Source organism: Echeneis naucrates, chromosome 6 (assembly GCF_900963305.1).
Source record: "Echeneis naucrates chromosome 6, fEcheNa1.1, whole genome shotgun sequence".
Classification (NCBI taxonomy): domain Eukaryota; kingdom Metazoa; phylum Chordata; class Actinopteri; order Carangiformes; family Echeneidae; genus Echeneis; species Echeneis naucrates.
The window spans coordinates 11,186,564-11,244,939 of NC_042516.1; the positions used below are offsets into that span (position 1 = coordinate 11,186,564).

General features: G+C 41.7%; 6 protein-coding genes across 17 annotated transcripts; 5 read left to right on the forward strand and 1 right to left on the reverse strand.

Annotated features, from left to right (window-relative positions):
- The first annotated feature begins 1,726 nt into the window (after nt 1-1,726).
- Nucleotides 1,727-24,805, forward strand: znf1035 (zinc finger protein 1035). 2 transcript variants are annotated; one of them, XM_029503695.1, is made up of 4 exons: nt 1,727-2,136; nt 12,078-12,134; nt 15,812-15,867; nt 15,950-24,805. In XM_029503695.1, exon 4 carries the CDS (start codon nt 15,990-15,992, stop codon nt 24,246-24,248), a length of 8,259 nt encoding a protein of 2,752 aa, XP_029359555.1. In that variant the 5' UTR covers nt 1,727-2,136; nt 12,078-12,134; nt 15,812-15,867; nt 15,950-15,989; the 3' UTR covers nt 24,249-24,805. The 2 variants fall into 2 exon arrangements, with proteins under 2 accessions (XP_029359555.1, XP_029359556.1); XM_029503696.1 differs by lacking the exon at nt 12,078-12,134.
- Nucleotides 24,806-29,718: 4,913 nt separating this feature from the next.
- LOC115044583 (uncharacterized) lies at nt 29,719-36,428 on the forward strand. 2 transcript variants are annotated; one of them, XM_029503699.1, is made up of 3 exons: nt 29,719-29,881; nt 30,007-30,082; nt 32,794-33,174. In XM_029503699.1, exons 1-3 carry the CDS (start codon nt 29,815-29,817, stop codon nt 32,999-33,001), a joined length of 351 nt encoding a protein of 116 aa, XP_029359559.1. In that variant the 5' UTR covers nt 29,719-29,814; the 3' UTR covers nt 33,002-33,174. The 2 variants fall into 2 exon arrangements, with proteins under 2 accessions (XP_029359559.1, XP_029359558.1); XM_029503698.1 differs by having other exon boundaries at nt 29,719-30,082; nt 32,794-36,428.
- A 567-nt stretch (nt 36,429-36,995) lies between these two features.
- On the forward strand, nt 36,996-39,757 carry LOC115045312 (zinc finger protein 84-like). 7 transcript variants are annotated; one of them, XM_029504938.1, is made up of 3 exons: nt 37,036-37,184; nt 37,669-38,713; nt 38,792-39,757. In XM_029504938.1, exons 2-3 carry the CDS (start codon nt 37,699-37,701, stop codon nt 39,340-39,342), a joined length of 1,566 nt encoding a protein of 521 aa, XP_029360798.1. In that variant the 5' UTR covers nt 37,036-37,184; nt 37,669-37,698; the 3' UTR covers nt 39,343-39,757. The 7 variants fall into 7 exon arrangements, with proteins under 7 accessions (XP_029360796.1, XP_029360792.1, XP_029360791.1 ...); XM_029504936.1 differs by having other exon boundaries at nt 36,996-37,125; nt 37,672-39,757; XM_029504932.1 differs by having other exon boundaries at nt 37,024-37,125; nt 37,669-39,757.
- Nucleotides 39,758-40,989: 1,232 nt separating this feature from the next.
- LOC115045037 (zinc finger protein 616) lies at nt 40,990-48,675 on the forward strand. 3 transcript variants are annotated; one of them, XM_029504500.1, is made up of 3 exons: nt 40,990-41,200; nt 43,559-43,684; nt 44,036-48,675. In XM_029504500.1, exons 2-3 carry the CDS (start codon nt 43,568-43,570, stop codon nt 47,510-47,512), a joined length of 3,594 nt encoding a protein of 1,197 aa, XP_029360360.1. In that variant the 5' UTR covers nt 40,990-41,200; nt 43,559-43,567; the 3' UTR covers nt 47,513-48,675. The 3 variants fall into 3 exon arrangements, with proteins under 3 accessions (XP_029360360.1, XP_029360362.1, XP_029360359.1); XM_029504499.1 differs by lacking the exon at nt 40,990-41,200 and adding an exon at nt 41,208-41,340; XM_029504502.1 differs by lacking the exon at nt 43,559-43,684.
- A 377-nt stretch (nt 48,676-49,052) lies between these two features.
- Nucleotides 49,053-53,274, reverse strand: LOC115044628 (snake venom serine protease NaSP-like). Its single transcript, XM_029503761.1, is given in 10 exon segments — nt 49,053-49,202; nt 49,299-49,435; nt 49,517-49,770; nt 49,864-50,026; nt 50,212-50,263; nt 52,169-52,315; nt 52,412-52,548; nt 52,630-52,883; nt 52,977-53,139; nt 53,217-53,274. Coding segments are annotated over 10 exon segments (1,515 nt in total).
- A 1,143-nt stretch (nt 53,275-54,417) lies between these two features.
- LOC115044799 (uncharacterized) lies at nt 54,418-57,724 on the forward strand. Of its 2 annotated transcripts, none has more exons than XM_029504067.1 (4): nt 54,418-54,511; nt 54,810-55,496; nt 55,892-56,317; nt 56,418-57,724. In XM_029504067.1, the coding sequence occupies exons 2-4, from the start codon at nt 55,241-55,243 to the stop codon at nt 57,293-57,295; spliced, it is 1,560 nt and encodes a 519-aa protein (XP_029359927.1). In that variant the 5' UTR covers nt 54,418-54,511; nt 54,810-55,240; the 3' UTR covers nt 57,296-57,724. The 2 variants fall into 2 exon arrangements, with proteins under 2 accessions (XP_029359927.1, XP_029359928.1); XM_029504068.1 differs by having other exon boundaries at nt 54,427-54,511; nt 55,232-55,496.
- The last annotated feature ends 652 nt before the right edge of the window (nt 57,725-58,376 follow it).

Consider the following 58,376-nt stretch of genomic DNA (forward strand, 5'->3'; position numbering starts at 1 on the left):
AAAAATCTGTTCAAGTAAATAGGAACCTATCCTCCGACTTTTTGACCTCACTAAGAGTACTAAGCATGACAGGAACTCAAGTGTCCACCCTTGTCCATGTATGATGGAGATCTATAGCATTGCTCCATTCAATCGTAGGTAAGTTTCTGACTGGGTACATATTCTAGAAAAGTCTTAGGAGAATGCACTAATGTTCCTCTGCTCCAAAACCAACTGACAGCATTAGTGTTCGAGATTACCTTTGGTCAAGGAAGCTGACTGAGGTGGATGATCCGTACACACATGAACTGTATGAATTACAATCTTCTCAGCATTCCAAATTTTGTTTGGTCAAATAGATTGACAATCAATTAATCCTTTTTTTTTTAGTTATGATTTTGTACAGGTAAAAGGTTTTTGGGTGCTAGTATGTGCCATTTGTTGTGACAATACCACTTGAGGGCACTGCACCAAATTTCTCACATTTTAGTACAATACAATGTTCGTCCTTGGGAGAGTCAAAAAGGTCAGTTGCTACATATGCATTCCCCTATTTGACCAGGTTTTCTGGTTGGCCTGCAGTTGTGGCTGTGATAGCACCTGTGAGCAGACATATTTCAACAACATATTTGGACGACACATCTGACCTCACAGTTTGTTTCTGACAACAAGTAGTCCTTAACATTTGTCCATGCAGAACCCTCTTATTTTGAGTATAGTTAGTGGTGACATCTAGGGAGTGCCCAGATCTGGTTATTTTGTCTCGTATAAACTTGGAGCAGTACACAGGCAGCTATGAATTGTGTGGGGACAGGCCAGCAGACATTTTGAAATAGGGAATAATGTGTTTCCTTTTTTCCTTTTCTTCTCTCTCTCTCTTTAAAAAAAAATAATAATAAAAAATCTCAACTGAGAGTGCCACAGCTAGTCTGTGGATCTAAGCTGCAAGAAGTGCCCAGCCTGTAGAAAGGATCTTTGGCTCTTAATGTCATTGCTTCTTTGGCAGTAGTTAACTTAAAAAAAAAAAAGTCTTCCACAAACAGACAAAATTGTGTAGATGAACTTATACATTTATGGAGCAAACCCCAGGGATATGGGGATATGGACAGACTGGATGTTTCAGGAGATCCAGAGTTTTTGCAATTGAAATTGCAATTAGTTGACTGAATCCCATGAGGAAAGTGTGTATATATATGCAAATATGTATGTATATATCTATGTATATAAGTGGGGTTTCATAATTTTTTTTGCCTCTACAACACCCTACCCCCTCCTTCCTCCTCCCCCACTGGGGAACTGAGTCTTATGTGCCCCTCAGTCATGGGGAGTTTGTAGCAACTAAACAGGAGGAGGTGGCGCCATTTTGTAAGAGCTTCTGCACACAAAATGGTTGTCTGCAATTTAACCCTTCAAAGACTCACTCTGCCTGGACCAGCAGACTAGTGAGCACAGGCTGGGTGCCCCTGTAACTTTCATGGCACCCACGTAACCTCTCCGGTGTAGTACTGAAGCTGCTCAGGGGAGCACTGGAGCCCCACTGAGGACTACACCGGCGGGTTGGGACCCCGCCGGCACACGTGGCACCGCCCGGCCGCCTCTGCACTTCCCAAGTACAGGGGCAGCTGCCACTGCAAGGAGAGAACCGCGCCGCGACGGCCCGGAAGGAGCCGCGCTACCGCCCCCACCAGGCGCTGCCGGGTCCGGCCATTCAACGCGAGGGGGCGGGCTCTCCCGGAGTCTGCGCACCTCTTTATTGGTTGTAACCGGACGGTTGTGTAACGTACGCACAATTTCGGGCACATTGTCTGAAAATTGCGCAAAAGAAGAAAATGGAGGCGGACCTGAGTCGGCCACCGCGGTCCAACGCATAACGGACGGTGTCTGTGTCCCCTGTTCCCGCAGCAGGGGAGACACAAACCGCGGTCGACACGGACCAGAGAGGGAAAAAAAGGACTCCTGACGGGTATTGCTCCGTGAAGACGGAAGCCGTCGGCAGAGAGGGCCACCGCTTTATCCACGTACAGGCAAAGAAAGCCTGCTGTGATACCTGCTACGCGAACCTTATCATACATAAATTCACATAAATGTGAATGTAGCTCACAGGACACCGCGGAGGTCTGGCAGCGGAGCGCACCGGTCTCACGGACCGCTGATCTGGTAAGGAGTCCTTCAGCAGACCGGCAGCTGGGGAGCTGTTAGCTTCTTGGTGGTAGCCATGCTAGCTAGCCTTTAGCTAGTGACTGAAGCAGCTAGCTTGTTTTTTTTTCTGACCCGACCAGCGGCTCGGAGTCGCGGAGCGCAACGCCCGCGGGAGTGTTGATGCCTTTTATTTTTGGTCCTCTGCCCTTCCTCCGCACTGCCTGCAAGAACAGTATCTCAGAAAAGCACACAGCTTCAGAAAGTGGGTTCTTGACATTTTGGAGTAATTTGAAATTCTTAACATGATCAATGGGAAGTAACTCAAAATCTTAAGAAAGGAAAGTGAAACTTTTGGTAATGTTGCACATGCCTACCAGTAAGTCCCTGTCATGTGGCAGGTCTGATGTCAATGTTATTTCATTCAAATGGCAGTTAACATCCTTTAGTCAATTCAAATACAATGATCAGAGCTGTAATCCTGCTGCAAATAAGATGGTAGTAAACTATACAGTTTTCATACATCTGGCATCTTTGTCATCAAGTCTCTAGTCTGCTGGCCAAGTCATAAATTTGAGGGGAAGTTGAGATCTGGGACTTGACTTGGTGGATACATTCACACCAAGAAGATATGCAGTTAAACACATGTTGGATTAGACTGCAAAGGTCCTAGACATCCCCCTGAAGTGTCAGTGTCAGCCAAATGCTGAGGTTTTTAATAGTGTGTAATCTCAGGCTACTTAATTAGTTACACCTACATAGCCAAATGTGACATAATGTAACAGGGAAAATATTCAAGGTGCAAATCACAGAATGATTGACAACATTTGGCTTTGCAAAAGTATTTTTAAAAACAACTGCATATACAAAAACATTCAAGCTATGCTGTAATGCGACAAGGTCTATGGCCCTCTGTCAGAAAATGTTGTTATTATACTTGTTATTGTCTGTTGATTTTTCATTTCAACATTTTTGATATTTGCTGTAATACTCAGTATTTCAGGTAATTATATATGGTCTGATTTACCTGGTTTGAATTAATGTTAGGCTATGTTACTTTGGCTGTATTGTTTTTAGTTTAATTGCTTACTGTTTATACATGGGAAGGTAATTTAGCATTTTTACATCCTACAGAAACGACACAGACTCTTGCACTACTATGACAAATGCATTTTCCAGTTTTGTGAGGGTTAAAGGCTTTGTAATTCACAAATACAGCATAAAATTGTCTTTGTTTACTGTAGCTGCCCACTGCAATCATACCTACTATAAATGATGGTTCAAGTTGGGATTATTTTTTTTAAACATTTTCTATTATTTTGGCCCCACTTTGAATGAGCACAGGCCATGTTTTTACATGACCATAGTCAAATGTAAATCAGACAGTAAGACAGGCTTTTGGTCACAGAGTCCTTTCTGTTACCTGACATTTTTGGTTGTGTAGTGTTTTTATTGCTTTATATCGCATTGTGTCCCACACCCTACCTCCAGCCACTTTTCTTGGGCTCATCAGCAAGCAAGACTATGATGTGGTGTCTATTGACACCAATTGACATCCACTTTAAACCAGCCCAGATGGTTTAGAACAAAGCTGATGCTGAAGCATAGTGGCATGCCACAGTTGAACAGACCCAATGTTCTTCTTTGTCTATCCCGAAGGATTATGTTTTCTGTGAGTGTGTTGGCTTTGAATGGTAACATTTGTGGCAATAGTACAATATATCAATGTGATTACTCACATGACTTATTCATATCCTTACTGTTGTAATATGAATTTTTTCCGCATTCTTCTGTTTGCTGTTGAGAATTCTAACAGCACTGTTGGCTCTTTCAGCAGCAAAATCTGGCTGTGCCACTATTATCAGGTCTGAATGGTCCAGTGCAGCAACTATAAATCCACCAGTCACAAGGTGTAGATGGCCTTCGCTAGGTGGGAGGGAATAAATGCACAAAAAAGTGGAACTACCATGGCAATTGGCAAGAATTAAAAAAAAAAAAAAAATCTGGTTGTGATTGTAATGGAGTGGGAGTGGTCCATTATGCATCTTAATTTTACAGCAAATACAATGATAAAACTTTTTTTGGATCTTGTGCCAGCCAAACAAGTTTCTCTAAGTCTGCAGAATATGGTTTCTAGGTACACTGCTGTAATACCACAATGGTTCTGGTTACATTAGGTCAAGTCACAGTCACCCAGCCTTCGATTTATTTGTCACCTCTATAAATGACACTTTGGATGCATGGAACTGAAATGTCATTCTCATAAAGGGTAATGACAGAAACATACAAAAAAAAGACAACAAAACTAAACACACTGATGTCCAAGAATACATTTAAAGAAGTCACATATTTACGAATGGACGTATTCATCATGCAATGTATCTCCATAATGTTTCATGTGCCATCTATATTTTTAAGTGGTGCAGTCATTTTTGCCATCATTTGGTCAGAGGGAAGAGAAGGGGCAGCATCTGACAGTGATGGCTTTGGGGAAGAAGCTATTGCTAAGTCAGCCAGACTTTGCAGTGCTCCCCTGGAGTCCCTTCCAGAGGGCAAAAATGCAAAGAAGTGGTGGAAGGATTCAGACAATTGTAGCCTTGGCAATACACCAACCTGTCTATTTTTCTAATGGGGGAAAGAATCACATAGGTTGTTCTCAATAGTCTCTACAAGACACTTAGCAAATGTGCAATACCAGAACTAGACATTGATGCAGTTTGTTTGGATGATCTCAATGGTTCCTCTGATCCCACCAGGTGTGACATACACAATCACAATAAAAACATTTGGGATTTCCTCTAGCAGGTAGAAAGAGCACACAATAGCATTCTGGTAATATGCTTTGCTGTAGACGAGGATGCCGCCACTGTGGGTGCCATATTTCACTGAAGACAAATATGCAGCAGTATCATCTTGCACTATATGGTTTTCTGTACTCTTATGTGATCCAAGACTTTGTGAGCAGGAATGACCAACTTGACTATGCAAGCTCTAGCATAGCCTGGGTACCACAGTGCTTAGTGCTCCTCTTTACTTATTTTTGCAACTTGTACTGCTTGCTTGCTATAGATGTCGATGTGTGTAAGGTCAGGATCTCTAGGCCTTCATAGCACCACAGTGTGGCTAGTTGAAGTTCTTCTGGGATACCCACGTATGCATGGATGGGCATTGTTCAGGTATTTAATCTCAAGGACATGCTGACTTGCTGACTTTGCCACTGCTAATTTCATTTGTGTTAGAGATCTACATCTATGATTTATTCCCCACTGCTTGCACTGTTTTTTGCAGGAGCTTCTGCCATTTTACTATACAATTCCAATACCAGAGCAATGTTTTGTTTGTGAGGATGCTCTACATGGTTCCTCTGTACAATTTTGTTGATTTTGAATCGAGCTGTATCTGGCAATAGGGTGGATTGGAGTAGGAAGAGTACACAGGATAGAGGAAAGAGAGTGCTGAGTGTGGTGGTGATAAAGATTTGACTTCCGATTGATGAGGGAAACTCACAATCCAGTTACAAAAAAAGGTGTTAGTACAGTATGCCCAGTTTCTGTATCAGCTGTTGTGGTATGATGTAGAACTGAAGTCTATGAACAACATTTCAAGGCCTAGTTTTCACATGCATTAGTGACAGGTGCAGGGCAGTGAATAATGTGGTAGCTGTGCGCCCTTTGGATGAATATGCATATTGTTGGGGGCTGATGGGTTCAGTTCCTGATATGCTACTGTCGTTATCATGGATGCCATTTTGGCATATTGCAAAAGACTTCTTTGGCATAGGTATGGTGTGGATATCTTAAAACCCCCGGGAACAACATCCTAGTTTAGGAGGGTGTTAAACGTGTTTTGGTATGTCTTTATGTTGCCTTGCTCCATAACTGAGTACCCATTTAGGGATTGTATGGTTATGTAGTTTTAAGGTGATAATCCTGGGCAGGGTTCTCCCCACGCTCATTATAGTTAAACACAGAGCATGGTCATCAGGCTGTTGCAGCTCTTTCATTTAGCTGGTCAGGGACAAGTGGATGTCAGAGTGGGTTTGTAGTGCATGGTTGCTTGGATTTCCTGTCATAGGCACTGTGTGTGCCTGTTGTATGTAAAGTGGCTGTTATTCCTAAGATTGTATTGTCGCTTTGCTCTTTTTATGCCATTAGACAAGTTATTTCTTGGAGACCAAAGAGACATATTGAAACTGTGACCACTGTATATTGAATAATTTTTGGCTATTTGTTCCAGCCCTAATTTTTAGCTGATGTAGGAATCAGCAATTTTAGGTTGGCCATCCCAACAGGGTGTCCTCTCTTTTGTCATCACTTCACAAAGTTCATTGCCTTGACGCAATCTATTGGCAGCTATTGTTCTTTGGCAATGCAGTTCTTATCTTTTAAGTTAATTTTAATTCTTTTTAGTGCAGCAGGGAGAGCCAGTGCTATACATATCTATATAAATATATGTGGGGGGGTGTGCACACGCGTGCATGTATCTGTTATTGTGGAAAGAACTATCATGTTTATAAAAGGGGGAAAGCGGGAGCTTGTTGCTCTTTTCTGGCTACCTGGTGTCTGTCTGTCTCTCTCCTAAGACCTAGTGAACTGCTTTATTTCAGTCCACACATCCATCACATTGTTCTGCTGCAATTTTTCCTTCAGCTCTCTCCTGTAGATGTCTTACTTCCTGAGCACCTCCCTGAGCTCACGTGGCACTCTCCTCATTTTGTCTGTCTCCTGACCTGAAATCTCTCTTACTCTTGTTAAGAAGTGCTGGCCCATCAGTGTTGATCAGTGACTTGTTTTGGGAAGCAGTGTAGTGTCCATTTTGGCATAGTGGTACATTCACAGAATCCGAGCTAACCCTCCCCATGTGGCTTTCACTGCGTCATTCCAGTCTGTTGACTCAAAGCAGTCCTGCAGTTTCTCACCAGCCTTCTAAGTCCACTTCCTCACAGTCCTTGTGTGAAGACATTGTCCATAGTCCATTTTGTCCAGTGTAAGATGGTTCAAATGCCTGGTAATAACTGTGTAGCAATCAGGAGATTTAGTCTATACATTAGCAACAGTGGAGTGGCCAATATCACAGGCTACCTCTGCATCAGTGATGGAGAAATGTAACCAGTGATGACAATGGTGTATGTGAATTCTCAGGTCAGTTAGGGCTGTCTCTCAGTCATACACAGTGCAATCCCTCCTCCTTTCTTCTTACTCCTGCTTATAATGTCTGACTGCCCAAACAGTACTGAAGCCAGGTACTGCAATGCTGTTGTCTGGGATATGCAAGTGAAGCCACATCTAAGTGAAATGCAGAACCTTAAACCTGTGGTATTCCCACTGGGTCTTCATCAGAGTGGAAGAGTGGAAAGCTTGTCTGTTTTGTTCTCCGGAGAAATAGAGAACAGTTTAGAAAAGAGAAATGACCTACAGACTTCTCTGAAACTTGTACACAATATGGACAGAAATTATGAGAAAAACAAAAGCATTGCCCCATAGCAACAATGCAATTACATTTTTACCTACGGTGGAATGTTAGCTAAACGGTGTATTCCCATTTAAAAAAAAAAAAAACAAGGTCAAATATATATCATCAAAAATATCAATATATGATGCAAAATACTTCAACATACCAATACAAAGGTTTTGGCTGGCTTTGTGTCTGTACTGGTGCAGAGATGAACATCTAGGAAAGTAGCCACAGAGGGAAGGGTTAAGGGTAGAGGAGCACCTTTTCCAGAAAGCACTCTGTGTGGCACAAGATAAAATACAGAAAACAATTAACATAATTCACAAGCCAAAGGTTACATCACTATTATGCAAGTAAAGCAAAAGGCTGCATAAATAGGTGTGTTTTTAGCTGCACTCTGAAAATGACAGTTCGCAGTGTCGCTCTCATGCCCTGAGGGAGAGCTTTCTACCATCTGGATGCAACAAACACAAAAGCTCCTTCCTCTTATTTCAGCCCAGGTGAGGAACGGTCAAAAGGCCAATGTCGGCAGACCTCGGTGGCCTGCTAGGGGCACGGATGTGGAGCAGGTCAATTAAATATATAGTAGCTGGCCATGTAAGGCTCTGTAAGTGATGAGGGGGATTCTTGAACTTTATCCAAAGTGAAAATGGAAGCCAGGATACTGGACCTTGTCGGCAACCTTGCAGCAGCACACCAGAACCATCTGGAGTCACTCTAGAGATGATTTATGGATGCAGATAAACAGGGCATCACAGTAGGTGAGGCATTATTTAACATTTTCATCTCTGAATGTGAAACAGTGGACCTGAGTTTTGCAATATTTCTAAGGTGGGGAAAAAAACAATCATGGTCACAGACTTGTGATTGTTGAACTGCAAGGAATGGTGAAAAATGAAACCAAGATTTTACAAATAAAAGTACATATTAAAACTTAAAGACCCAATGTTACTAGCCACCTTGGAAGCAATGCTGTCAGTAGCAACAATGAGGACCTCTGTTTTGTCTTTGAGTTGCATTGTGGAAAGTTGGTGCCCATGTAGTGTTATTGCAGCCCAATATCATCTTAATTTATGTATATTTATTGACAATATTGTAATTATCTTGTACAAAAGATTAAGATGCTATTGAGCACCTTATTTGGTATATTTTCTTGTGCTTTATGTACAGCCTGGACACAATTTGAAGTTGGTTATTGTCAAATATGGCTGTACAATATTGTTGGGTAATGTTTTGCAGGAGGCCATAATGTTTCTATGGATGTTTTGCAATAGATGCACGAAACACTAAGAATAAAGAGTCATTGTTCTTAGGCGCTGTGCTTATCCATAGATTCCCTGGTGATCAAGAGGAGATTGAGAGCATTTATGTTTAAAAAAAAAAAAAAAAAGAAAGAAACAGGACATCATCAGATTATCGTTATTGGGACATTGAAAAAAATTGAGTTTTTTTTTTTTTTTCCCCCTCTATATCGCCCACCCCTACTCCCCAGCCTCAGGCTCAGGTTGAACATTTATTCAACAATCGTACTCAGATATGGTGAAGGGTCTGTAGGTGCTGTGTCTGCAGCCTGCTTGTGATGGAGTGAAGGACAACACGGGTTGCATCAGAGTTGGCAGAGGGGCTGATTTAGGTGGCACTTGCAATAACAGTAGAATACCTGCGTGCCTCATGCTAACTGCTTAAAGTTCATTGTTCTTGTCAGAGTATTTCTTCAACCGTGATGTGCCCAAAGTTGCAACAACAGTTACAAACAATGCCAGCCCATCTCCTTTCCTCTTACAACTATCCCTTGTCCTGTCTGCCCAAATCAAGTCGAAGCCGTCCAGTACGTCGAGTGCTCAGCAATGTTGTAAATACTATGATGCTACACGACCAGTATTTCATCTGGTGCCAGGCAGATGCCAAAGACTTTCTTGGGACGAGATCTTACATTTCCCAAGGTGATTCTCTTCCTGGCGCAATGCACTCCAGAACAGCTCCCCTCCCTCCCCATCCTCTGTTCACAGGGGACATTAGGCCAGCAGCATCTCTTTGTCAGAGGGGGGTAACAACTCGTCCTTACTGTAAACAATGGGGCCGTGGATGGGTACTGGGTCCCCTGACATTGTCACAAAAAGTGAAGAAACAAGCAGCAGATAGACCCAAAGTAGCAACTTTTGTCTGCATTGTGCATGAAAAAGCGAGGAAAATCATTTATCAGGGGAAAAGTAGTCAAGGGTAGGATACATACTTAAAAGGGAAGAGTTCACTCATGAGCAAGAGGTCATGTTAAATATTATTTAACTGTCATTGGTGCTGCAGCACTTAAAAAAAAAAAAAAAAACATTGCTAAATTATATTGTTGAAGGATGTAACCCATGGAGAACAAAATTTAACCCAGAACAGAGACCTGGGGCACCCAATATAGGGTAATTACATCAGGGAAATTCCACTCCTGTGGTTGCCAGAAATTGCAGAATCCATTCTTTCATTGGATGGATTCATATGGAGGATTATTTGTTGCAGACGGGTTAGGAAGAGCTTGTTTGAAACAAAAGGGGACACAACAAGAGGCCATTGAGCTGTTTAGAAAACTAGGGCAAACAGAGAAGATTGAGTCTTTTAATAAGGTGGTACGCCCTGGATGGGTTGCCAGTCCATCACAGGGCCAACTCACAGAGACAGACAACCACTCATACTCACACTCAGACCTACAATTTATAGTCACCAGTTAGCCCAAACATGATGTCTTTGGATGGTGGGAGGAACCCGGATTACCCGGAGGAAACCCACACAGGCACGGAGAAAATATGCAAACTCCTCACAGAAATGCCCTGGGCCAGGAACCAAACCTGTGACCTTCTTATTGTGGGGCAGCAGCACTAACTAACTAATTATTAATGGTGTCAAAAAGGACTTTTTTTATTTGTTTACTTGATGGAATGAGGCCTGAAAATTAAAATCCTTGGCTGCCTTGATCGTGGAGTTAAGTTCTGTTAAAAGCACCTTAAAATGGCAAAGGGTCAGCCAATAATTGAGGCCATGAGTTTAGGCTGGGTGTACAAGTAAATGCCTGCTACCTCAGAGCTTTCATGGCGTTAATTACCTCTCCTGTTTTTCTGCTGTTGCTATTAACTGCTGTAATCCCAAAAAAATGTGAAGTTTGTCATATTTTCTTATCACACTGAATAACCACAACAAAGACAACTACAATCTTATCCATGAATACTGAGAGAATACAAGTCTCAGATACAAGTTGTCACACCCATAGGAATTGCTGGTGTTTTTGAAATAATCAAATCAGAAGGCTTTGAAATATTGTTCCGCTTTAGCAAGAATTTTCTGTTTTACGTCTTAATGTAACTGACACACGTTGAATGCATTTAGTGCCAGCACATTGAGCTATGTAAGGAGTCATCCACTACCAACACTAGTTGAGTCAGAGATGAATGGCTTACTGTACTAAGATTTGAAAATGAGATCAAGATCTATAAACAAAGCTACCATGGGTACATGTATAGCATGCAAATTTTAAGCAGTTTCTGTGAATCACCGTCTTATAGGTATTGCAAAAAGACAGTTAAGTCATTTATTTTGTCTTGACCACAAAGATGGTATCTGCAACTGAATCATTGATGGGCACTTATCACTCTACCATTGATTGCTCTGCATTGGTTTTGTGCCATGTGATCTGTCTGCTGATGATTATGGCGGACTTTGTTGTACATGCTTTTACATTTTCCTGAACAAATGAATCATTTCTAATTTGGGATGCACCTATACCACTTTTTTCCAAAACAAGTTGTGTACTTGCATTTGAGTTCTCACCAATACTGATACCGAGTACTTACACCATTACACACAAACCTACATCGAGTTTTTAAAAATTTTCCCCACAGATATTGTCTGATATTTGAACAACATTCCTCAGTATGATTTTCTTGTACCTGGGTAACTGTACTGCAGCGTTGTCTCTGGACATTTTCTCCCAGTTAGCCAGCATCTGCTGCAAAGTTGGTTGTCTCTTGATGGTGTTGTGAGTGATCATCTTATATTCTGCGTCATGCTGGGATTTCAGTTGTGTAATTAAGTTGCTTGTGTTGTAAGGGGTAGATTTTGTCCCTCCTCTAGGGAGTTTTGGTGGACATAATTTGCATTCTTCTTTGTTTTTTCGCTCTCATTCCCCTGAAAATAGTTCCACACTGCTGACATGACTCCTTGCTTCCCGCCTTGCAGTCAAGTGCTGTAGACCGTGCACTGCCATAAAGTGGTATTGGTGTTGTGGTATCAGTGGCAATTTTATGAGTATTTATAAAATTGGTGCATCCCTATTTCTAATTGAGATTCTGTGTATAACGGAACTCTCACAGTTAAGGAGTCATACTTGGATAGAAAACTTTAGGATCTTTGTGCAACTGGCCCCTGAGCAAAAGCCAGTGGTGCTTTAAGCAAATGAGAATTTGATGATAGTAATAATTATGATAGTAAAAATAATAATAATAATTGCATCTCTTTCATTTTTACAGGAAGTACGCTTTTAATGTCTTCCAAGATCTTAGAGCCAGCAGACATCTTAACAACAGGTACAAAATGTCTTTATTGTTATTATTATTGTTATTCATCTGTCTACACAGGGCATTCCGAATTACCTCCACCTAAATCGGACTGGCTAAAGGAAGTACACTTCCTTTACCTGTTCATTCAGTCCCCCTAGTGGTTGGGACGCTGAAATCCCAAACAAATTACCATATGAAAGGCATCCTTTATACAACGAAAGTAGGCAGGGTTTAATGAAAATTTCAACACAAATGTTTTTAACACACTTTCAGCTACATGCACAAAAATCTTCTAGGTGCTATGGTTTTATCATAGTTACTGAAAATGTGACAAGACAACAAGTGACGTCAAGTCAACAACAAAGGGACTATAAACATGTGTACCATCTTTACACTGTTTCTTTCACCTCCTAAAAATCGTATACTGTCATAGAAAACACCAAAATGTAGTTTATTTCTCAGTAAAGGTTTCAACAAGCCTGCTCACAACAGTCGGATGTTGTTTTCTGAAATACGGACATTTTTCGATCAAACCCCGACTAACACATTGAATAAATTCACAAGCTTGGCCTCATTGTAAAGCTGAAGATGTGCCCAAAAATAATCCGCGGTTCAATTTTATCCATCATGTCCAGCTAATCTGCCATTTTGTCTTCTTTCCTCTCTGTGCTAATGCTAATTTAAAGGTCCGTCAGACTGCGCATCTACTACCTGCAGGCAGCGTCTCCTGTCAATCAAAGGCAGGTTGAAAACAAGTTTTCCATCCAATATTAGAGGCCCCGAGGTTTCCTGTGACGTAGAACAATCCCTGATTGGGCCATTCTTTCACCCCAAATAAGGCCTGCGTAACCGGAGCAGAGCCGCACGGGACATACACACACACACACACACGCAGTGACGCACACTGTTGGCCCGGATTTCCCTTTAACTCTGTGTTTAATCAGTTTTTACCGTCGTTTTTGTTACTGTTGTGAGGAAGTTTGACATTTCTTTACACCAACATGGTGAATATGGTGTTTACACCGATGGAGGTGCTGCAAATGTTGTACAGTGAGGATGAAAAGGAGGGCGACGTCAACGACAGCAGCCTACAGCCAGCTGGTCCCTTTTTTGGCTCTCCTCTCAGTGTCAACAAGTAAACAATTGACATCTCGACAAAGACCGTGTTTTTACTGTCCCAAGTTTTAATGCAATTATGAAATTAATAATTAAAAAATTCAAATACAATACATGAAATGTCGTAAATTCATATGTCAAACGTCTTTGTTAATTTAAGCCATCACTGATAGTTGTGGGTTAATTTCTAGAGTTATAAAGCTTCAAAATAACATAAAACAGGCAAAAAGGTCAAATTCTTGTTTGGATAGGTTTTGGACACCATATATTCATCCCTATAAATGCAATTTTCAAATGGAATTTTACTTATTTCACTGATGTTCCTAAAAGCAATCATGTTTGTGAATGGCCCCAACAGGTTATATGTAAAAAAAAAAATTATAAAATCACTGAAATCTTGCAGTGTGCATTTTAGCCAAATTGGACCATTTTGGATAGGTTTGGCACACTGGAGATCGCCAAGATACACAGAACCAGAATCACGGGCAGCCATCTGCCTCAACTGGTTGGGTTGAGAGAGGGAGAGTTTTGCGAGGGGGCTGAGAGAGAGAGAGAGAGAGAGAAACGCAGTGAGAGTGAGCATGAAGTTGGGAGGGGGGGCTCGGCAGAGGGATGGGTTAAGAAATCTGTAGTTTTTACCAATCTCCCACTTTCTTCACTGGCCCTTCCTGTGAGTTCATTATTTGGGGTGCAGGATGTTCCCTATATTGGATTAGATCACTCATACCACATTTAAGATGATCTATCCTCCTGTTTGTTTTTGAGAATAAATTCTGAAAGGAAATAGCATATGACTATTTTAAGGAGTGCATGAAAAATGTGCCACTTCACTTCACAGAGTTTGTGTGCTGGGTATAGGTGTCTCCTGGCTTATCCATGCCTGGGGCCAGATTCTCCAATCTCTTAAGATCTAAATCAAGAAGTTCATAAGAAAGTACAATTCCTCAATATTTTCTGAAGAACAGTCTCAAATCTTACAAACTTCTTTATTTTTCCTGCTTAAGAAATTGTCATGTGACTTGTTATGTCACAAATTAATATGTTGCATCGTACGAGCCCATAGCCAACTGTTGAAAGGACGTTATTCATAAATTAACGGTCAAACTCCTGGAAGCAGGAGCTTGATGTTATAATTGAGGAAATTAATATAAGAAAAAAAAACTGCTTGGGAGATAAGTTCAGGGGGTGGGCAAAAGTGGCTGTCTCAGTGGTGAGACGTGCAGGTGTGAAGAAAAATTGGGCGGATTTCAAGTTGGAGGTGAAAAAGACGGGAGCTGAAAAGAAACAATTGATGAATAAGACCAGTGGAGTTGAAAGTATTGTAGCTTTGTGGGGTAACTAGGTAGATGGAGGAGGAGGCGATGTCGCAGTTTGCTAGCTCGACAGCGCCCACATTTATTTCCTTGGCACAGCACAGCTAACCCGAGGCTGAGGTGTCCCCCTGAAAACAACTAACAGGGTCTCTAACTTTTTCAACTGTAGTGAAATGTTGCAAATTACGCACAACATCCCCCACCTTCCCCAGAACAACCCATCAGCAAATATCCCTACAGTGGACACCTCCCTCAACAGAAAGAAAGCAACAAACCCACATCTTAGCAGTCCACGTACCCAGCGTTAGTATTAAACTCGACTAGAAGAGATTAGTTACACTAGAGGCTTACCTCTTCACTGTAGGAATTTCCTCCTAAATCAGCCTGCTTTCTTCATAAATCCCAAGGCCAAATGGAATGAGTACGAATGATTCTCCCCCAGTGGGTTGGGTAGCCTTTTGTTGAGTCTAACCCACACTGATGGTCTAAGAGCAGAAAAAGGAATGTTTTAGTACAAGTAAGTACTAAAACTTTCCTCGAGTAAAGTAAGTACATCATCAGCCAGATACTTCAAATATAAGAAATGCATCAATCAGTTATCCAGTAGGAGAGGGACTTGGCCAGTCAGATGTTGGTGACTGGCCAATACAGCACCTTCCCACATTACATTGTATTCCATTTTGGCAAAGGTTAAGTATAGAACAAAATATTTACTGGACAGTCATGCATTCCCCTGCTTGTTCATCACCCCCAGGGCACCACCCAACTGGTCCTACAAGCAAGCTTAAGGTTTCTCCTGAATATGAAATCATTCTGTAAAAGGTCACCAAATACTCCTTTTTGCTGTTAGAACATAACTATGTCTTCCTCATTCAAGCCTAAAAAACCATCCTCATCACCTGGTAGGTCCCTTATGCTGTTGTCCTCAAATTAGTTTTTTGGTCAGAGATTTGATGGGCATCAATGACTCTTTGGTATGTTGTAAAAATGGCATGGCAGAACATGGCCCACTTCGATTTATTGTACCAGACCTACACTCAGATATGGGAATAAAGTTCTTAAGAAGGTGAAACTTAACAACCTTGAACACAGGGCTACAGCACAGTGGTGTCTCACATCTGTCATCTCTAACTGATCTAGCTTGAAGTGGTCATCAGTTTAGTCTTATTCTCCTTTCTTCAATCATAGGCATTCCAACCTATTGCTCACACTTATGACGTTTTTTGTCGTTTAAAGTGCTTCAGTGCATTCATACATATAATCCGTTTTTTACAGGTCAGTTGCCAGATAAGTCACATCATCCAGGATTACCCTTGCATTTGCAAGAGAAGGTCAGATTTTTCTTTTCATATATTGTTTAAATTATTTTACATGCCTTTGATTGTAATTTAATTTGTTTGTCTGTGGTTTCAGGATTGGGTGAAATAAGCCCTAAACCTCGGTCCATGCAGGAATGGCTCACGAGTGGGATTCATACTTCAATGACCTCCCACCACTATCGCCTGACCCAAGAAAGACTTCTGAGTTGGAAGGAAGTATTTCACAACATTTAGAGAACTTGATTGATGACTTCACTGACCAAGTGGCTTCAAATGAAGGCTCTGCTGTAAACACAAACTATTACTCACCTCGCAGTATTGGAAATTCCAGCACAGACTGTGTTTATCAAACATATGACAAAGAAACATTATGGCAAGTTGACGGAGAGCAAATGGAAAAGGTTTTCTTGCCAAATTGTGGAAACAGTGATATCTCAGAACTTGCCACAGATGGATCAAACTCTTTTCCATCATCTTTTGCAACAGATTCACAAGGATTTAAGCAAGACTGTAGAATAATAGATTCATCATTTCCTGAGGACTTTTCAGATGTCATTAGCTGCTCAGATCTAGATGGTCTTGAAACAAAGCCTTCTTGTAAATTCATGGAAAGTAATTCAGTTCCAAAACCAAAAACTGATGATGTTACAAAATGTCATTCATCCGAACAGCTTATCAGCCAAAGTAGAAATATGGTTCTGTGCTCTGATACATCCGCAGCAAATATAAATCCATCAAATGTGAAGGCAGAAGAAATCATAGTTCTTACTTCAACAGAACATAATCAGTCCTTTCCACCCTCGAACTCTGTGACAGTTAGAGGGAGTGAGACCGCAGAGGATACGAATTGTCATGAAGGATGTCAAGATCATGAACAAGAGGATGATGTAGAAAGAAATCCAATTGAAGGAAAACATTCAGACATCTCAATAAGTGGCAATGGAAATGCAGCTACTGATGGATTAGTGGAGAGTCCAAACGGCAGTGATGGGGGCCAGATCACTGCAGCTGCTCCAATTCACAATGAGCCATACCCCTTGGAAGAAAAAAAACTGAGAAAGGAAATGGAGGAATTATTCAATAGGGAAAGTGAGGGATCTGAAAACCTCAGCTTGGCTTGTGATCAGAATGAAATGAGCAAGGGTGACCAGGACCAAAATGAAAGAAAAATATTTGGTTCATTAGAAAATGAGACCTTTGACAAGCAGAGCACCCCATTGCTATGCTCCACAGACAGCCAAGATGAAAATATGCAGACGGACTGTAAAGGGGAAAAAAATATGTCAGAGCTGTCAAATGACAAAGAGGCAGATTCTAAAGATGCTTGTCATGAACTGAGTGAAAATAATACCAAAGGCAACAGTACCGATGTTGAATCCTGTTTGCAATTGCTCAAGTCTCATGAATGTGTAACTCAGGACAACATTTGTAGGAGCCTTGTTGTGGAAAGGGATGATCATTTGAGCAATGTCAGTGACAAGGAAGAGCAAAGTGTTTCGGATTATCCAGAATTCAGCTTCCAAGCAGACATCTCAATTGCAGATATAAATCCCTGTCTAGAAAAGGAAATGGCCAGTCCACCAGAAACGAACACTACAATTCCGTGTACAGATCCAAACCATAGTGGTCCTAATGTCACTAGTGGCAGTTCTACTAACATGCACTCTTGTGTTGAAAAAGAATGTCCATCAAAGAAGACAGATACAGCCTCTTCCACAGATCCTGAATTTGGTAGCCCTGCTGTGATGTGGGACAGAAATGAAATATGTGTTTCTCAAAATATAGAATCCCACTTGCAGTCAGACATCTCAAGCACAGACACGCAACTTGATCTAAAAAAGGATTGCCAGAGTCCAGCAAAGAACAAAAATGCAACCACTTCTCTAGATCAGCAACAGTTAATCAATGAGTGTCCACCAGGCAACCAGGAGCCACGAAATCTTTGTGGAGACGTTACAGAAAATGCAAGAGAGTCATTTGAAGCACCTGATGCATCTACAGGTGTGCTGGTGCCTGACATGCTGTATGGAGAACCTCTTTCAAGAGAAGACTCTTCATGTGACACAGATGAAACAGGACTTGGCGCAAATAAATCTAAAAAAACTATTGTGGCCAAAACTAACCTGAACAGTGCTGACCATTCAGAAGAGCAAATGTCTCCACTACAATCCTCCAGAGAAATGAGGAACCACCTGCAACCTGTTGTGCTATTGAAGACCTTGGAGTCAGTAAATGGAAGTACCTCATATCATTGTGGAAATTGCCAACACACAACCTACAATGTGGATAGCCTAATTGAACACCACCATTGTTGCCATTCTGTGCACAATTTTCAATTTTGCAAAGCTTGTAATCTTTTTCTGGTGAGGACCGAGCAAGCAGAACATTTGTGTTATGTCACCAAAGAAGGCCCTTCACTTTCCTCTGATTCCACTGTAAAAAAGAAAAGAAAACGCTTTGGCCAACACAAATGCATTAAATGTAGACTCACATTTTCAACACTAGTTCAATATGTTAGACATATGCGAACCCACACTGGCACAACACCTTATAAATGTAATGAATGTGGATTATATTTTGCACAGGGAGGTACCCTGACGAGACACAAGCGTGTACCTGGTAGATGCAAGCGTGCTAAACGTAATTTTAGAACGGTTGATGCTGCTACTTCTGACAGTAAAACATTACCACAAAAGGATTTACTACAAAACAAACTGCGTGAAAGTCTGTCTGAATGGCAAGTAAAGCTTGTTGACATCTCCAAGACTCACTTGTGCCATTTATGTGGTAAAGTATTCTTAACTGCAGAAAGAGCCAAAATGCACTTTGACAATTTACACAAGGCAAAGAATTTGGCTGTTTCAGCTGGTGAGTGTACCAATGGGGAAAACACTCAAGAAGTAGATGAGACAAAAGAAAACTTCAAATGTCCTCTTTGTCCACGACTTTTCAAGTACTCCTACAACAGGGCTCGGCATTTGCGTGATTGTGTCAGAGATGCTATATGTGGTGGCAAAGAAAAAGTATGCGGTAAATATCGATGTCCCTTGTGCCATGTTTCTTTTACTTTGCCATCCAATCGATTTAGACATATTAAGGCAATATGCCTCAAAGAATGTCTTAATCGGCTTGCCAAAGAAAGGGCCAAGTTGAGGCAAAAGGATGAACAGAATGGAACGAAGGAAAGCGAGCAGAAAACACAGTCAAATGAAAATAAACATAGAATACTGTCAGAGGAAAATAAACAGAAAACACCAGTGAAGAAAAATGAACTGAAAACAGGGTCAAAGGAAATTGAACAGAAAAGACAAGAAACCCCAGCTATAAGAGCTCCCAAGACTTTTCCACGTCATAAATGCAATCTTTGTCCAGCAGTGTTCTGCTATTCTTCTGGAAAATACAGGCATATGAAGAAACATGAGTTGTTTAAACTCACGGGCAAAATGTTCAGGTATAGGAATTCCGTGTTTTCAATGTCTAAAACAGCTACTCCAAGTAACACAAATGATGAAGAGGGCGAGATGAACAGGAACCCTGCACTGAGCTGTGAATTTTGTGGAAAATATTTTGCCACATCACAGTCACTGAAGAAACATGAGCGCAGTCACAGAGGCGAAAGACCATACCACTGTCTGGAATGTGGAAAAGGATTCAAAAGACATTCCCATCTGATTGTTCATAAAAAGGTTCACCAGAAGAGGATACAATGTACGGTCTGCAGAAAGATTCTTCCAACTATTGGAGAGCTGATCCAGCACAGAAGCTCACATCTTAAAAGGGGAATGCTTCAATGCCCAGACTGTGATCAACAGTTCCAATATCCTGTTTATCTCCTCAGGCATCTAGAAACCCACAAAAATAGAGAAAAAAGGGCCCCACAGAGCAAAGAGAGAGAACCATTAGGACCACCAACTTTCCCGGAATCGTTGAAAGAGCAAGGTGGATCACAGCAGCTACAGTGTTCCTTATGCAAAGAAGTGTTTGATAATGCCCAAGCACTAAGGAAACATTGTTTTACACACATACCTGGGACGTCCTCTAGCCAATGTCCATTTTGCAAAAAGGGTTTCAGTGGTCGTCGCTATCTGCTTCTTCACATGGTCAAACATACAGGAGACAAGCCCTTCTCATGCACAAATTGCGGGAAGCAGTTTTACCGTAGTTTGTACCTTAAACTTCACAGTGAGAGATGTTTGTTTTCACAAACAAAAATGAATACAAAAAAACCACATCGGTGTTCCTATTGTCCACGGTCATTTTGTAAGAAGGCCCGCCTGAAGAGTCATCATCGAGGACACAACACAAACTCGCTCCTTAAGTGTTTGGGCTGTGGCCAGTACTTTGGATTTAGCAAATTAGATCAACATCAGATGAACTGTGGGGGTATCAACGTTGGCTCTTGTGGAGGAATCACTAAAATCACTTCTCAGCCAAACCAGAGTGTCTATAAAATGCCTTCACAGTCCAATGCAAGCAAAATGCTTCCATTTAAATGCTCCTACTGTACACAGAGATACAGGTACAGATCATTGCTCCTCAGGCATCTTGTTTCCCATACTGGTCTACAACCTTATGCCTGTATGCACTGTAGTCACAGATTTGGAAGTCAGACAATGTGTTTTCAGCATGAGGCTTTCTGTGATGGAGTTTACAAAGAGGGGCAACCCAAAGATAAACATGATTCTGCAGCAAACGTGTTGCCAACTGTCAGAGAGGCAGCACCAAAGCAAACTGAAGGGGAAGCTGAGTACAAGTGCAAATTCTGCACCAAGACTTTCTTCAAGTCGCAAAACCTGAGACGTCACATTTTGACACACAACGAAGTGAAGCCTTATCGGTGCAAAGCATGTGACAACAGCTTTTCACGGTATGACCATCTGAAAGTACACCAGGCTCGTTGTAAAGGGAAAAAACCACGGTTGGAAGTTTGTATTCCCAAAATCAGTTTAGATGACGTTGGCAAGGGTTGGCAAAATAAATTTAACTTTGAAACTGCGGAAAAACAGGAGACATTTGAGTGCACAGTCTGCTCAAGTTTCTTTCCATCTCAGCCTAAGCTCTCCCGACATGTTGCCATGTTTCATGCTACAAAGTTATTCAAGTGCACACGCTGTGACTCATCATTCACTCATGAAAAATCTCTTAAGAGGCATCGAAGAATTAACAAGTGCAAAAAAGTCACCATTGAAAGAAATGCTTCTGTACCAATGGACACTGATCCACCAAAACAAAATGGGACAAATCAGGTTCATGTGGCGACAAATCGAATTCTACAGAGAATCAAGCCTAACTTTAGGAAAAGGTACAATTATGTATGTAGTTATTGTTCCCGTACATTTGCAAACAGCTGGCAATTAGGTGTGCACACCCGCCTGCACACAGGGGAGAAGCCATATGCATGTGAGTATTGTGATCAGAGATTCATAAGGAAGGATTATGTGCAGCGTCATTTTGCCAAGTGCACAAAGAAGCAACAAGCAGCAAGTAAAGCACTGTGTAACAGATGTGGAGTATTTTTCCTTAAGATAAACCTTGAAGAGCACGAAAAAAATTGCACTCTACCTCCAAGCTCTTCAAAGTCAACAGTTTTACAAACCCAGGAGTCAACCTCGCAAAGCACACCAAAAGGCTTTTCCTGTGCATACTGTAGTTCCCGTTTTTTGCTCTTTTCACAGCTTCAAGAGCATTTTTTAAATGCTCACAAAAAGGAAACACTGGTTCCACCGGTCTCTACAGCACCCCTACAACATCACCTGTCCAATATACTCAACATCAAAGAAGAGCCGTTGGAGGAAGTCTGTGACAAACAGCTTGGGGATGGTGCTAATTTAATCTGTAAATTAGATGACAGGCTAGATGGTGATGTACAACAACCATTTTTCTGCAAAGAATGCAACATGTTCTTTGGAAGTAAAGCTGGACTAACTGGGCATCTGCGTGTACACACAGCAGAGCATCCTTTTAACTGTAAAACATGCAATAAAGGCTTCTGGAATAAAAGTCTTCTGCGTAACCACTACAGAAAATGTAGATTTGGGCGTGTTTCTAGAGGTACAACCAAACACTTTGAAGGCCCTTTGAAAGCAGAGATTGATTTTGCACTGAATGACTCTGCTCGAGTGTTCAAAGAAGCCTCCATGGAAACAGACACTCGGGCTATGCAGACCAATTTTTCCCACAAAGATGATTTAATGGAAGATTCATCAAAAAATTCAGAAAGCAACAAGGAGCAACAAAGCAGCAAAGTGAAAAAGCCTGTGACTTACCAATGCTCAGAATGTGACCAGAGCTTCACAGATGGTTTATTGCTCATTAGTCACCTTGAAGAACATGGAAGACAGGAACAAGAGAAAAAGAGCGCCACATGCACAAAGTGTGGACGGGTATTCATAAGTCAGGGGCATCTGCAAAAACATATGAAGATTCACGGATTTGACCAGAAATACCCTTGCCCTGACTGCACCAAGGTGGCTAACACAATATCTGAACTTGAAATACACAGAACATGCCATGACCAAAATAGACCATATGTTTGCAAACTATGTGATCAAAGGTTTTGGACAAGGCCGTCTTTATGTAATCACTACCGTGAAGACCATCCAGAAGATGCATTTACTTGTCATTTCTGTAATAAGGCCTATTCGGTCAAAAAATCATTGGCACGACATATTAGAAAATGGCACCAAAATGAGCGGAAGGATGTTGCAAAGTCTTTACAGGAAAAGAGCAGTACTGAACAATCTAGCTCTCAAGTTAGTATGACTGGTGAAAGTGGCGAGGAGGAAAACGATGCCACTGAGGACAGTGACTCAGACTCTGCACCATACTTCCCATGCCACGTGTGTGGCAAGACATTCCCAACATCAGAAAGTCTTGAGGACCATCAACGGTGTCACCTGGGTGAAAAGCCACACGAATGCGAAGAATGTGGTCGATGCTTTTTCCAGGCATCCCAACTGCAGCAACATCAACGAATGCACAAGTCTGAGTTTCAGTGTCAGGCATGCGGCAGGGGTTTTGTCTCTCTGTTTGCATTGCGCAAGCATAAACATACTCATGGGAAGAGCCGTCCGTATCGTTGTTCAAAGTGTCACTTCAGTTTCACAGGACCCTTGCAGTTGGCAGAACACATGAAAACCCACCGTGAAGAAAACTTCCCTTGTGATATATGTGATTGTGTGTTTCTTTCCAAGAGCAGTAGAGCTGAGCATCGGAAAAGCCACTCCAGCTCAGGCAACCATTCCCCTTCACCTGCACTTTTGAGTATGGAGTGTGAAAAGTCTCCTTTGCTCTCTGAGAGCTCATCAGCATTCACCAAAGAACTGAAGTACCGCTGTGGTGTTTGCAATGATCGTTTCAGAGACCCAGAGGAGCTCTCAGAGCATGGTTGCATGGCAGCCAAAGAGAGACCATACACATGTAACACCTGCAATAAACATTTTCTTGATCCATCTCACCTGAGAAAGCACAAAACCACCTATCACCAATCAGGGTCAGGTAGCAATTATAAATGCTTTCAAAGCAACATTAGTTTTCCCACACCATACAAATTCCTCAGCCATCTCAGGACCCACACTGATAATACAGCAGGAATCAAACACAACACCGAAGCTAAAGATAGCTATTGTCCAAGTGTCCCCACACAATTGGATGATACGCATAAAAGCAAAACTATATTTCCTTCTGCAAGCAAGCTTGAAGAACCTGGACGCCGTCATCTGATATCAACCACTGAGTTTGAATGCACAGAGTGTGGTCAGAGCTTTTTGGGAAGCGATGTGTTCCGGCAGCACCGTTGTTTGAATAAACACCATGCAAAAACAGAGTGCAAACATTCAAATCCATCAGTAAAGGCGTCCCATTCAACCAATCATCCAGCAGCAGGAGAGGAGGAGGAGATTGATGTTACTGGAGGGGACTTGTACAATTGCCCTAACTGCTCAATTCAGTTCTTCTCCAAAAGCAGTCTCTTGGAGCACCTAAATAAACACCTAAATGCGAAGCCGTTCAAATGTGAACTTTGTGGGAAAGCGTTTGCTCTTCGGCGGTATCTCAAAGAGCATGAGCGAAGGCACCGCTTAAAAATGGCTGCTCAAGGAATAGCTCAATTCACTGAAAGTAAGTTGAAATGTAACTTGTGCAACATGACCTTTAATACAGCAGAAGATCTGTCTTTGCACAAGAAGCTGCATGTTGAAAAAGAAGGTGGACAGTTCCGCTGTGATATGTGCTACATGTCATTCAGCCACCGGCTTCTTCTGAAGCAGCACCAAGAAAGTCACGTTGGTGAAGTTGTGTATGAATGCACAGAATGTGACAAAGCCTTTGCTTTTCCTCATCTGCTCGAACAGCACCAACAGACTCATGCTGTTCATCTCAGTAATGATTGTTAAATACCATCTACCTTATCATCCCTGTGACTCATCATTCACTCGAGCACTTACTCGAGTAACAGCTTACTCTTTACCTTCACTTGGAATCACAGTGTAAACCCAATTTGTATTTTTGCCCTTTGTACATGCAAATCTCTTTATTCGTGTCACTCTGACAGAGTATCTTCTCCTGAGTTTCTATTGACATGTATGCTTTTAGTTAAAATATTGGTTTGTGTGTAGAGTACATTAGAAACAGTTGCTGTAAATGTGTAAAACTTATTATTCTGTGATGACTACAGACAAAGCATGACAGGATAAAGGATATGGTAACAAATTTCTAATGTTGGAAAATGTTAAAAGATAGTTTTAGCAAGTTTTGTTGCCAATGTAAAAAATTGAATTTACACTAGTTGTTTTAATCTAATGATACTTTCTATGGCATGATTATTCATGTACTGTAGATAATTTTGCAATTTCTTGTTGATTTTCCTATGTTTCTCATGGGTTATTTTTTTTATATTAATAAGTATGTTGTAGAGATATTCAAAAGTGATTAAATATCCTTTTCAACACCAGAGGATGTGGGTTTTCTGAAGAACTTTGAGTAGATGCATTCAGTTAAGAAAAGTCAACTAGAAAATCATCTTGTTGGTGATATTTACAATTTCTCTGCACTTGATGAAGACTTACCTGATGAGATGTCTTTTTATGAAAAGCCATATTTTGATTAAAGCCCTTCCAGCCTTAACCCTTGCTTAATGCCAGCTGGTATTGCCTCCAGCCCTCTACCATCCCAGAAAAGCGGTTTCAAGTTTGGTGTAACTAATGGCGAATCTCTTTAAGTCACGAACTTAAAGATGCAGAAATCTATAAAATCAACATCTTTGGAACATCTGACATTAGGCACTCAGTACGAGGAAAATAAAAGGTTGTTTAGTCCATAAGTACTACTGCTCTGAACCAAAACGGCTGATAATTTTGTATAATATTGTACAGCAGCAGGACTGGAGCAAAAATCTGGATGTCTTGGGTTTGAGGCCAGTGCTATAGTTATTAGAAGAGCTAAAAGTCATCAGTGTTTCAGGTATTTCAAAAACAATTAAGCGAGAGCATGACATTTTAGGGTTTTTTTTTGTGGTTTTATTTGCAAATAAAATTCTATTGGATATATAAAGCATCCACATTTTTTTGGATACATTTCAAACACTGATGCAAACCTGATCTTCATATAAGGGGTAATCAGTGGTAGATGTATGATGTAATGAGATGAAGGACTGTTGATGCAGAAAGTACACTTTCACGTGATGCATAAGTCAGTGCTGTACAATGAAGTGAACTCCAGTTAGTTTTTGGTTTGCTCACCAAATCGGAGGAATTGTCACGCCAGTCTTCTGCTAAGAGCAAATTCACAGTTATGTGTTAATCACTGTCGTCATAATGATAGCAGAATTCTCAAAGAGTAGTCAGGACAGTACTCAGTTTGAAATTCATAAGACAGGAAGTTTAACGCTAGAACCGCCAAGAGGTCATTTTGACCTTGCTTCACTACAGGCTTTATAATTGCAACTGTGCCATCATATAAATTATAGTTACTCACAGCCAACACAAACATTGAAAACCTTGGCAATACACTGACCACACACAGGTCGCTGGCACTTGATGCAGGATTTGGTGGTTTTGTTTTTATTGCAGTGTGTCTTCACTATGCAACGCCTTTGCTTCCCCTGAGGCTGCTCTTCCTCTGTTGGAAGGGTCAGTGGCACAGCCTCAGCTGCCTCTTTCATTTGCATGTAGTCGCTGCAAAGTGCCTTACACAACTGCAGAAAGAAGTCGTGGCTAGCAATTTTTTCTTTTGTGCAGCTCCAATAAAGGATGCATGCATTGACACTGGCCAGATCCAACATGTTATAGAAAACAGCGACTGGCCATCTGGGGGTGGCTACTCTTGTGGAGTACTGTCTGAGCATTTGGTACCAATACATAGCAACGACTCCAATATTGCTACTTTTGGGAGAGTGTGAGCATGTGTAAGAGCGGGGGGCATTAATGTAAATTGTTTTTAATGGCGTATCTGACTGGCTATATACTGTATATGACTATGAATTCAGTGTTTTTACTATTTTTGCATTAGAATGAATGGAGGTCAAAAAAAATTTTTTAGGAAAAGTCAGTGACTGGGGGACATACAGGTTTTATGCAAACAGAGTTACATGTATTTTAAGTGGCAAGAGAGGTCAAAATGGTCTCACGGTGGTTCTAGTGTTAATTCTTTCTTGCAATTCTTGCAGTAAGGGAACATATAGTGAAAATATACAGTTCAAAAACAGGATCTCTATGGAGCCAAACACCTCATAGCATATCAAGTCAAATGGAAAGAGCTCTGAGTCAGAGAAGGGCCTGCTGCCAAAATCAGAGTACAGATACTTGGCAAGGTTATGTGCTGCTGCACATTACAGCCGCATTTCAGTGTTCAGTTCCCAGAACAGCAGAGACATCATGAAGTGGTGTAAATTCTAGAAAACACTGCACGTCTGTAAGGTAATAAAGGCAGCACAAGATGATGTGGTCGCTGACTCATTGAGCACTCCGTACATCAAGTTGGGGAATCGAGCCACTAACTGCTAATGCAGTTCTGTCATTGGGATCTTCCTTGTCTGGACAATGTCTGAATACTTATCGGACAAGATCCTCACATAGTTCTAGGGGTGTGGCTTGTATTGAGTTTTGTTGACTGCAGAATAACAGTGAAGCTGCAACAGTCTTACTAGAAGCACCAGCAGACCCTTCTCTGTTTGGTGAACTTTACAGTTGAGTTCATAAATATGCCATCAGTTAGTCCTGTTATTTACAGCCCTGACTTTAATTCATTTATGCTATGGCACAGGATACAAAACACACGTTACTTTTCAAGTTTAGTTATGTTAGCAATTTTATGACTTCATTTTTAAATCTAACAAGTGCAATGAGACAGGAAGCGGCCGTGAATCAAACCAAAGACTCATGAGTATTTGTGCCCACATGGTTTGTACCTTAGTCCCTCTGATAGCTTTTCTTGGACCCAGCTGAGACGGCATGGAGTTAGAGTTAAATCTCTTTGGTCTCCTTCCTTGTCACCGATGTTTATGAAGGTGCTTGGTAGGGATACCCAGAGAATCTTAGATCGGCTATTTGGAGTGGGATTTTTTCAAATTTGTGCTCAAGGTTGGTACAGCTAATAATCAATAATTTAGTGAGGTGAAAAATAAGGTGGGACTACAGTTGAACAGATTGCACCTAGTTCCCAGCACTCACAGCATTTCATCAGTCACTGCAGCCTTCTTCCTGTACCTTTCCAAGGCTGTTTTCCAAATATAGACTCATGATTTCTTCTCTTGCCCAGACAAAGCACAACTTGATGAAATGTATCAGACATGTAAAACTAGGCCACCCTGAGTTCCAGCTCTCAGCCTTTGACATGACGCATTCCATGTCACTGGTTGAAAATGTGTTGAATGAATTCACAGTAGACTTTGTCTTGGTCGAGTCTGTTACCAGCAGAAATTGCCACCACCATGTTTTATGCCTCTGGTCTCTCCTCACCGTCACACTCAATGGCTGCCTTACTGAACCTGCTGCTCAATAGTGGTCAGTCTTGCAAAAAATACTCTCAGAATCACGCTGGTTGAGGCACATGACATCTCTGAGTGCTCCAGTTAGCACAGCAACCACTGCTGCCTTTAATTTCTTCTCTAGCTCTTCTTTAAGCCACTTAATTTTTATAGTCAATTTTCATTTATTTTTATTTTCAGTCTTTTGATGAAAATGACAACTAGTTTTTGTCAGATATCTATGGCAGATTTAGTCGACTAAAATTTAAAAGATTTAGCTTCAGTGAAATGAATTTCTCTTGGATCTACACTCATTGGGTCATGGTCCATCTCTCCCTCCCAAATTCATTTTGTTTTCATCTGTTTCCCTCCTCCACTTTGCTTCCTAATCTCCTGTTTGTCTGCATGTGGACATGCCATCATTTACCTGTTCTTCGTCAGATCATCTAGCCTCTGCAGTATGTAACCACAGCTCTTCAGACCAGACCCTGCTAAATCGTCCTGTTTGCCAGGTCGGTTTTTGTGTGTGTAGTCTTGCTTGATCTTGAATGAGATTTTTTGTTGTGTTTTTTTTTTTTTACTTCTGCCTGGTGTCTGTTTTTGCCTCTGCTGCCTGCCTGCCACCTGCCCAGTTCTTGGTTCAGTCTGTCTCTGCCTGTCTGCCACCTTGCCATCTGTTTAACTCACACTGCCTGCCAGTTTGTCTGGGAAGCCCACTTAAATCTCAATATATATATATAATAAAACACCTCCTGAACTTTTTTATTAATTAATCTATTAATTAAATTTATTAATTTATTATAACTTTTTTTTAATCCACTTGCCTGAGTTTTGTTTTTGGGTCGACAGGTGAACTCCTATAATTTTCAGATGCTCATTCAATAACACTTTATAATTAAGTCTTCTTAGGCAAATCTTAAGATCAAGTGGTTTGTCAGTATCTGGAAATCCCATGGGACCGAAGCTCGGCCATTCTAAATCACCTTTAGAGCTCTATGTCACTTTGACCCATAGATTTCCAGCTCCAACTTGACACAGATGTCTCTGTTCACTATGCCACCCACTTGTTTGAAGTGTTGAATGTACACCATTCCTGCTAGTATCTGACATATATATTTTACATGTTGCAGTGTCCCAAGGCCTTTTTTGCACAGCCTGCACCTGAGTTCTTGACTGGTGCGATAGGCCCCAGCTTCCATTGATCTCATTGATCTTGTGCTCGGGGTCTGCTTCTCTGTTGCCTTTATAAGTATCTCTGTGCTGTACTTAACTCTGAATTTTTTAAGTACGCTTAAGATATCTGCATACGAAGACTGTAGGAATAGGATCAGAGTTTCAGACGTCACAGAAATGGGCCTCCAGCTATTGCCCTGCAGACCCCATACTCCTGGGTAGGTTAAGTCAGACAAAAAGCAGCTTGCTTTTGCAAATTTACCCCCTGATGAACTAATAAGGGATTATCTTATCTCTTTTCTAATTCATTTTATCTACAGTGCAAAGTTCATGTGCTTAGTCTTAAATTTGGTGTTGTCTTCATTTGTGCATAAAAGGCAATGAACATTATTTCATACTTCATTAGGTCAGTGGCTGATGGAGGGGTGCAGTTGGACTCAGCAGCAGGTAGGCAGGAGAAATTCTCTGAGGCACACAGAGCCTTATTTACACAGAAATACATTTTGGGGCAAGAACATGGCACTTGGTTAATGAAAAATACGACATTATGAGGATTAGTTGGAGATAGAAACCCAGAAGTTTGTGTGAGACAGAAAGCGCGAAATCACAGCCCACTTAAGAGCACGCGGACTCAACTCGAGCACAACAGCGCCAGAAGTGGCGCTTTTCCCCGAGGGCACGGGTTAACGGCGCATGCGCCGGAGGGACCTACAGTATCACTACGCGCCTACTGCAGCTGCGACTCTTGGGGCTCTTCCTCCTGGCTTAGCATCTCCACGAAGCTCCGCTGAGCCCGACGTTTCCTGGAGAGCTCCTGCCTCTTCATGGACAGATGTGCGCTGTGCCTTTCCTTCTCCTCCCGCTCAGCCACCTTCGTGAAAGACGTCGCCGGTGAGTACGTGAAGAGACGAGCGGCTGCTCATTGTGCAGCGGCGGCAGCGGCGGTGGCAGCTCCTCTGTGGGAGATCGCAGCTAGCTGGCTAACGTCGGTTGTCCCTTTCTCCGGCCTTCTCCAGGTCCGTGGCCGACCGCCTCCCCCCGGTTGGCTCCAATCACTAGCCCCTCTAAGATACGTGGACTCGCCCTAAACGGGTATGTATGGGCCTTGTCAAGCTAGCAGACATGTGTTGGATATGTGGCGCTTGTGTGAAAAGCTTGTTAGCCTCAGATTGGGGCATGACAAAACGTTACTGTGTGTGATGGTGTTGATGATGATTGACGATATTATTTGATCGCAACAATTTAACTTTAGATTCACAATGTATTAGCAAGCTAGGACAGTTAAGACCCCCCCATGTCCACCTGGGGTGGCTCGTATTGGCCTTTCGCTGTAGCCACAGGCAGGTTCGTCTGTTCAGACTAGATTACCTGATGTTTTGAAGCTCACTGAGCTCCTTGTCACTTGTCTAGTCAAAAACATGCAGGTTGTTCTTAAAACCACTTCTCAACATGTGATTGTACCTCAGTTTTCTACAGTTATGTATTTAAATCTGGTGTTGTCTTTTTTTAGAAGTTTTGCTAACGGATCAAATGACAACTTTGTAATTATGAACATGTGTAAAGTCTAATAAATACTGTCACTGGAATATAGAACCGGACTGTAATGGTGCAATTAAAAATCCGTATTCAGAAGTCCAAAATCCCTCGACTAATAATGTAAATGTTATATTACTTTGACTATATTAAATAAGAATGGTGGTGAGGCATTGACTTTTTCCTTGTGAGAGCTGTATGAATGTGCAGGTGAAACAAACTGTATTTTATTCAGAGGTTACACACACAGTTTTGCAGAGATATATTATTTCGGCTGATTGGATAGAGTTCTTGAACCAAAGATGTTATCAGGAACAGTTGAAATGTTGCATGAAAGGGTTTTAATCAAGTCATCTTTCAACCTGCAAGGATGAGTTACAATTCAGAGATGGAGATGCCTGCATCGGGCTCCATTAGTCGAACACTGGTTTAGATTTCTTTACACCAAAGCTCTAAGAGCGAAACATGATGTGTAAGTTCAAGATTGAAATAAGTACTGTGGCTATTATCCTATTTCTGGGCCTCCAATAGTAGTAGTGTAAAATTCCAGTTCATCAGTGTATAGAGTTTAATGAAAATATGTTCTCTTCCATGTCACAGATAACACTCTCCTTCACTTACAATACCTATAACAATCTAATATAAATATATGCAACTAAACAAAATTTTTCAGGATTTAATATTTCATATTAATAAATGTTTTGCCACACCCAAATTCTCTTAATTGAATCAATTATGGATCATTTGATCACTTGTAGGTTAAATACTTTTTGATACAATTCCTCCAGTATTAATGTATACTTTTTGGTACTATAGTTTGTCTGCATGCACGCATGCACTGTAAGATGCAGGACAACCTTGCATCATACCAACCAACCTCTCCACATACTGATGTATTGTTGTTTAGTGGAATAGATGATATAGGGGTCTACAGTAATTCAATATATAATGTTATAGAAAACTTCAATAATGGTGATGTTTTTTTTTTTTTTAACACAATTCCAATATTTACAGTATTTACATCATATGTAACTGATGTTCATTATAAAGAACTGTTATTTTATTGCATTCAAACTAAGCAAAAAGTGCAGAACACAATAGGCTATGTCTGCAGTATAATGAAGCAGACAATATCGTAGGTAATAAGAGAAGACTAATTCATTGGTATGGAAGTGGTTCAGCTATCAAAGATCATTGATTTTATTGATTATTGAAGATTTTATTGTGCTGATAAATGTGCCGAAGAGAAGCCAACTAGCAGTGGGAACACATCAAATTACTCCACCATCTGAAGCAGTTCACCTCCATAGAATAATCTGAGAGCCTGAAGATCAGACACCATGGAATCTTAAGACAGCCTGTCCCTAAAACATCATCACCACCCCACATGTATTTAATATTGGCAGATCCAAGGTTTGTGTTTATTTGATGGTGCTTTGGTGGTCATGTTGCTGATTTCTGCATGACAACTTCATACAAATAAAAGGTAAACATTGATCTACTTGGAACATTTTTTAATCTAAAATATTATATAATTGTGTAGAAGACAGTTTCATAGACTTGGCAAACTAATTTTTGACAAGTTTCTTGGTATAGACAAGTTTTGTGGACATACTTGCAGTTTTCCTGTGACTTTATAATGACTTTATAAATATCGGAATCATATCAAATCAAATGAAGCTAAGAAACATATTGTGATATCAATTTCGGTTATATCATCCAGCCCTAATATGTATTTGAGTTGCTCTTCTTAGATCTCTGCTTAGGCTGAAAATTGGCTGCAAGATAAACAAGGAATCATCTCACCAGTTCAGAGAAGATAATCTGGCCCAAATATGAAAATAAATGGGTAGTGCTTTTCCAGTGTCCTGCAAGGCCATACTTGCTTTGCCACTTTATTTGTTTATTTATTTTTGTACCAAACATCTCAGTAAAGACTGTCCTGCTTTAGACCTTCTTTGATACAGCTCAGATGTAATCCTGGCATTTTGATCTAAATTTAAAGACCTGGTAAGATGTTGTACCACCTAGCCCATGTTGGCTAAAACTTCATCTGACAATGTTTTGTCTGAACAGGTAATTAATTCTGTGCAAAACACAACCTAGTTTTCTCATTGGTTTTCTTCACTTTACATCAGAAGTCATGTTTGAAATTAGAGAAACAGTGAAATCAATAAGAAAATGTAAATCCTTACAATGTGTAGTAAAAAGAAAAGGCTACAAATGTCAGTTTGACAACCTTAACTGTCTATTTTTGTTTTGTTTTTCAGAAAATTGCCTTGCCTGACCACAGCACCTGGATTGCCTTGTACACGTGGTCCCCAGGATGCTTGGCTTGCAGGGAAATACTTTATCCTCCAAAGTGTTTCGTTGTGTCGCATGTTCAGCGACCTTCACTGGATTGGCCTCCTTGCTAGTACATCAGGCAACCCATGCAAGCGCAGTCTCCAAGGTATCTGCCCCTCCTCCACAGCCTAACATTAGCCCACATGAAACTCTGTTTGCAAGTATGGACTCGTCAAGTGAGCACCCCAATCCAACATCACTTATGCCTGAGAGCCCCTCACCTTCTTTTTATATTTGTGATTGCGGTGAGGAATTTCAGGACTTTAGTCTCATGCTGGAGCACAAGCGTTCACATGTTCCACAAAATCAACTATTGCAGCCCCTGGATAACAATGTGGCTCCCTCAAGTGGAACAGGGTGTCATCAAGTTTTTCCAACTCTGCATAAATCATTCAGTCCGACTGTCACCCAGCCAGGGCCGGCAGGTAGTTGCACCTCCAGCTCTAGGTCACCACCTGTAGAACTACCCACATTATCAGACCATAAAGTTAGTGTGACTCTGGGGGAAGGCGTTGCCATTGCCACCACTTCTCAACAACACTGTACACCCACGCAGAATAATGGTGAAAAGCAACTTGACAGAATGTCGACCACAGCAGAGCAAATACCAGAGACTGCAGATGATGTTAATTTTCAGGACAAGACAAATTCTGTGTTCAACAGTGGCAATAGGGACTGTTTGCCCAAAAATAATGCCCTGATGAAGTTGCTGGCTTCAGCGTACATGAAGCGCTTCTCAAATAATCAGTCCATGAATAGAAACATTAACAAAGTTAACCCCACAAAGGAAGTCCTTGATGTTGATATAACAGAAGGGGCAAAAATGGAGGTAGCACCCATCAACGATGTCCCTATTGCACAGTTGAGGCGTCTGCTTGTGAAACCTGGTATAAAGACAAAAGCGCCATCCATTAGCAGAATCCTAGAGTCCAGTAAGAAGAGAGTTGTCTCTCTGACCAAGACTTTCTCCCCTGTTGTGGTTCTTGAAACCCGTCAAAAGCTCATGGATGCCATGGGTAATAGTACATATGGGAAATATCAATGTGGCCGCTGTCGTAAGGTCTTTGATAATTTGGACAGACTGGCGGAGCACCACTTCTTGCACAAAAAAGAGAGAATTAAATGTTGTCGTCGTTGCAAACAGCTAATTATTGGACGATTACCGTTACCTGACAATCACGTTTGCCCTCAGTTAGCTAACAAAACTATACTGCCTTCCAGTTCTTTAAAAAGCAAGTTACAGTTTGCCCCAAAAACAATGGCATTCCATAGGCTCAACAACACAAAAAAAGTTTTCTTCTGTCCATTATGCAAGCATAGCTATGCACGGAGGTGGAACCTTAAAATGCACAAGTGTCAGGGCACAGACTCAGCCCTCTGTCAGCAAGTCAGTCCTCCTAGTCAGAAAATAACAGGTAGCAAAACAGGCATAGAAGCTGAGGCTGGATCTCAATTTACAAAGAGTGTTGCCGTTGGAACTGAAGTAACAGGTCTTATCAAGGAAGAGGTGACCTGTCGTAATTCAAATGACTCTGCACATTCACAGTTGGCTTGGACTCATCCAGCAAAAAGCTTTTCACCATTCTACACCAAACCTTCAACAATAGAGCAGCATAAGGAACCCTCCGTGAGTGGAATTTGTCTCCAGCAAGGAGATGAAAACAGCTGGGATTCAGCAGATGATGACGACAACGACGACGACGACGACGATGGTGGTGATGAGGATGAAGATAGTAATGAAGGACAGTGGACAATTCCCTTGGATGATGAAATGGCAATGCCTAGTTCTGCAGAGAAAGTTGGTGATGATGGAGAGGTGAGGACTGCTGTTCCAGTAGGACATTCACAGACATCGTCTGCAAGTCTGCGCTACTTTGTCAGAGATGGTGTAAAACGCTACCCTTGCAGTAGGTGTCAGAAAACTTATAGTCGTGCATCTACTTTGAGGCGCCATCTCCGATTATGTGGCTTTAGGCCGCAAGCACTAGGGAATATGACACAGGATGGTAGTCAAGGTGCCATTCAGCTGAATGCAAATAGTATGAAACCAATGTTTGCTTGTTTTGTCTGTCGGAAGAACTTTAATCGCAAAGATAATATGATGGTGCACAGCAAGAAATGTCAGTTGCAACGTTCAATGGCAATAGATGTAGATAGTGGAACTGGGCAACAGAGCCTGTCAAGCAGTGCAACAGACTGTCAAGGATCCCAGAAGGATGATGGAGGAAACTGGGGCATCATGTCCCTCCCCTCTGTGCTTCCGAGGAGGGTGACGTGTGAGTGTGGGGTTGGATTTACATCACCAAGGCTTCTCCTGGAGCATCTACAGAAACATGCACAGGAATCCTACACATGTCCAACTTGTGGAGAGACAGTTAGTTCCTGGGCAGATTATGAAGTTCATCTGCAAATTCATATGCATCCTCATCACCAGCTGCTGAAGGGGCTGCAACCACAAAGATCGCAGCCTCTATTACTTCGATTTCAGCAACAACCGGCGCAGCAGCCGCAACCCCAGTCTGTGCATCAGTCACCACAGAAGCAGCCTCGCCCCGGGCAGCCTCAAAATCCCACAAAGAAGCAGCGGATCGTATGCACGCGATGTGGTAACACTTTCGCCACTCGCTGTTCCCTTCGCAGGCATATATCTTGGAATAGATGCAAAGGTGGGCGAATTACGCATCTTATGACAAATCCCCTAAAAACCTACCACTGTTCCCGCTGCAACTCTGACTTCCCAAACACAATTAGTCTTACATTTCATCAGAGGTGCGGGGCTTGCAAACCTGCCATCAAACCTGTGCGTTGTCCTGTTTGTCTCCGTTGGTTTAGCACAGTGGACGGTTTGCAGAAACACCTGCTGACACACAAACAGTCTGAATCATTTTGCTGTGATGTCTGTCAGGGAACATACCCGAGCCTAAAATCACTCAAAAACCACCGGAGGAGGATTCATCGCATCATGGCTGGAGACGTTATGCCACAAACACAAGAACAGCTGACTTCTTAATGAAACTGAAAAATGTCTAAAAGTTAGTGTTGCATTTAGAACAAAGCACATTTTGTTATAGTCTATTCTTTCTGTATTTACTAGTTGAGCTTTACCTGTTTTTTACTTTCCAGAAAACATTGTACAGCTGCATAAAGTGATGTTTTTAAGTGTGCTATAGTAGCTTGCATTTGTTAAAACTAAAGCTTTGATATTGTGTACATTTGAGTTCTGTCAATTTAATCCCTATAACCTAATTAGCTTGTAAATGTTTTAGTATTTGGTAATCAAACTTTTATCCCAGAGGCTGTCATATACTTTGTTGTTGTTCCTGGTGATAATAAAGATGCCAGTATCTGAGAGATTTATATTGCATCTTTTTTTGTGATATTGGATTTTGTGATTAAAGGGTTTAAAGCAGAAAGTGCAGGTTGAAACAAAGAAAGCATGGTGAGAGCAGAGCATGTCATGTTTGAACTGTAAAATTTTAATGGTGGTATAACAATGACCAAGGTACGTTTTGGTGAATAACTTCTGTTAATAAAGCCTGCTATTGTTCTTTTACAGCTATTTAAGCTTCGTGTTTGAGTTTTTGTCATAAAAATAATTCAAACAGCTTTAAGTCCCACTTTGCAGTGATTTAAATTGTAAAAATGTGTATAGACAAAGAAGAAATTTGTCAACAACACATCATGACACAGCTTTTGTGAATTAGAAACTTTGTTAAGCTGCAAGACAGGGTTAAGGTCAAATAAGACAATAACTAGAGAGATTTGCTCACCAAGTCAGAAGGGTTAATTAAAAGTTGTCATGTCAGGATTATTAAGCAAACTCCTCCAAAAGATCCCCAAAGATCCTAAATGTGTCAGATGATTTGTTTTACTGTAGTTTAGTTTGGGGTGCTTTGTCAAAACCCAGTTTTGAATTCTATCTGTGGGTGTATGGTGCATATTTCCAAAGTGATGCAGATCAGAGGCCCATCGGTAACTTTAAGTCCGCTGATAAAAGGGTGGCAGCATTGCGTTTGTCGCTGCTGGTGGACTGAAGGTGGGAAGCCTCAGGATTTGACAGCACGGTGAGCTGCGTCCTCCGGCCGGTAGGTGTCAGTCTGACGTAGTGGCCGCTCCGTGTCGCCGTCGAGAAGCACCAACCGGAAAAGAAGAAGGGTTTTTCCCCCACCTTTGCTGTGGCTAATGGAATAACTACATACTCGAGATAAACGCCGGCAAGTTGGCCCGACTCCGAAAACCTAAGAAGTCGACAACCGGCAAGCAATTATCTTTTTTTTTTTTACCGAGAAAACACGGTGCTACTACTTCATGTAAAGTAAGACAACGTTATTGACCGTCAGCTAATCCAGGCTAACGGTATCATAAGATGCTTTTAGCATAGCAAGGTACGCGAGCGTTTTAAGATACAAACCAAGAAACGCGCCCCGTCAAAGCGTTTCCCGAAATATTTGGTTTCATTGGAAATGACTTTTGTAAATATATCAGCATGCTATTTGGTTGGGCGTCAGGTCTGGCGTGTGTATTTCTTCGGACTGTGAGGTAAGACCTTCCCTGGTAGTGTTTATCAGGGCGAAACAAAAAAATGACAACAAATAAAATGGTGGCATTTTCTTTTAACGAGGGTTTATCATTGACTGTATGAAATTAGAGTCCCCCCTTCTTGGCTGAACACACAGTTCCTCTTAGCAGGGCTAGATTCCATCAGGTAGCATTATATTACCTGAATTTAATATTTGTCCAGTTCGCCTATAATCAGTCCAACGTTGAACTAATTCTGTAAAAAAATTTGTGTCTTCCAGCAGAAAAGGTACTTCAGAGGCTCCATATCCATGCCCAGTCTGATCATGGAGCGAGGAGGGCAAAAACTGCAAAATATCACAGAGGATGGATTAAGTAGAGATTTGATAAATGCTGGTCGATTTTGCTTCAGCTGTGAGCAGATATTTTCAGATCGGAAAAGCCTGGAGGAACATGTGTGTTCGTCTGCAAGTCACATATGCTCCTGTGGAACTGAGTTCACCAAGTACAATGACATGCTGGATCACAGCACAACACATGAACCAGGACACCAAGTGCTTGATCATGAAACAATAAAGAAGCGCAGAATAGAGAAGCGTATAGAGGAGGAGGAGAAGATGAAAAGATTACAAACAGGTGAAATTATCTGGGAGATTCCTAAAATTAACAGCAGCTTCAGCCATGTACCAACAAATACTGTGCCGGAGAATTCTATGCTGAAAATACCTACATCAGCTCATATGTCAGTTCCCATGCAATCTGAAAAGATCTCACAAGTGCCTGAGTTATGCCCCACTTTGTCACAAGCATCTTTCCTCCCAAATCCAGTCACCTCTTCAACAGAAATGCAAAATATTTTTGCAGGTGTAGGTGCACCAACAGTGGATCTTTGGACACTTTACCAGCCAGTTGTCCTGTTGAAAACGGTGGACAAGTTTAACCCGAGAAAGCCATATAGATGTGCTAAGTGTGGGCAGTGTTTTGCGTCAAAGATCTCTCTAATCTCCCACCACAGCACTCATGTCACAGACAAAGTTTCTGGCTGTATAGGATGCGGGCTTCTGCTCTCCAGCAAGAAGGTAGTGCCTCGCTTCCATGTTTGCAACTCACCCAGCACTGCTACCAAATTTAGACTCATCACAGCTGAACCGCTGAATTACAAGAGGGTCAGCAGAGTCGGTACAGACAGGAGTCAGAACACAAGTACTCAGGAACCCCCAGTGCCTTCTTCTATTCTGTTGAAGAGACAGAATCCCACTAAAAACATTCAACCGTCGTGTGTCACTTCCATCCTGCAGTTGAAAAATCAGAATGTCAGAATTTACGGTAAAAGCAATTCCTTCGTGCTGTCAAACTCTCACAATCGCAATACATCCAAGCCTTACACCAATGTTTCCCTTCCAGCCAAGACTCACAGTCCAAATCGGAGTATGTCTGCTAAAAGAAATCTTGGACTTTCTGGCACTGCCATGCAGGTGAGGGTACCTACACACGCTGCATCAGGTGTATCGAGCAGACCTTTGCATATGTCATCTGTGCAAAAAGGGTTTGCATGTCGAGTCTGTTATATAGCTTTTGACACAGCCCAAATGCTTCAGAGGCACAAGTGTATCAAAGCACAGGAGTTTATGGCACAGCAAGGGCGAGGTGGCAAACAGCATTATAGACTAAAGAGGGTGACACCAATGCCAAGCCCAATTCCTAATCAGATACATTTTGAGAGAAGACTAGAAGCCCCAACTGCTGGTAACTTAAAGAGGAATCAAGTCAAGACTGTAAGTCTGGACAGAAGACAAGGTTCAGATCCTGTGAATGGGAAGACATTGATGACAATGGACGACGATTGTTACATTGTTGAAACTGACCCAGGCAAACCTGCTGAATTGATTTACCAAGTCACCTCATCTGTGTCATCTGTAGATAAAACTATGGAACTGCCTGCAGTTTGCATGTGACACTTTACGTTAATTATGGACCAAGTGCATAAGGATTGTCAGTCTCACAGTTGAACTGCACCACTGGTTTCGTCACGCAGGAAGACCACCTATTTCACAGGACTTGTGTGTGCGGGGTGCTCACTGACAATAGCTATGGTTCTTTACAGTGCTGGTTTTTTCTCTCTGCTACAGCACACAGTCCCATAATGACGATAAACACAAATCTGGGCAGTGCTATTACAAAATGTTAATGATTGTTCATGTTAGTTAAACTATGTGCATGGCTTACCCATGTTTGGGTTAACCAGGTACTGCATTACTTGTTTTTTTTTTTACTTGAAATATGTTTTAGTATGGTGAGAATGTGCTGTGAGGCTGTGGGAAATGCCCACAATACCTTGTGTGTTCCTTCCAGTTTAAGCGGAATTCATGAATTCAGTATATGTTGTATTAAACTATAATTTCAAACTAACTGCATGTGTGTTAATGGGATAACCCAGCAAGTTATGTCATAAGCAAGGTTATTAACATGGCAAGCTTGATTTTTATAAACAGTTTATAAATATTTAAATTGGGAATGGTAGTTCATGATGCCTGGCAAATACAGTAACTGCAGATGAAGTCCAAAGATACATAGACGAGTTAAAAAAAATTAGTTAGCAATCTGAAGTTATAACACCCACATTTTCAAATATCTATGAAATTTCAGAAGTCCTGTGTGTAAAAAGTGACGGGGGGGTTGTATTCCACCAGAAACTGAAGATTACTATGTAAACACGATAAATGAAGTAAATTGATAAATAAGTTGGGACAAGTGGCAGGGTGGTAAGGTGGTTAGCGCCGCTGCCTCACATCAAGGGTAACGAGCAGTTCATCCTACAGCAAGCCGGTTGAAAGATGAACAATGAGTGAAAAGATGAGGAAAAAAATAGATTGTGGGTTGGAGCGATGGAGTAGAAGTCTTTAAACTCGTTACTCTTTTGAGATGGTCTGACATCACTGATCATCAAAACGCAAGAAAAGCAGCCAGCCAGAGCAGGAGTCAATATCCGTGTTGGGACTAAGATTAATCATTGCGTTTCACCTTTTTTTTTTTTAATCTCCGCTCGTCTAGTTTGCATATAACTGCATCAATTATTTTAGAAATAATTCGGAATCCCTCAGGGTCATGCCGCATGTTTCCCCAGCAGAGGGCGCCGGCTCAGCAGAAACGAGGCGCTGCTGTGCGTCCACTTATGATGAGGTCATAATCAACAGCGGGGGGCAATGTGCACATGCGGCGTTCGCGTACTGTTTGTGTACTTGTAATCTCGACATCTTGTATGAGCACCGCACTTCAAAAGGCTTTATGTCGGAAAGACAACAGAAACAGGCCTATTTATGATAAGACATAGTGAGAACACGTGACACCGACTCACTCTCAGACAACAGGAGTGTGAGCCAGAAAAAAAGATGATGGCGCGCATCACCTTTTTTTCTGTATGTCGTTAAACTTGACAAGTTGCTCAGTACACATAAAGAATGATCCCTCTTTTCTACCTGTCTTTTGCCACTTTTTGGAGTCACTCCCGCTGAAGAGCTCCGAAGTGTGACATTTCCCACGGCCCTTAAGTACCCACTTCGTGAGCTCGGCGTGATTTGCCCCTTTTCGCTTTGTACGTGGACGTAGAGCTGCGAAGTGCCGCAGCCTGGGAAGCAGATAGAGCCAGGCCCGGGTTAACAGCTCGGCTCCACGGCAGACACACGCACGTAAAGGCAGGCAAAGCAGCCGGTTTACAGCAGAGCATGTGTTAGCTCTGAGCTAGCGAGCAGCTAGCTGGTGGAGCAGCGGTCAGTGCATGGCTACGCAGAGACCAGACTTGACTCTCCCACGCAGGCAAGCAGTTTTTGTTTACTACCACCCGTCACATTTGGCAACCGGTGTTGAGAAATGACCCAAACGCTCCCGACTAGCTGTGCAGGGAGAAATATGAGCTGACATCGGCGGTAACTGGGAGATTCCTGTGGCCTGTGATGGTAAATAACCGGAGCTAGCTATCTGGCCTACAGACAGATAACGCCTACATTGTTACTCAGCTGCTGGTAGCTTGTTATGATGACTGACAGCTGGGCGCTGTTAACGTGTATATATCATATTTTACTCAGTTGTGGGTTTAATTGTGATCCCTGCGTGAGCATTAGAGATGAGATGTCTGCAGAGGACATGAAAGACAGACTGGCAAAAGAAACTGTTGAGTATCTGCACAAAACCGCCTTAGATGATTTTTTTTTTATGCGTGACCAAATATGTGTACTAAGCAAGTGCTTCACAAATTAGCAAATCCTCCTTTAAGTCCTGGTAAAGAGGATGTGGATACTCTTGGGTTCAGAGATGGATGATTAGGTCACTGTAATGTGTGTGGCTGAAGAACAGGGCTCATGGCAGATACTCATCAGATATCACAACGTGACCATTTCTCCAATCTCCAAGTTCAGCTGTGAAATTTTAATGTTTGGTCCTTGGCCCATTACCGTGCACTGTAATTTCCAATCATGCCGAATGCTTTACCATAACTAATTTCGATAGCATGTAATATATATCTTATAATATAATTAGTACATAATTATTTTTCATCAGAACAAAGAAACGTTCAACCTTCTTGCCAGATGTAGGACTATATTAATATAGTTATCTTATTTCTCTTATTTTTGTATGTAAAAAAATAATAAAAAAACAGCGTTAGGTTGAAGATTTAATTTCCCTAAATATTTTTAAAGGTTAAAGTATTAATTAAAATGATAATAACAGCAGCAACCTTCTTGTTCTTTTAACTGTCTGTAGTGTAATGTTCAGGAGTAATCTTTTGTAGGTGAATACATAAAATGGGGATATTGTGATCAGTCAGAGAGCCCAGTCTTGAAAAAAAACATTGATTTTTAGACGTTGGAGAGCACTGTTAGTTCTAAATCTTCAATAGATGTTCAGCAAGGTTGAGATTGAATAACCGTGAAGGCCAAAGAATATGATTCACATGATTTTCAAACTCAACCAGTGCCCCTGATGGATGGAGGCATTTTCATTCTGTTTCCCTGCACTTTTTTTTTTTTTTTTTTTTTTTTTAAAAGCTCTGTATTTGAACTATGTCGACTTGGTGTGTGTGTGTGTGTGTTTTTTGTTTTTCTATGATTATCTTTGCGTTAAACCTTTCCAAGCCCCGTTTTTCATACAGTTAAAAGGAAGTTACAAGTTGCTGCTTTCAAATGCTTAGTTTGTTGGAGAGCAACGCTTCCAGAATTAAATTTTTAAAAAGTCTGATTTTCCACCTGGGCATGATAGTGACATTATGGAGTCCTGCTCTGCTGATAAAATCCTACTTAAATGTAACAAGACAAGTTACAAGACAAGAAATTGATCTTTCAAATTTGGTTGTGTCAGGAACAGACAAGTTACAAGACAAGAAATTATTGGAGGTGATAAGTGGGTGTTGTTTGCATTGCCAGAAGTACTTTTTTTGGTGAGACTTAGCTTCCTTTAGACACGGTGTTGAGATCCACTCACTGTGCTGCCCAACATCAGATAGTCTTTCACTGAGCCTCATAAATAAAGACAGGGGCGAGGACGTTTTCAACATTCAGAAGAAGGCCAAGACTTGGATAATTATTTTTTTTAATGCTACTAGTTTAAGTTGTTGAGAAAAGGTTGAAGATGTGAAACACCTGTCAACACTTTAATGTTCAGATCTGCATCATTCTGCTTTTTTTATGCAGGACCAAACACGAGTATGAACTTTAATCCAGAAATATGTATATCAATAATATGAATGAAAGTTTTTTTTGTGTAAAAGCTAAACTTCGATAAAAGTATTGTTTATTTTAATAATATTTTAGTACTAAACCCATTTTCAATTTGGGGAGCGTTTTCAATGTTAAAAAGCATAAGATCTTAATTAAGTATAAACCTGCAGCTAGGTGACAGCAGGCTCCTTTATGGGTCATATCTGCTTCATGTTTCACTTTAGACACTCGCATCTTAGTCACTGATGTACAATAGTTGAAGGTTGCTCTATTGCCTTTGAACAACCACAGTGCAGTCTAAGTTATTATGAAAAATTAGTAAAGCAAACAGTTTATGTTCAACTGTAGCCGGGGAAAGATTACTTTTCACTCTAGACGTTGTGACGTGGCAGCATTTTGCTGTTAAAATTCGTGTCACTGTGTTTGAGTTACAACCTCCTTGTCATTGTTTAATCCACAGACTCTTGACATGGGGAGTAAAATGTCCTTCAGCAGAGGAAGCAGTGACCAAAATACAGTCTCTGAGTTAACTTCTGTGACACCTCATCCTCGCAATTCCATTCATGCTCCTTTGGACTGCAAGCAGGTAGTTAGTGAGAAAGAGAGATGGACATACCCCAGAAATAATGCTGTCTGTAACAGCAGCATAATCTATGGAGTAACTATTTTGAATATAGATATATAGATCAACACTGCATCAAAAGTTATTAACCTGAGGGGCTTTGTATTATTATGTAATGTTCATAATATGGTCCTATGGCATCGGAAGGTTAATTTGTTCATAAATGAAACTACAAATATAATTATACTGTTTGACTGTTTAAGTATTAACATTATTATTTGTGTTCTTTTTGTGTTTATTTTATTTTTGCAGATACAGTAATTTACTATATGTGCAACATGCCATTGTTACATGTGTCTATCATTTCTGTCACAGATACCTGATGATAAGAGATGCGGTGAGGAAGATTTGGACGTCAGGTGGGGAGAGGAAATGAAGGCAACAGAACTGACTGACACTGCCCCTGAGTGCCGCTCATCGGTACAGATGGAGCCTGATGGACATGTTCAGTCTGAGACAAGAGGCAGATTAAATAGTCAACAGAGTGCCTGCGTATCATCACAGGTAGGGATGGACACAAAGACTCAAGTGACATCTATTGCGTGCAGCTCAACAACAGACAGCCACGGACAGCCTGTGGGGGGTCGCCGGAGGCGAGGGCGCCCTCGTAAAAGAAAACCTCTGTTGACCAAAGACAATAAATATTCAAAAGTTGCTCATCTTGATGCAGTTCAGCACAAGGAGATCAGCACAACAATACCTTTGCCAGCCTGCTTAGAAAATCACAAAAGTAGTGATACGCTTAACATTGTAGATGAACCTTTAATCAATAGTTCTGATCCTTATATTGTTTGTGATGGTGCAGCCGAAAACACTCTGCACAAAAGAAAAAGAGGAAGGCCAAAAAGAGGAGAAATTACATATTTGCTAAATCCAAACACTTTTGCCAATACTGCTGCCAGTGTTCCTGTTGCTTCTACTCACACTAATAAATGTAATGGTCCTGCACGGAGGCTGAGGAGTAGAGGAGAACCAGAACCTTCAACACAAGATGGAAGTGCTGAATCTGATAGCAGGGCCGACCCCAAGCAAACTGAACTGACTCCTCCAGAAAATATGAACACATCCAATTTACAAGGTGTTAAAAGAAGACGGTTTAAACTGGCTGATCAGCATGTTCCCGCTAAAGTGTCCAGACTGGTTGTTTCCCAGGAGGCCTTGGTGTTGAGCAATGGCACAGGCTGTGGGGAGGGAACAGAGACAGATAAGCAGGTGGAACTAAATGCTGATAAACAAGTGACTGATACAGATGGAAAGGAAGGTCAATGCTCCCCACAGTGTGGGAAAGGTGACGTGCAGCAACCAGAACTAAAGGAGCACACATCACCAAAAAGAAAGCTGTGCACCCAGCCTACAGCTTATTCTGACCTTACACCTTCAAAGGACTTGAACAGCCTTCGCTTGACAAGTCAAACTGATGAACCTGAAATAAAACGATCAGTGGAGGAGTCACAAACTTCAAAAAGCAGTCTTGGCTCTCCAATTAATGCAACCATCCAGACTACACAACCTTCTTGGACAGATGATGTAACATCCCCTAAGAAAACACCAAAACCTATTGGGAACTGTCCTGCTGTTAAAACTGAGAATACAGAGGTAGAGCTGGATCATTTAGTTCCTTTGTCAGACAGGCCTAAACCTTTGCAGTACAATGCCAACACCTCAGTTGAATCTGGGGGTCCCAGCAATCAGCGAAACACTTTCAGACGCAAGAGAGGTGGCAAGAGGAGGAGGAGAATAAATAATGTGTTACCTAGTGAGCCGATTGTAGAGGCGAATGAAGGAAGCACTGAAGCTCAAGAAGCAGATGGTGTTGACAAAGATAATTCCAACACAAATGTGATATACACTAAAAAAGGAGGTAAAACGCTTTTGAAATGTGGTTACTGTGGTCGTACGTTTAAATTTCTGTCTCAGTTCATCATCCATCAACGGATTCATACAGGTGAGCGTCCTTTTAAATGTCCTGAATGTGGCAAAGGTTTTAGCAAAAACTCCAACTTAAATCTTCATCTCAAGACGCACAAAAAAAGCAATATATATCAAAAATGTCCATTTTGCAAGATCAAATTCTCCTGCTCTGAATATGCGTCTCATATGAAGATGCACGCACAAGAGTTGGAGCAGGACTCTGAGAGCAAAAATTCAGAGAAACGGAGTAGAGGAAACAACCGTGACAACAGCCAGGGTCTTAATACACCAGTCTCCTCAGAAAAGAGAGAACGAAAAGTGTGCCAATACTGTGGTAAAACATTTCCATTCCAGTCTGCCCTTATAAGACATGTGCGCGTTCACACAGGGGAGAAGCCTTATAAATGTGACATATGTGGCAAAGCTTTTGGTCAGGCCTATTTCCTCCGTGTTCACGAGTTAACACACTGGTCTGTTAAACGCTACAATTGCACACGTTGTGAAAAATCGTTCACTCATTATAGCAATGCAAAAAATCATACATGCAGACCTACGGGAAGCAGCAACAGCTCACAACCAAGCAGACGCGTAAAGCCTTCTCTAACATACACGTGTCACATCTGCAAGAATGTTTTTGACCATTTGCAGGAGTTCAACAGTCACATGAGAGCTCACACGGGTGCAAAGCTTTATCGCTGCTTGTATTGTGACAAGCTGTTTGGTGTACTGTCTGAATTTGACTCCCACCGCATTCAATGCAGAGGAGAGAGAAATGCCTCCAGCTCTGCGGTAAAAGAGGAAGAGACAATGTCACTAATACAGTACACAGTGCCTGCTCTCAGGTGTTCATCTGGACACAATTCAGCTTCTGCTCTCCCAGCTGCCAGCTGTGAAACACAGAAAAAACAGACACAAACCTGTCGCAAACAACGCTTACGTAACCTAAAGAAACCGTTTCAGTCCACAGTCATACCGGCTCACCATCTTTCACACTTTGTGTCAAAGTTAAACAAGCTAGATGTCAGATCTGACCCCAGGAAATATCTATGTCCAAACTGTGGGCGACTGTTTAGACACATGGGCAGACTCCGAGCCCACATGCTGACTCATGTCCGTGGTCAAAGTTACACGTGTGCCTGTTGTGGTAAAACTCTGGAAAACTGGAAAAAACTCTGGCATCACCAGAGAGTCCACCGCCAGAGGCGTGGCCGCTTCACTTGTCCTCAGTGCGGGCAAGGTTTTCGGTTTGTTGAGCCTTATAAAAAACACATGAGCGAGCACCCAGACTTCCAGTGGATTCAGGTCAGACCTAAGAAATTGTTTCTGCCTTATCAATGTGAGCAGTGCAGATGCAGCTTCAGGACTCTCGACTTGTTATTCGATCACCAGCTCTGCCATTCTTCAACTCATGACATACACAAGGACTGTGCTTTTGATTTGTCCATAGATGATCCTAATACACAAGTGACCAAGAAATCATTTCGCTCCTCCGCCAAAAACCACACAACAGTGTTAACTCTTGAATCTGAGGAGAGCAGCTCTCCTCCAAGCCCCTCATCCAAATACACCCAGCCAGCTCCTCAAGCACACATGATTTCTTTTGTCCAAAATCAGGCTCTTGATTTGGATAAATCTTCCCCATGTCCTGGCAACTCACATTTAATTCAAAATACTGAAACCGGTCAAGACAGAATAGTCGAAAATGAACTTGGAAAACCCAATACACCTCTGAGAACCATGAAGGGGCATGCAGCTCAAAATGACAGGATATCAAATGAAGGGTCTTCAGATAGCATTAAGTGTGCTATTTGTGGTAATGCATATCCTGCCATTTCAGACCTTTACCAGCACTATTTGCAGCACGCTCGAGGCCAGGTGTAACAACTAACTGCAGATCAAAATCAGCTGGTTTATCAACGTGTCCTGTAGTCCTTGGAGCAGATGTAAAAACTAGTTGTTTGTTCTGTGCCTGGAATGATTTGAAATTCTACCAAGTTTACAATTTATGAAGGTATACACTGACTATACAAAATCATTAGGCTGTCTGTTCTCATTACACTAAGCAGCATGCTTCCTTTTTTCTGTTACATTTCTGTCAATCAAAATGAAGGGGAAAGATGTAGATGGGAGATTTAAGCTGTTGGAATGTGCTGTGGTGGGAGGGCCTTGCAACCATGGTCCTGGAAAGTAAAAATAAAGTAATTGGCCAAATAATAACCTGTTCAAGTACTAGAAATTATTCTCTAAGTTAATGATCATCAATGCCTGAGTTCAGTTAACTAATATGTGTTAAATATTCATTTATATTCATATATTACTGCCACTGCCTGGCCTAAGAATTCATTCTCCATCTAGTATAATGCAAAATTATGATTGATTACACGTCACATATCTCAAACTCCTCATTTCACTATAATTTATTTTAAGTAAACTTTACAAAATCAAATGTTTGAGACTTTACAGCAATAAATTCAAGAGTATATATTAAATGTCCAGACATTTGCACCATGTTGTCCATAAATATTCTGGCCAATGAGGTAAATATTCCACATATAGTGTGACAAATTGTGGAATGCACTCATTCATGGCCGCCATGAATTTAATGATTGTCATCCAGGTCTGTCCTTTTTGACAAGTCGATCTGTTACTCGGGGGATGTTTCACTGACTGCTGTTTGTTTAGCTCTGGTCCACAACAGCTATATCAGTGTAAGCTTCTGCTGTGGCACACATCTGCCAAAGAGTTTATTCTGTTCCAGACCTGCAATATGATGGCTGAAATCAAGTTCTACTAAATTTTCCAGACAGACAATATACTTCCACTGCACATTTCACACCTCTTGCACAACGTAAGCTTGATTGAATATCTTTTGTTAACTTCTTCTGAGAAACTACATGTTCATGCTTCAATGTCAGGTTTGGGATTATTGAAATCAAAAAATTATATTTCAAAAGATGTTTCCCACATGGACACCCTGATCTGTTGTATGTAACTTTATGCTATAGTTTGTCTTAAACACAATAAAGTCCTCTTTTGTATTCATATTTGATTGTTGCAATTCTTTCTAGATGAGGTTTAGTGCCTTAACTGTGAAACACTTTCACATTTGAAGATAAGTTTGGGACATAACGTAATATTTTTACTAATGATATGGTGAAATGTAAGACAATGTCTTTCTAGCAGCAATAATAGTAAGTTCTGAGTGACAACTTAAATACAATATGCCCCATTTCATACATGTAGACAAAAATAATAGGTTCATTTAGTTCAGTATTAAAATTGAAATATCTAGTCCATAAGGTTGAATGTAGTGTATAGTGCTCTGACAAGTAGCCAAACAGATGAGAGAAAACCTAGATTTTTATTTCATTTTTTTATTAATGCAGACTCCTGTTTCACAACAAATAACTTTAAAGTGACTTTAGTTGGAGGACATGGTGCTGCGAATCCAGGAGTTGTAGTTGCAGACCTTGGCGTAGACTCCAGGCTTGTTCCTCTGGGCACAGCCGTAGCCCCAGGACACCACACCCTGCAGCTGACCGTTGCACACAACGGGGCCACCAGAGTCACCCTGATAGGACACGGACACAAAAACGGCGTGAGTAGAGCTGTTGTGAAGTTCGGTGTGTTCACTTGTAGAGACAGTAATGGTGACTTTATCTGATACCTGGCAGGAGTCCTTGCCTCCCTCGAGGAATCCAGCACAGAACATGTTGGAGGTGATCTGTCCAGGGTAGGAGTTCCTGCAGCTGCTGTCGCTCAGGATGGGGGCGTCCAGGCACCTCAGGCGATCGGGGTAGTTGCCTGGAGAAGAAGGAAGAAAAGCAAGATGTGACATTGCTCATACACAAACTTTTACCAAGTTGTCTTGGAATGTTTACGGACTTCCAGAGCTGCTGGTGTTGCCCCATCCAGAGATCAGACAGCGGGTGCCAGAGCTGGCGCAGCTGGATGGCAGAGACACGGTGCGGACGTAGCTGTTGAGGGTGGCGGGCCTGCTCAGCTTGATCAGCATGATGTCATTGTCCAGGTTGCGGCTGCTGTACCTGGGGTGACGGATGACCTTGGCAGAGTTGATGAACTGCTCAGTGCCCTCGTTGACAGCGATGTTGTGCTCACCAAGACGCACCTGGATGCGACTGAGAGAGACGTGTGGGAAATATTCACTCCATCTGAAATGCTGACAGGCTGTGTGGTTCGATTTACGTCTAACATCCATTGTCTTTACTTACGACTTGTAGCAGTGAGCAGCAGACACCACCCAGGAGCTGGAGATCAGGGAGCCGCCACAGAAGTGGTAGCCAGAGTTCAGAGAGACCTGGTAGGGCAAAGCGTTCTTTCTGCACTCATAGCCTCCAACAATCTTATCATCCTCATCATCGATGGGAGCAGCATCTGATATTAAAAGAGAAATAACCAGAAATTACGGCCTGTGCAACAGAAATTTTAAAAGAGAGAGAGAGTGTGTTTGTGTTTAGGTCGTCATGAAATATACACAGTAATGATAATAATTATCATAAGAATAATTTGGATTTTTTTTTTTTAAAAGCAACTAAGTAAAATTTAAGGTTATGACTCACAAGCCACAGCAAACAGAGCCAGAAGAATGAAAGCCTTCATGGTGGTTTGTGTCTGAGCCTCAGTGTCTGTTCAGCTCCACTGCTGGCTCTTTTAAACCTGCTCAGCCCCTCTGCTATCTGATTAACCAAGGCCATGAACTTGCATTTTCCATCTTTCATTTTTCTGTCATAGACCAACCTGTGTGAAACACACCTGGAAGACGAGAGTCAACATATTGACAGTGTATGCTTTAGTCCCACCACCAGTCACGCAGACTTGGTTTATTCTCTTCTATGAAATGAATGCATGAGTTTTAAAGAACTCACGTCAAATGTCATTTTTTCCTCCAAATGTTTATATTGAAGTGGAAATTCTCTTAGCTACATGCAAGATATTCCATAAATTGTAAAATGACAACGTTCACCCAGAGTAAGTTCATTCATCAATGCTCTGTGCTTCATGTACAGCATTCATGCTTTCACCCAAATTTCTAATCTAGGATTTTTTATATATCTATCTCTGTCCTAAAGATGTGATTCATAAAACATTTTCTCAAATACAATGTACTGACGAGTGTGAAAAGTTTTTTTTTTTTCTTTTCCCAACACTTTAACTGCGAATAACATGAACTTCTTCTGCCAAATTGGTCATGCATCATTAGTATCAATACGGAATTTATGTTAAATTAACATCTTTGTTTTTATCGGAACAACACTTGCCATTAAATATGTGTCAGGGATTATTCACATTGCTATATTTTTTGAAAATGAATGAATGAATGAATGAAAGCTTTTATTGACCGTCAGGAAATTGGCTTTTCACGAGCAAGCACAAAAAGCATATTACCAAACATAGCAGCACACATGGTAACAACTATGGGTATATAAAAAGTATCCAAAGAGGCATGATTGTGATCCATGTTGTGTCAGGTGCTACAGTAAAATGTCAGAGATTATTTAGCAGCTGAATGTTGTTTGGGACAAAGGATAAGTGCCCTCTTTTAGTACTCATCCTGGGCATATATATCTCTGTGATGAAGGAGGAAGGCACATATTCCAAACTCAGAGGGTGCAGTGGATCGGCTGCAATCTTGAGAGCTAGATTTGTGATGCACTGATCTGCTATGCAGGTGATACTGTGCATTCTTTTTGCAGTTATCTTATTGCCAGTTTTGATGACCTTGTCCAGTTAGTTAAGTTAGCATTTTGTACAGTGACTGCTCCTCCCAGCAGAGAATTCAAATTGTCAAAGTGCTCCGAATTGCACGTTTTGGATAGTTTTTGTTGCTGTGATGAACCATCATCTGAATCTTACTGTGAAACGATAGGTTTCTACACACAATGTGTTATTGTCCTCTTTTGTGACACCAGTGAACCGAAGCAGCATGTGCTTCTGTATTGCAATTCAGCGATATTTTTTTCAAATATCCCAACCATGATTAAATAAACAGAGTGTTTATCATTGAAAGTGAGCGAGCTTTCCTTAGTTGCTATATATAAGATAAATGTTGTGAACATATAGTCTGACCTTTATGAGGTAATAAACCTTCAGAAGTCAGTCTCTAAAGATTCACTTGATGCCACAAAGCCCTCAACAATGACTAAAGGTTTATTTGGCAAGTATTCAACACTTCCTTTCCACAATTTTAAAATATGACAGTGTGGAAACACACATCTTTTATATGTTGTGAGGTATTTCTATCTCAAATATTTATATAAGCTCTCATGATTCAGCGCTTGTTGTGTTTTTGATAAGTAGAGATATTTTTCATGTTTCTTTTTCATATTTATACAGAACTGTGAGTGACTTATTTTGTGCACAGCTTCGATTCATCCCAGAGGAGGCATGTTATTTTCTTCTTTCTCTTCTTGTTGCTTCTCTTCATTGGTTTATTCAACAGCATCAAACAAGACGTGACAGAGTGGGGTTCTTGTTAATAATTAATATTTATTGAAATTCATGAACTGAGATTCTTTAGTTGGAGGACATGGTGCTGCGAATCCAGGAGTTGTAGTTGCAGACCTTGGCGTAGACTCCAGGCTTGTTCCTCTGGGCACAGCCGTAGCCCCAGGACACCACACCCTGCAGCTGACCGTTGCACACAACGGGGCCACCAGAGTCACCCTGATAGGACACGGACACAAAAACGGCGTGAGTAGAGCTGTTGTGAAGTTCAGTGTGTTCACTTGTAGAGACAGTAATGGTGACTTTATCTGATACCTGGCAGGAGTCCTTGCCTCCCTCGAGGAATCCAGCACAGAACATGTTGGAGGTGATCTGTCCAGGGTAGGAGTTCCTGCAGCTGCTGTCGCTCAGGATGGGGGCGTCCAGGCACCTCAGGCGATCGGGGTAGTTGCCTGGAGAAGAAGGAAGAAAAGCAAGATGTGACATTGCTCATACACAAACTTGTACCAAGTTGTCTTGCAGTGTTTACGGACTTCCAGAGCTGCTGGTGTTGCCCCATCCAGAGATCAGACAGCGGGTGCCAGAGCTGGCGCAGCTGGATGGCAGAGACACGGTGCGGACGTAGCTGTTGAGGGTGGCGGGCCTGCTCAGCTTGATCAGCATGATGTCATTGTCCAGGTTGCGGCTGCTGTACCTGGGGTGACGGATGACCTTGGCAGAGTTGATGAACTGCTCAGTGCCCTCGTTGACAGCGATGTTGTGCTCACCAAGACGCACCTGGATGCGACTGAGAGAGACGTGTGGGAAATATTCACTCCATCTGAAATGCTGACAGGCTGTGTGGTTCGATTTACGTCTAACATCCATTGTCTTTACTTACGACTTGTAGCAGTGAGCAGCAGACACCACCCAGGAGCTGGAGATCAGGGAGCCGCCACAGAAGTGGTAGCCAGAGTTCAGAGAGACCTGGTAGGGCAAAGCGTTCTTTCCACACTCATAGCCTCCAACAATCTTATCATCCTCATCATTGATGGGAGCAGCAACTTAGAATAAGAGAGTTGCAATCATGTTAAAATATCAAAATTATAATTTTTTGAAAAAGAAAAAAATCTATATTTACATCAAACCAAATACTTATAAGCTGCAGCAAACAAGGCAAAGAGAATGAAGTACTTCATGATTTGACTTTTCCAAGCACACCACACCACATTATTGGATACAATGGTTTTTATACCTGTTGAAAAGCTAACTCGACTATTTTTTATCTACCTCTCTCTCAAGGATTTTCCCATGCACTGTGCTACATGATTAAATATTACTCAATCTGGGAAGCAGCAGCTTGGTCAAAGAGAAAAGCAGAAATATTTTGCATAAGTCATTTATCTTTAAGAAATACAAAGATCTATACAGTGGATTCAAAAAGCAGCCAATGAATAAAATACTGATTTGACTTTTCTAAGCACACCACACCACAGTATTGGATAAGGTGGGTTTTATACTTGTTGAAAAGCTAAATCGATTACTTTTAGTCTACATCTCTCAAGGATTTTCCCATGCACTGTGCTCCATGATTAAATATTACTCAACCTGGGAAGCAGCAGCTTGGTCAAAGAGAAAAGCAGAAATATTTTGCATAAGTCATTTATCTTTAAGAAATACAAACATCTATGAAGTTGATTCAAAAAGCAGCCAATGAAAAAAATACTGAGTAAAATATAGGAACACATGGACAGACAAAGGTGTAGGGCGCCTGATAGGGTGTAAACAAAATCCTTCCTCAGGTTCAAATGTACACTTGCAGTGTTATTTCATACAAACATGTCACAGGGATTTGCCATAATCCAAAACTTTTTTTATGTTCGTAACTGTAATACTTGCAAACTCCAAAGATTTGATTTCCTTGGGTGGAAATCTTAATAATGTCTCAGAAGGGTCTTTGAGAAATGCTATGTAGACTGATAAGGATTATAGGGGGAATATAGAGAAAGGATTCGGATTGCTTCATTTAAATACTTAATAAAATCATCAGTCAAGAGAAATTATTACGCTATATCATCCATTTTTTTTTCTCAACCCGCTAAACTGCCTCCGGGTAATTATCCGTTTGTTTTTGTTTTTTGTTCTTTGTTGGAGGAGGGTTCAAAGGATTTGTCTTCATTTGGTTGAAGTTGATTTTGAGTTCATGTCGACGTACTTAATTGCTTTTTGGGAAATTGTAGGAAACTAGTTGGCTCGTGCGAAAGACTCCGAAGTTGATTTGTGCAACATGTCCGAACAGTGATTGGCTCCTAACATGCCCCGTGCGTGACGTCAACAGAAAGCGACTGTGTTGGGTTTATGTATCGGCTGCTGAGCTAACAGCTGCACCGATTATGTTTTGGTTTTGTTTTGCCTCCCATGTGCCGTTACCATGAGGTAAGAAACGCAAAAGAGCGTCAGCTTTCCCTTCAATTCCGCCCGGTTGTCGTTGGCAGCTCAGATAAAGCTGTTGCTTTGCCTGAAGCTGTGGCTAGCTGTTAGCAACAGCTAGCTCCATTGCAAGATCAGCACCTAATGTATGCGGAATGCGCAACCATTGCGGATGTGGTGCAGAAAAATATTGCGCATCGATGCGACAGAATACAGAAGTCAGGATCGCAGAGAAATACGATCGTAGCTATTCTAAAATGCTACGCAGTTGTAAGCAGTGTTATGTTTTGTTGTTGTATTTCAGCTCTGGAGGCGATTCTCTGCCTGGATGATGCTTCTCGCTGTAACACAGCTGGACGCTCAGATGTAGCTCTCAGCCTGCCCCAGATGTTTTTACACAGCGGACAGATGTTTTCGGCAACACATCAGTCTAAAGTCTGCGGACTTCACGCTCCAACCAGACATAACACGATTGTATTTTTTCAATGAGCTGCAGCAATGAGTTGAATCTTTTAAGAATACTGCTTGAAAGCGCATTTGAAGATAATTAGTCTACACTCCTTCTCATCCCATTGTGTGATAGGCAGCTCATAGTTATCTGATGCAGTATAGGGAACACTTGCAATGTCTTTGGCAGTAGGTTGAATTATCCCTTGAACTCGTGTTGATGGGGAAGCAGCTGTCAGAATCAGAATTGGCCTCCCAGTCAGTTCTGCTGTGAATCAGGTCTGACCCATGACTGAGTACTACGAGGAGGGGGGGCTGCTGTACGAGCAATCACCTCCCATGCACATCAAAGTGGAGTCTCCGGAGGGACCCTTTGGAGGGGGAGCCTCAGAAAACGGCTTCCCCAGGGAGGATGACGACTCGGAGGGCAGCTGTGACCAAAACAGTGGATTACCTGGAGGGCTCCCCTTCAATGTGGTAGTGGTGCACCCGAACATCATGGCACCTGGAATGTCCTCAGACGACCTCTTGTCCATTGAACAAAGTAAGCCTGAATAAGATTTAAACCATTATTGAACCCAGATTAGCCGATTCTTTTGCTTCTGAAGCAGCTAGAAACAGTAGTTGTTTCATGAGAGGTTTGCAAAAGCACCCTCAGGTTAAGTGTTATTGAAGCAAACGCACTGATTTACAGAAAACAATTATTGCATTACCTGTTCAACTAAAAGCACTCATCTTGCATCACCAATGAAAAACGGTGAAATTCTTTATTTCCCTGATTCATGGCTTTCTCATAGTAGTTATAGTTGAATGTATACTAGATTAACACAGTAAAAATATAACACTGACATTGATAAATCACATTTTTCTTCCTGATATATATTTAGCTGGATGTTTTTCCTCTCCCTTTTGGGGTGTTCTGTCACCTACTCCCTACAGACAGAGCTATGTCAGCAGCACTGGCTGCTGGTGGTGCAGGAAAAAGAAAGAGTCGTTTCAGCGGAGCAGAGCTGGAGGTGTTGGTGTCAGAAGTCACTCGGTGTGAAGGGGAGCTGTTTGGTCCTGCAGGAAGGCTCCGCCGGCGGGAAAGAGAGCGCATATGGGCAGGGATCCTAGAGAGAGTCAATGCTGTATCCAGAGTCCCACGTACTCTTCGGGAAGTGAAGAAGCGGTGGGATGACCTAAAAAGGCGCAATGGTGGCAGGCTGGCAGATGCCCGCCACCGCACCTGTTACCTGCCATCCAGCAGAGGGGCCTCAATGCTGGGACGTCCTTCACAGCCTAGCCCCAGGCTTCAGCAAGCCAGGCAAAAACAAAACACCCGACCAAAGCCCAGTTTTCCTTGTTTCCCTGACTCAGACACAGGTACAAACAAATTAAATAAGTAAAATGAAGTACTGTTTTTTTAAGTATATCCAGATACATCTAAAATCAATTTTATTATGTCTGCTTAAAATTTTTATAGGTGTAGGAGTGGAAGGATCAGAGAGAGATGGTTTGGAGAAAGACGAAGACAATCCTGAGCGTGACAGAGACATGGGAGAACCTGAGTGTGAAACAGTAGAGAACAGCATGGAGGACAAATTGGGATTAGGACTCGGTCTGGGCATTGGGCCACCCCCTCCTTCAGAGCGATGGCTGCCCCCTTCCCCACTCTACAGTGCTCCTTTCCTCAATGGTAGCCCTCAGCCCAGCAGTCCTCAACCATCACTTGGAGCACAGCAGGGCCCTCTTGAAGTCCCTCCCCGCAGTTCCTGGCTTGAAGATGAGCTGCGAGGTTTGGGAGAAGCAGCAATTCAACTGGGAAATCATGTAGAAAAGAGTCTACGGGAGTTTGGAGAAGGTTTTAGGCAGGACATGAGGACACTTGTTGCTTCACAAGAGGCATTAACAGTTAGTCTACAACAAAACAATGTCCTCTTACAAAGGCTGTTAGGAGTGCTAGAGGCCCAGCAACAACCACAGCAACATCGTGTACCAGCACATCAATCACAAACATCTCAACAGCACTTACAGCCACAGCCTGCTCTGCAGCAGCTGCAGCATATAGAACCACAGCAACAACAACAACAGCGGATTGAAACACCACAGCAGCAACAGCTACAACAACATCAGCAGCAAGCACTTGTACAACAACAGTCACAACAGCACCAAACACAAATACACCAGCCACAGATCACCCAACATCCAAACAATCAGTCAGCTGTACCTGTGGTGCCTGCACCATCATCCCCTGACATATGTGGCACTTTTCCCTCTGATCCACCCACAGACACAAATGTAAGTGTTCAGAGGCCACGGCGAGGAAGAGCTGTTGATCACAGACGCAGAAGACGGCGCTGAGGGAAACTACTCCTTTTAAAAACTCCAAGTGCGCACTATCATCAAAATGTGACAACAAATATGCTCTTTTTCTATTGACAGTGTTTCTGTAAAAAATTAACTTAGTTGCTTGGAATTTTTCTTCTTTCTCCACACCAGTGATCCATCTTGCACTTAGATTTGTCTTTTAAGAGGACTGAAGTGGATGGGGGAAAATAAGACAAAGTAGATAATGGGTTGGCCTTAACATAAACTTGGTTCCACATCGGTACATGTTGTGCTAGATGATGTTTGGGAAATGGTTTCCTCTATGGAGTGGCAACTTCAGGGCAGCATGGCGGCACGGTGGTTAGCATTGTTGCCCCACAGTAAGAAGGTTGTGGGTTTGGTTCTCTGGCCTGGAGCCTTCCTGTGCGGAGTTTGCATGTTCTCCCCGTGCTTGCATGGGTTTCCTCCCTCTGTCCAAAGACATACATGTTTAGGTTAATCGGTGACTCTAAATTGTCTGTAGGTCTGAGTGTGAGTGTGAATGGACTGGCGACCTGCCCAGGGTGTACCTGGACAGGTCGCCCTTTCCCAATGTGAGCTGGGATTGGCTCTAACCCCCCCCAATGGCCCTGAAATGGATAAGCAGTAAGCAGTAGAAGATGGATGGATGAATGAATGAATGAATGAGTGACAACTTCACTATTGAGAACTATTTCAACACCCAGACAATAACATACTGTAGGTGCTGATGTTTAGTATGCATGTCACTGTACATGCTTTGCAGTAGAGCTGCAAAGCTCCAGATGCTCCAAATAGTTCAGTACCGTCTCAGTTCTCCTGATACACTAACTAGGTAGTGATGAAGTACTTGTAATCTACAGCTGTTACCATACATTGTAGTTATACAGCTATTGTAATTACCTGCTAATGTATGCTTGTGCTTTTTTTTTTTTAAGTGTAATGATACATACTTTTCCAACTTTGGTTGGACAATAAAGTTAGACTGTGTTCTGTTCAGTGCGTTTTGGGACAAACATATTACAAAATTGCCAGTTTTGGTGATAACGAACAAAAAAACAACGAAGACCATCAGACATTAACCTCACAGTAGGCT

Excerpts from the sequence above, each read along its gene's own strand:
- znf1035 (XM_029503695.1), top strand. The coding sequence starts at position 15,990 with ATGGCTCACGAGTGGGATTCATACTTCAATGACCTCCCACCACTATCG.
- LOC115044583 (XM_029503698.1), top strand. The coding sequence starts at position 32,850 with ATGCTTGGCTTGCAGGGAAATACTTTATCCTCCAAAGTGTTTCGTTGT.
- LOC115045312 (XM_029504936.1), top strand. The coding sequence starts at position 37,699 with ATGCCCAGTCTGATCATGGAGCGAGGAGGGCAAAAACTGCAAAATATC.
- LOC115045037 (XM_029504499.1), top strand. Across the intron at positions 43,685-44,035 it reads CTCCTTTGGACTGCAAGCAG|ATACCTGATGATAAGAGATG; the intron begins GTAGTTAGTGAG and ends TTTCTGTCACAG.
- LOC115044799 (XM_029504067.1), top strand. The coding sequence starts at position 55,241 with ATGACTGAGTACTACGAGGAGGGGGGGCTGCTGTACGAGCAATCACCT. Across the intron at positions 55,497-55,891 it reads CCTCTTGTCCATTGAACAAA|ACAGAGCTATGTCAGCAGCA; the intron begins GTAAGCCTGAAT and ends TACTCCCTACAG. Across the intron at positions 56,318-56,417 it reads TTTCCCTGACTCAGACACAG|GTGTAGGAGTGGAAGGATCA; the intron begins GTACAAACAAAT and ends AAATTTTTATAG.